Source organism: Microtus oregoni, unplaced genomic scaffold, assembly GCF_018167655.1.
Source record: "Microtus oregoni isolate MIOR12 unplaced genomic scaffold, Mior012 000006F_ref0000085, whole genome shotgun sequence".
NCBI classification, from domain to species: domain Eukaryota; kingdom Metazoa; phylum Chordata; class Mammalia; order Rodentia; family Cricetidae; genus Microtus; species Microtus oregoni.
In genome coordinates, this window is record NW_024543065.1 from 59,027,644 (window position 1) to 59,096,730 (window position 69,087).

Here is a 69,087-nt window from a genome sequence, read left to right on the forward strand (position 1 = left end):
ACCCCAGGACGCCCATGTTGTCAGTCCCTCAGCTGACAGCTTGAAGTCTTGCTTTGAAGTGACTCAGATCAAAGTCCTCTAGGATACCCGCCCCCAAATGCCCCATTAGCAGCCTTCTGGCTCCCCCACAAATCTGGGGTACTTTGGTGCCCCAGAAGCACCTATGATGCCCCAAACAGCAGCTGAAATATCTTTATGGGGTCCCAGGTACTGGGTGACCACTCCACTTTACAACCTGGGTGGTGGTCCCTGGGGGCGGGGTGAAGGTGAGACCCAGGTGGTACACACAGGGGCCTGGCAAGCCACCGTGAATTGTTATTCCCACTTAGGCTGGTTCTGTGCTGGATGTGGGCAGGAGAGGTAGAAGGAAGAGGAAGGAAGGAGACAGTGTCTCTGGGGTTTGATCAATTGCCAGTGCTAACATCAGTACCTACGCCCCCAAAAGAGGTCTTACCCATATACACAGGACAGGGCAAGCGTCCAGCTATTGTTAAAGACAGAGAAGCTGAGGCAGTATTTGGCAGAGAGGGGATACACGACTGCAGGCTGTCCAGGGCCAGGTGCTGGGTGTCTGCAGAGTGAGGTGGGACTGCCGTGGCAAAGACTTGGCCCCCAGTATTCGGAACTGTTGGGGAGACCAAGAGGCAGAGGAGATTCACCTGGAGGGGTGTTAGAGATGGCTCAGCAGGTAAAGGCAGCAGCCCACAAACTCACAGCCCCAGTTCAATCCCAAGGACCCATATGGTGGAAGGAGAGAGCTGACTGCTGACCTCCATACATGTCCCTTCCAATATATATATACATGCATACATACATACATGCACACACACATACATACATGCATGCATGCATGCATACACACATAGAACAAGAGACCCTCTGGAGACTTGAGTGGGAACAGGAAGGGCTCAGAACTATGTGCCTGCAGAGATTCAGGGTGACACTTGTCTCAGAGCCAGGAGTGGTACCCCCTCTTCAAAGTGGTGCATCTCTGTCACCCCAGCACTCAGAAGGGAAGTGGAGAGTTTGAGGCCAACCTGGGCTACACAATGAGATTCTTTCTCCAAGAAAACAAAATAGTGTGTGTGGTGGGGGTGGAGGGTTGGGAGAGAATGCTGGAGAGCATGCCCCTATTCCAGAGGGCCTGGGCTCAATTCCCAGCACCCACGTCAGATGGCTTATCACTACCTATAACTCCAGCTTCGGGGTATCCAATACCACTGGCTTCTGTGGACACCCACACTTGTGGACACACACACACATAAACATAAAAATAAATCTAAAATATTTCCAAAAGCCAAGTATTCTCAATGTAGACCGACCTCCAAATATGTACAAGCTGGAAAATATATTTTAAAATTAGTACAGGGTTGACAAAATGGCTCCATGGGCAAAGGCACTCGCCATCAAACCAGACGATTAGAGTTCAGTCCCCTGTGGTGGAAGGAGAGAACTGCCAATGGAAAATTACTGTCCTCCGACTTTCATGGATGCACCCTGGCATAGGCTCTTCCTTCCCCACACAGTGTTTACAGTGAAATAATCCCAGCACTCAGGAGTCAGAGGCAGGTGGATCTCTGTAAGTTCAAGGCCAGCTTGGTCTGCAGAGTGAGTTCCACGACAGACAGGGCTACACAGAGAAACCCTGTCTCAAAAAAACAAAAACAAAAACAAAATTTAGAAGTTGCTATGGTCACAATTTTTGCTACTCACAACTAGAAGAGGCAGATCTTCAATGTGAGTGTATATGTCTGTGTGTGTGTGAGAGAGAGAATGTGTGAGTGTGTGTGTGTGTGTGTGTGTGTGTGTGTGTGTGTGTGTAGAACAGGGCTTTCCTCTGACATTCTCCATACTTTTTGAGATAGGTTCTCTCACTGACCCATGAGCATGCTGACTGGGCTAGATCATCTGACAGTGATTCCCAAAGATCTCCTCTCTGCTTCTTCAGCACTGCAGTTACAGGTATCGCCACTGTGCCCAGCTTTTTAGGTGTGTTCTGGGGATTGAACTCAGGACCCACACTTGTGTGACAACCATTTCTCCTTCCAAACCATCTTTCAGACCGCAATAGGCAGCTCCCTGAGGCTGGATCTTTAAAGAGAGCCCATTTCTCTGCTCTGTCAGCTACCAGCTGGATCCAATGACTGTTCTAAAAAAATGGCACCCAACACTGATGGCTTCCCTACTGAAAGGCGGGGTCTTTGTCCCTGCACCTTAGAGTTCAGGCAGATTGGCAGTTGCACTGGCTGACTGAAAAGCAAAAACAAGGCACCTTTACTCCTAACATTCAGGGGGCAGAGGCAGGCCGATCTCTGAGTTCGAGGCCAACCAGGTCTACAGATGAGTTCCAGGACAGCCAGGGCTACACAGAGAAACCCTGTCTTAAAATAATCAACCAACCAAACAATGGCAACAGAAAAAAAGCAAAGCAAAAAACAAGGCTAGAATGTCAAGGGCAGACGCTTCTGAAACACTCGCTCTGAGCCCTAGGCTACCCTGTAAGAAGAGTGAAAGTCCTGAATGAGGCAGCCATGATGGGAGAGAGAGCTCAAGCCACTCGGACAGAAGATGAGCTGGTGGTCCCAGTGGTGGCCAGCCACCAGCCTTGCTTCCAGCCTCCCAGCCTCCCAGCCTCCCAGCCTAGGCACAGACTATGGGTCAAGAAGCCCCCATTGGCCCTTACAAACCAAGTCCTTCTGTCGTCCTTTTCATTGCTAACCACGTGCAGTGCATCGTGGAGCAGACACAGCTCTCCCTGTCCAACCTTTCATGCCACAGAACCAGTGAGTCTAATAAAAGGATTATTATCCCCTGCTAGGTCTGGGCGGTTTGTTTTGCAGCCGAAGGGCAGAACAGCGGCTCCTTGAGTAACTTGCATTATTGTAATAGCATTGCTTTTTATGCAGAAACCAAAAATTCATCTCCCTACGCACACCACTGTTTGAACCTTCCCAACAATTACTTCTGAGTGTAAAATTAATGGCCTTCAGAACCCTCGTTAATCACGGCGGTGTGTGCACTCGAGTAAGAGCTGGCATGAGAAAGAAAGTGCACATTAGTCTCTGCCTGACTGTGAGGGTGCTAGTGTTCTTATGCACAGACGCGGTGTTCCAGACGTGTGTAGAGGTTCTTCTGGAGGCGGAAGAGAAGAACAGAGCTAGGCACGGAGGTGTAGGCCTGTAATCCCCAGAGCTTAGGGCAGGAGGATGGTTAAGTTTTATGCCAGCCTGGGCTACAGTCATGGTTTGAATCTCAAAGTCCCCCACAATCTCCTGCATCTGGATACATGGGTCCCAGCTAGTGGTGCTGGTACCAGAGGTTATGGGACACTGGAAAAGGCAGCCTTTCTGGAGAAAAGAGTTTACTTGGAGGGTGACGGTATTGTTGGGCTTCTGCTTCTGGCTTGGTTCTCTCTATGAAGAGAGACCCAGCAAGGTGTGGAGAGTTTTGGGTTCAGGATCCCACCGCTGTGACTGACTGTCCCAGCTCCCATGCCTTCCCCACCATGATGGACCATATCCCCCCAAAACCATAAGCTGGAATAAACCTTCCCTTCAACTGTGGCAGGAATTTTGTCATGGCAATGAGAAAAGCCACTGGGACAAATACAGAGAGATGGTGTCTCTACCGAAGGGCGGGACTGAGTTTATGTCTGTCATCCCAGCACCCAAGAGGCTAAGACAGGAGGATTGGGGCATAAGGTCATCCTTGGCCACAGAGTGAGTTTGAGCTAGCCTGGGCTACACAGGACCCTGATCTGTCTGGTTTTTTTTTTTTTAGATTTATTTGTTTATTATGGATGCAGTGTTATGCCTGCATGTATGCCTGCAGGCCAGAAGAGGGCACCAGATCTCATTACAGATGGTAGTGAGCCACCATGTGGGTGCTGGGAATTGAATTCAGGACCTCTGGAAGAGCAGCCAGTGCTCTTAGCCTCTGAGCCATCTCCGCAGTCCCCATCTGTATTTTATTTTATTTAAATATTTATTTATTTATTATGTATAGAGCATTCCTTTCCATGTATGCGTGCAGGCCAGAAGAGGGCACCAGACCCCATTACAGATGGTTGTGAGCCACCATATGGTTGCTGGGAATTGAACTCAGGACCTTTGGGAGAGCAGGCAATGCTCTTAACCTCTGAGCCATCTCTCCAGCTCCCACACCCCCCCCCCCAATCCGTATTTTAAACAGTGTGAACACAGGAGTGAAGAAAGAGAAAGTTTGCTGGAGGCTGAAAAGCCAAGACTGGGAACCCATCCTTTGCTGAGCACATTAGGGTCTCCTGGCGACCGAGAGTGCAGATCCTGGGGAACACAGAGTGGAGGGCCCTGCACAGCGCTGGCCCTGGTTTGTGTCTGGTGTGTCCCTTTGTGGCCACTGGGGACTAAGAGGCAGGGTTTTGGGGTGCTGGTGCTTGGAAGGAAGGTATCTTAGTTCAGGTTCCTATTGCTTGATTGATAGAACAGTACGGCCAAAAGTGACTTAGGGAGAAAAGGATTCATTTCAGCTGACAGCTCCAGGCTCACACCCCATCACTGAGGAAACCAGGGCAGGGCTGGAGGCCGGAGCTGAAACAGAGGCCACGGAGCAGTGCTGCTTACTGGCTTGCTCGGCTTGCCTGACCTCTGTTCTTACAGCAGCCCTGACCGCCTGTCCAGGAGTGGCATTGCCCATAGTGGACTGGGCCTCCAAAATCAACCATCAATGAAGAGAATGCAGCACGGCCTTGCCTACGGGTAGGTCTGATAGGGTCTTTTCTCAGTTAAAGTTCCCACAGCCCAAATGCCCTAACTTGTGTGGAGCTGACATAGAGCTAGCCAGGACAAGCGGGATCAGTGAGCACTGGTGGGAAGCAAGATGGGGCTTATCCAGAAGGGCAAGGCTAGCCTCTGCCTGTGCTCCGCTGGCCATCTCATCCAGTAATCTGTTCCCCCCTGGGCCCTTCCGCAGCATTACAAATAGTATGGGTGCTCTCAGATTTCCAGCCTCTCAAACCGTGTGCTGCAGGAAAACACCCCGACCCCTATTTTGAGACAGTTTCTCTCTGTGTAGCCCAGACTGGCCCCAAATTCGTGATCCTCCTACTTCATCTTCCTGAGAGCTGGGATTACTAGTGTGTACCACACTGCCCATCTTATACCTTTTTTTTTTTTTTTGAGACAGTGTTTTTCTGTATAACTGCCCTAGTTGTCCTGGAATTGATTGGCCTGGAACTCACAGAGATTTGCCTACTTCTGCCTCCCAAGTGCTGAGATTAAAAGCATGTGCCACCACTGCCAGGCCCAAAAATTGTTTTTCTTAAGTGTGTGTGTGTGTGTGTGTGTGTGTGTGTACACATGAGTGTAGGTGCACTTAGAAGCCAGAAGAGGGCGCCAGATCCCCTGGAGCGGGAGTTACAATGGTTGTGAGCAGTTCAATGTGAGTGCTGGGAACTGAACTCAGGTCCTTTGGAAAAACACCAGGCACTCTTACCACTGAGCCGTCTCTCCAAGCCCTTAACCCTCATTTATTAATAACCAACCTTGGGTATCTTGTTATAGCTATGGAAGATAAATAAATACATGTCCAAATCTCTACCAGATCTCCTAGAAGATGGCCGTATCCTCTCCCATCTCTCAAGGCAGGGCCATGTTCTCTCTACTGTGCCCTCTGCACAAACATACTCCCTCCTTCAAAATATAACTGTTCAGACTCTCTGCAGGGCATCGTGCTCCTGGAGAGTCTTCAAGCTCCTAAGACACAGGAACAGTACCGTTTTCCGCTGACAGTGACAAAGGGAACACTTATGATCACCCCTTCCGACTCTGTGAACTTCTGTGTGCATTTCTGGGGTTCAAACCCAGGGCCATGAGTATGCTACGTGAGACTTGTTCATTTCTAGCAAACCAACATTTAACTGATCCCCCAAATGCCACAGGCAAGACAGTTTTGGGAAAACCCCGAGGGGCAGTGGTGAATCAATGTTCTGCAAGAGACATGGGAGCTGGGAGGCTCTGGGCTGGCAAAACAGTGGGGAAGATCGACCCCACTGAGGCTTTTGGGTAATCAGGTACTGATCCCCAAAAGGCTAGAACATTTCCCTCCATGTTGCTTTTGAAGGAATTTCTCAGGCACTTGAGGCTGACCGCCAGTGTGTTCTAACGTTTATCAGTTACGACCTTAAACTCGCAGTGGTGAAGCATGCTGTTGAATCCCCACACTGGGAAAGCTGAGGCAGGAGGATTGTTACACATTCAAGACCAGCCTGGGCTACAAAGAGTACCAGACCAGGCTCCACAGGGAGCTCCTGCATCTGCACCCAACCATCCCAAAAAGGCTGGATGCAGGGGCTAGGCCCTTAATCCTAGCTCTTGGGAGGCAGAGGCAGATGTGTCTCTGTGAGTTCAAAGCTAGCTTGATCTTAATATAGAATTTCAGGACATCCAGGACTACATAATGAGACTCTGTCTCAAAAAGAAAAAAGCTCCAAAGCAAGCAAGCAAACAAGCAAAATAATAATAATAACAAAATAAATAAATGTTAAAGAAGTCTTGAGAAACAGCATCTTTTGAGAACTTTCTCCTGCCACTGAGCAGAGCGCCCCCTTTTGGGCCTAAACCTGAAGAGCTTTAAGCTCTCAAGCGCCAGAGCAGCAGCTCCCCCTGGTGGCCACCTGCGCTGCCTCAGAGATCTGCAGATGCAGGGGAAGTGGGGATCCTGCACCAAGAGAAGTTGATACCCTGGACCCAGCCAGCCCCAAAGCGGTAGGGGCTGCTGAGGGGCGGGTGCTTCCAGCTGTACTGACAAGTCACGTCGTCCACTCCCTCTCTGTCCCACAGGTTTTATTTTCTATTGCCCCAAAGCAGATGTATTTATTGTTCCTTGGACATCGAGGTCCACTTTTCCTGGAAACAGCATCTCGTTTTCTTTTGAGGACTCTCCCACAAGCATCCAGCTCATGTGTTTCCTGAAGAACCCCATCCCCAGGCAGCACTTCAGGTGCAAAGTAATCCAATGAGATCACGTGGCCCGACTGTTTCCTAAAAGCTGGGCCTCCTTGGGCCGTTTACCCCCTTCCTGGTGTTCTCATGAAAGGAGCACCCCCGAACCCCCTCCCCCGCTGGACATCCTGAACCTGGTCCACAGCATATACCCTCCCTTACACTGAAACGGGGTGCGTTTCTCCTGGTTGTGGGAAAGCCTGCTTAGAGATGAAGCTGGCAGAGAAAATGAGATCTGAGGGGTGCTGGACTGAGCGATGCCTAAGTCAGAGTCTCCTGGATATTTAAAACCCTCCCCCAACCTCTCTCCTTTTTTATTTATTTATTTAATTTTTTTCGAGATAGGATATCACTCTGTAGCCAAGGCTGGCCTGAAACTCACTATGTAGCCCAGGCTAGCCTTTAACTTGTGATGATCCTCCCAAGTGTCGGGATTAGAGGAGAGAGCCATCAGGACCCGTTTAAATGTTTTCTCACATGGGTAAGAATCGGGGGTCCTAATCGCATCCAGATTTGCCTCCAGCCCTCTCTGTTACTATCAAATGTCCACATTACTGCTTAAGTTTGTAAACTCAGAGACCCATTAATCAAAACCACATTTATTATTTAAAGAGTATTCCCACGGGGGCACCTGGAAAGCAGTCCCCAGAGGACAGAGTAATATATACATGGGGTGGGGAGGTTGAGGCCGAGTGGCCCCAAGACTGAGTGGGCCGGCCACTGTGGAAGAGTCCTTGGACCTGTGGACTGGGTCCATGAGGGAAACTGCTCCGTGTGAGGCCCAGTGTGGAGCCTACCATGCCGGTCTGGAGCGTCAGACCAACTCCGGCTCTGGAGGCGCGAGCAGCGAGGTGAGGCTGGGTCAGGGCTGAGTCACCATGCCACTGGCTTCGGAGTGAGTCTAGGGAAAGAGCCATGCGCTTCCAAGGTCTCGGACACTTTCCCCAACACTCTGTAACTACTGTCCCTTCCCCAGAAGCCTTTGGGGACCCACCTGTGCACTAGAGTGCCCTCTGATAGGTCCAAACACAGGTCTCCCCCAAACTTCTACCTTCTTTAATAAAGTCCCAGACAGTCCCGCCCTAGGCCAACTCACCTTTATGGCCTGGAAGATCCACTCTCGGAAGTCAATGACTTTGGTGTACACTCCTGGCTTCTGGGCCAAAGCACAGCCCGTACCCCAGCTTACAATGCCACAGAGCCGCCATCTTGATGTCCCAGAGATGCTGTCCTCACACACGAATGGGCCGCCACTGTCACCCTAGTGGGTGGGATGGGACACCTGGCTGGAGGCCCCCATGGCTCCAGTGGGGGAGCATTACCCTGGCTCCTTCTCTGTAATGTTGGCCCTGGGGGGCTGCCCCCCCTGTGCCCCTCACCTGGCAAGCATCAATGCCACCCTCGGGATAACCAGCGCAGAACATCTTGGGTTTGATCTGATTCCCGTAGAAGTCAGGACTGTTGCAGACCTCGTTGCTTATGATGGGGACCCGGGCCTCTTGGAGCACCACAGCCTGCTGGCCTGAGGGGATGTGGGTAAGGTGGCCAGAAAACTGGCAAACAAGTCCTCGTCTCCTGGTGCCCACCCTATGGCCTCGGGATCCCTTAGAGGTTCACCTAGCTTCCCCCCACCCCAGCAGCCCCAGGCTCCTCTAATGGCGTGACTGGCAGGACCTGGAACTCACCGTAGAACTGTGTATTGCCCCAGCCGGTCACAGTACAGACCTTGCCATCCACCAGGGCCTGTCCCGCAGCGGGGAGACACACCGGCTGAATGTATTCTGTGAGAGAGAATGGAGCAGCCCAGTCCCCACCAGTCATTCTGTCCCTTGTGGGACGCAGCCATTCAGCCACCTCACCCTCCACACAACCCCAGTACACCTTATCACTACCACCATGGAGCCTTCTTCATCCAGTGTGTGTGCTGCTTCCCAAATCTTTTCCTTTCATCCCCAATCATCCCAGGGAGCCGGGATTGACCTTTGCCTCAGGAAGGACAGGAAACCACGTCACCCGTCCAAAGTTTCATAGAAGCCAATATAATCAGAACTAGAGCCTAAGTTAGCTCAGTTTCCCAAGTTTGGGCTCTTAACCATGGTCACGGGACTATAACCAGCTCAGAGGCAGGAAACAGGAAAACATGCCCTGCCCTGCCCTTGAGACCCTTGGCTTCTACCTGTCAGAAAACTATAATAAACACACAGGCCTCCAAGGGCATTGGCTTCCCTAAGATGGACTATCCCTGTGCAGTGCACAGCACACGCAAGCAGTCCTGGCAGCCCTCGCTGTTGCTATGACGCTAACTCAGCCTCCCTCTGCATCAGCACCTCGATGCAAAATGCAAACAAGGATCTGCCCCAAACAGGGGTTATAGCTCAGTGGTAGAGTGCTTGCCTACAGTGCACAAGGTCCTAGGGTCGATCCCCAGCACTGAAAGAAAACACAGCATACACACAAAATAAGTTCCCTGCAGAAACTCTGTGGTAGGAAGTGGATGTGGTGTTGAAAACATGAAGTTTTTATAAGAAGTATAAACAGCAACAGAGAGGACTGTGGGAGAACGAAGTGAGTCCAGACTCGGGACATGCCAAGGCCGACGAAAGCACACAGTCACTTGGCAACAAGCCAACACTGAGAAATGTGTCCTCAGATGATTCTGTCATTGTGTGCAAACCCTAAGAGGCCCCTTCATGTAAATTAAGGTGACTCTGATGTCACAAGGCCATCTTATCTTCACAGGACCACAGTCATGTAGATGCTCTGTGACCAAAATGACCTCATGCAGCACACGGCTGTACGGAAGCTCAGCACGTTACTGTCCTTACTTGTTTACTGTTATTTATTTAGTTACTTGGGGCATTTTGAGAAAGAGTCTCTCAAAGAAGCCCAGGCTGGCCTCAGACTCAAAGTCTTTCTTCCTCAGACTCCCTTGGTGCTTACATGGCAGACATGAGCTACATCAGCTGGTTCTCCATATTTTTAAGATTTATTTTTAGGGGCTGGAGAGATGGCTCAGCGGTTAAGAGCACTGACTGCTCTTCCAGAGGTCCTGAGTTCAATTCCCAGCAACCACGTGGTGGCTCACAACCATCTGTAATGAGATCTGGTGCCCTCTTCTGCCCTACAGGCAGGATACTGTATGAATAAATAAATCTTTAAAAAAATTTATCTTTATTTGTGTGTGTGTGTGTGTGTGTGTGTGTGTGTGTACCTGTGGAGTTCAGGAAAGGGTGTCAGATCCCCTGGAGCTGGAATTAGAGAGAGTTGTGAGAGGCTGGACGTGGGTTCTAGGAACCGAATGAGGACCCTCCATAAAGGATAGCAAGAGCGCTTAACCACTGAGACACCGCTCCATTCCCTCTCCATGTGTTTTAATTATGTATGGTGTCTGGAGGGGCACAGCCTTGCTAACGATGACTGCAGCTTCGCACAACCATAATTCATTCGTCTTACAATTCTCCGTGTTAGAGTGGATGTGAGTTGATGGCTTTGGCATCTTCCCAGACTGGCACACTGCCACCGTGTTCCACTTCAGAACACTTTGTCTCTCCCAAAGAAACCTCAGATTCCTTACCCGTTTGCAACACCTCCACCCTAACTGCTCTCCTACCTGGGTGGCCTATTCATTTATTTAGTGTCCTGTGTAGCCTAGGCTAGCCTCAAATTCATTGTGTGTCCAAGGCTAGCCTTGAACTCAATGCTCCTGCCTCCTCCTCCTAGTGCTGGGGGAATATGCCGTCACGCCCAGGTTACTATGACCGAATGGTTCTATTGAGAACATCTGCGCACTGGTCTTCTGTGTGACCATCTGTAGCCCTTCTCTTCCATGTAGAAAAGGAATCACCGGGTTACAGTGACCGACTCCTTGACGGAAGGAGGCTCAGATAGTTGTGTATGGCAGCCATACTATCTAGCATTTATGCTATCTAACATTCACGGCTAATGCCCACTTTGTGCTCCCTCAAGATGGGTCTGTTATCACCATGGAAACCTGAAGATGGCTCTACTTTGCTTCAAGGGCCCCTTTTTTTGATCCCTGAGTCTCTGGGAGTCCCCAACCTGAAGCTGGGTCTCCAGGCTTACCGGTGAGAGGCAGGGGACTGGAGAGGTGGACCAGAGCGATGTCGTTGCTGTTCTCCTCAATGGTAGGGTCTCGAAAGGGAAGGTAGCCCCCATGATAGATCACAGCCTTAACCCCCAGCTGCACGCCATGGGGCGAAGTCCGGGCCACAGCGCCAGCAAACACTCGCCATCGAGACAGGACCCGGTTGCGCCTGCCAGGACAGAAGGCACAAGTCCCTGGGCCCGGCCTCTGTAGCCCTCTTTCCTGCCCCACCCTCGGTAGGACTGTGGGGAACACTCACTCTGGAAAGCAATGTGCAGCTGTCAGCACCCAGTCCCCGGACAGCAGGGATCCCCCACAGAGGTGGGCCCCATCATAACGCAGGCTGACCTGCCATGGCCACCTTCCCAGGCTGCTGTCCTGGCCCCCCACAATGCGATCCACTGGCAGTTTTCTGCGGCCACAGTCTGTGGAGAAGTGACCAGAAAGGCTCAGAATTGGCTTCCAGGGCATAGTCTATCTCTGGGGGTGGGAGGAGACACAGCCCTGCCCCAGCAGTTCATGGGAACAGGGCGGGCTCTCCCTAACCTTGGACATGTGGAGATCCTGGGCAGTTTGTGGGGACACTCCACCCTGGGGTCCCAGGGTCCCAGGGCCCCAGTTCTGGCCTGTATCTAGAGAAGAGTTTGAGGCCTGGGTCTCACCTTGACAGATGACAGTCACAAATCGGCCTCTAGGGCAGTCGCTGGGAGAAGACACAGGACAGGAGTGGGACAGAGAGACAAGCCAAGCGACCAGTTAGGACGATATTTGGAGGCCAGGGGTCCAGTGCCACCCGCAGTCGCCCTGCTCACCACACAGAGATGACATCGAGCAACCTCTGAGCCATCGGCAGGCCGCCCTCGTCCACACAGAAGAAGCCCGATGTACCGTTGGCGCCCGCGGTTCGCACATCCAACTCCGAGTGCGCCAGGGCCCTGCACGGGGCTGCGGTCAAAGCCACCTCCTGCCCCATTCCATGCCATGCCCTCCCCTCCCCCGAGGGCCACCCGGGTACCTGAGGAAGCCCATCTCCTCACAGCCGAGCCCTGCCACCCTGGCGTTGGAGCGTGAGGAACACATCAGCCTCCACGTCCCCTCTGTCTTGTCAAACACCGCAAGTCGCGAGTCCCCGGGGCTGACCTGAACTGCAGGGCGACAGAGCCAGGCCTGGGTCCTACAGTGGCCGGACAACAGCTTTCCTGGCTGCCCGAGGTCCTGAGGGCTCTGGTCCTGCACCCCTTGTCACCCAGGGGTGATATCTGCACCCACTACGAGGTGGGATTTCACTAGTGGGTGTCCCTCCCCACTGGGATACCCAAGCTGCTGGCACTTGTCTTGAATGATTTTATTTGACTTGAGGAGAAAGCAGATGAGGGAGAGAAAGCCTGCACAGGGCGTTCACTGTGGATGAACACGCCCAGATGCAGCCAGGTTTGGGGAACCACCAGAAGGGGTCGGAAACCCTTGGCTAGTGGGCTAGGTTACTAAAACATTTAAAGAAGAAGTATGACATGGAGAAAAGGAAGATTAGAAGGGTCTGGCGGGAGGAGGAGCTACGACAGATGCCTGCAATTCTAGCACCCAGAAGGTGAAGACTACAGGTTCATGGGTTCAAGGCCAGTATGAACTACCTACCAAAAGGATGGTTATGGTGGAACATGAGCCTAGAATTTTCCAAAGGAGGCATTAGCAGGAGGCTCGTGGGTTCAAGGATAGCACAGGCTATATATTTTAACTGGATGTGGTAGCATGTCTTTAATCCCAGCACTCAGGAGGTGAGGTTGGCAGATTTCTGTGAGTTGGAGGCTAGCCTGGTCTATAGAGAGCTGCAGGGTAGCCAGGGCTTGGTAGAAGGGAGAGGAAGAAGGGAGAGTCCAGCTTCTATTAGCCAAGCAAAACCTGGGAGATGGGACTCAGTGATTCCAGAGTCTCCTAAGCTCAGTGGATGACTTCCACCAACCATTCCAGCACTCAGGAAGCCGAGGCAGGAGAATTGCCACAAGTTTGAGACCAGTGTGGGCTACATATTTAATTCCAGGCCAGCTGGGGCTACAGAATTAAAAGACCCTGTTTCAAAAAATCAAAACAAAAGTCACCCAGCCAATTTATCATTAATAACTGGCAAGAGTCAGGCACAAAAACACCTGCTATGTCAGCCCTTGGGAGGCTGAAGCAGGAGGCTTGTGGGTTTGAGGTCAGTCAGGGCTACAGTATGTCTCAGGCAGAATGAAGGATGGAAGGGAGGGGAAGGAGGGAGGGATAGGGATGGGATAATGCAGGATGGGGCTACATCAGAAAGGGTGGTTGGGGCAGTCTATATGGCTGGCCCGTGCTCGCTGGCCTTCCCTCTGTCCTCACAAGGTCAGAGAAGCCCTCTTCACACCTGAGTCAGGTCAAACCCCTTAGGGGCATTTCTTTGTATTTACCAAATACATTGAACGTGCTGGGTACTATTTTAAGCTGTAGATAAATCACACAAAATTTCTTCCTGTATAGAGTGCAAAGCCCAGGAGGGCAGACAGATGATGAGCAGGATGAACAGCGGAAACATGTCCTGTGTCCACAGCAGAAGGGGCCATGGAGACAGGCGAGGCCAACAGAAGGAATGGGGATCTGGGGTGCGGGGGCGGAGCTGTACTTTGCTGGAAGTGGGCAGAGAAGAACGGCTTTGCTGGGAAGGTGCCGCATGAGAAATGAGGAGACAGAGACGAAGGAGGTGAGAAAGATGCTGTGATCTGAGAGGAGACTGAGAAGTAGGCCAGAGGAACCAAAGAGCAGAAAGCGGAGATCTGAAGGCTGAGGCGGGGAGTTGGATGAGGAACAGCCAGGAGGCAGAGAGAGGATGGACAGCATGCAGCCGGGCCAGGACTGAGCTGGGGGTAGGGGTCACAAACTGACCTGACTCAGGGATGCATGAGTTCCTTCTGGCTGCTGGTGGGGGCAGACTGTAGGGGAACTGGAGCCCAGACTGTGACCTCGCTATGACAGGGACAGAAGCTAAGCCAGCAGGGGGCAGCACAGGGACTACAGCTGGATTCTGGGAATATTAGGGTACAGGACTGTCATCTCACCTACTTAGGAACCTGACGCTAGTGGATCAAAGTTCAAATCCTGCCTGGACTATTGAGTGAGTTCAAGGTCAGCCTAAGTAATTTAGAGAGACCTGTCTCAAAATGAAATGTAAAAAGAGGGCTGATGGCATCCTTGCTCAATGGTAGAGCCCCTGCCTAGAATCCAGTAGTGAGGGGCTTGGGGTGTGGCTCAGTGGTAAAGCTCCTGCCTAGAATCCCCACTTAGGGTCTAGGGGAGCCCCTGCCTGTATGATTAAGGCCTTTAGTCCAATCCCTAGCACCACTAAAACAATAATAAATTATATGCGCATCTCACAGATGGCGCACTAAACATCAAAGGGTGTACGTGTTCAGAGCAGACAGCTAGCCAACCAACCAGGATCTGAACTCAGACTGCCCGCTGGCTTCTACATTCTCTTTTTGAGACCCCTTGCTTGGGTCTCCAAAGAATCCTTGTCTTTCTCCGCTCTGCACACACTCTTCCATAGCAAGACTAAAAGCTGCTGAGGCAGTTTGCTATAAATATGGCCTCCATCTCTGGCCTTCATCAAACACTGGCTGACAGCTCCCACTGAGTGGTACCTACCATCCCCCAACTCCAGACACAAACAGCAACTTGGAGTCAGTAGGCATCATTCCTAACTGCTCAAGAGATTTCCAACCAGACGGGCATTTCAGAGGGGAAAAGGTCAATATTTTTATGAATGTGCATTGGGAAGGTACTGGAAGTAAGGAGGGGAAAGATCAAAGGCGTTTTTTTTTGTTGTTGTTGTTGTTGTGTTGTTTTGTTTTTTTGGTTTTTTTTTTTTTGGTCTCTTTTTGGTTTTAGGAAGACAAGGTTTCACTTGGTAGCCGGATTGGCCCGAAATTTGTGCTTTCTTCTCCGTGGCCTCATATCTCAGCACTCTAGGAAGTGCAATTAACAGGGTCCAGGAATGGGCCAGACCCCCATCTCGGTCAAAGCTGTGTGTGTAACAGCCCTGGCTCTCCTGGAACTCACTCTCCATTACAGACCAGGTTGACCATGAACTGTGCTGGGACTAAAGGCATGCACCACCACCACCACCACCAACCAGCCAAGGTTGGTGCTTTTATACATTGGCTAGATGGTTTCTTCAATTTGCCTTTATGCTTTTTTTTTTTTTCCTAAGGCAGGGTCTTGGTATGTAGCCCAGGCTAGCCTCAAACTTTCCATCGTTTTGCCTCAGCCTCTCGAGGGCTGGGATTACAAGTATGCATGCTTAGCTCCAACTCTTCTTTATGCTTATTCTTAAAGGGGAGATTTCCCGAGCACCTTCTATGTGCCGCAGACAGCCTGACCCATAAACAAAAATCTCTGCCTTCCTGGAATGCTCGTAGACTGCCGTGTGAGGGCCCCATTATGGCAGCTGGTTGGCTTTGGGGATGAGAGGGTATTCAGTGTGAGCTTTAGGAAGGCCTTGCTGGGGGGAGGTGAGGGGGAGACCCTTTGTTTACAGTTTGGATAAAAGCTGAGCTCTGCATGGATAAGCAGGACAACTGTCTCCTCTTTTCCTACCTGGGTCTTCTCACCCCCATCCCAGATGAGGACATAGAAGCTCTCAGAGGGCCACAGCTCAGAAATGACGAAAGGGAACCCCAGCAGCAGGTGGGGGCTGGTGAGTTCTGCCTGGGAGAGAGGATGGTGGAGCGCCTGGGATTGCAGCCTGTAATTCCAGTTACTCGGGGAGCTAAGACAGGAGATGTCCAGGTTTAAGGATAGTTCAAGATCAGCCTGGTCAATTTAGCAAATATTTTGTTTCAAAAAGAAAATTAGAAAAGGGCAGTGGGTACAGCTCAGCAGTAGAGTGCTTGACTAGAATCCCCCAGTGAGGGGCTGGGGTGTGGCTCAGTGCTAGAGCCCCTGCCTAGAATCCCCCAGTGAGGGGCTGGGGTGTGGCTCAGTGCTAGAGCCCCTGCCTAGAATCCCCCAGTGAGGGGCTACGGTGTGGCTCAGTGGTAGAGCCCCTGCCTCGATTCCCCCAGTGAGGGGCTGGGCATGGTTCTACCCTTGCCAAGCATTTAAGCCTGAGTAGGACCCTGAGTTCATCATTGCTACTGCAAAGGAGGAGAAGAAGATGAAGGTGAAGGTGACAGTGACACTGGAGAAATGGGTATTTAGGGAGCAAGGAGAAGCCCTGAGACTAGAGTCCAGAGAGATAGCCCTGCAAGCCAAGGCGAACTGTAGGTCAGACAGGCCAGATCCCAAGCGTCTTTAGGGTTAGGATTCCATCCTGGTACCACGTGGAGCAGTGGGGCCTGCTGATCTGTTGTTGCTCCGTCACTCATTGTGGTCCCAGCCCCAGTTTTCCCCATATGCAAATCACTGGGGTGACAGCTGCCTTGGACTACAGCCAGACCTGGGGTGTGAGCTTCCCTACGGCAATGAACTCAGCAGCTTCTCAACAATAACTGAGCAGGAGTCATACACACCTACCACATGAATGCCTGGGTCACATGACCTGAATAGAGCCTTACTGTGTAGTCCAGGCTAGCCTCAAACTCACAATCCTCCTGCCTCAGTCTCCTGAGCATGGGGAGATGGACACTACCACGCCGAGCCTTGCCCTATCTATGCCTTCATTCTACATGAAAACATGTTCTTGTAGACTGCATGAGCCAATCCCATCAAGCCTTGAGGCTGGTCCCTGGCCTAGAGGTCAGTGTTTCTAAGTTCAGTCAGGGTGACTGAGTCCAATGACAACTGTTCAGATTCTGGAATCTCGTTTCTTCGAAAAAGCATGCTCCGCTCTACCCTTGTTACCCCTTTCTGCTTCCCTGGGTCACAGAGAAGCAAGTTGGAGGTGGCCTTGGGGAAGCCTCGTTCCACTGTGGTTTCTGCCTCATATTCCTGTGGCTATTCCTTCTATACGCTCAGTCCCACCCACAAGTCTGAAAGCTGTTCCAAACACCATTGTTACCGGCCGCCATCCATATAAAGGACAGATAAAGCCACTACTACCTCAGAGGTTGGCGTCTATGGAATGAATTCATTCTGTCCCTCTAGAATGAGTTTTGACCACACCCCCATAATATACATATGTCCATCACAATTGAAATCACGGTGGGAGGCCTGTGGTCCAGGGCACACCATCATATGGCCAAGCCTGTTCACCACATTCGAAAGGCCTTTAAAGTTGTATGTGTATGAATACATAAGCAAAAATTTAACTCCTTCTCTCCTTGGGAGCGATGCACTTTGATAATTTCTTTTTTTTTTTTTTGGTTTTTTGAGACAGGGTTTCTCTGTGGTTTTGGGGCCTCTCCCAGAACTAGCTCTTGTAGACCAGGCTGGTCTCGAACTCACAGAGATCCGCCTGCCTCTGCCTCCCGAGTGCTGGGATTAAAGGCGTGCGCCACCACCACCCGGCTGCACTTTGATAATTTCTAATCTTTTTCAGACTCTATGTGTGTGCACGTGCGTGTATGTGCAGCAGGTACGCATGTATGTTTGCACACATGGAGGACAGAGGACAACACTGGGTATCATTCCCTAAGCACCATCTACCTTGGCTTGGAGATAGGCTCTCTCACTGCCAGGAGCCCCAGGGATCCTCCTGCCTCTGCCTCCCCAGCGCAGGGATTACAAACCTGCTCCTTTATACTCTGCTTTCTCACTGGGTTCTGGGACTTGAACTCGGGCCCTCATGCTTACAAGGCAAGCACTTTGCTGACAAAGCTATCTCCTCAGCCTCATGGATGTTTTAGCAAGGTGTAGAGATACACACCTGGCAATCCCAGGACCTGGACGGTGGAGGTAGAGGACCAGGAGGTCCAGGGTCCTTCGTAGTAAGTTTAAGACCACCTGGACAGCGTGAGACCTTTTCTCAACAATGAAATTGAGAAAGCAAATGTTTTGAACTGCATAGAATACTCGTGGGTGGGGCTGGAGAGATGGCTCAGTGGTTAAGAGCATTGCCTGCTCTTCCAAAGGTCCTGAGTTCAATTCCCAGCAACCACATGGTGGCTCACAACCATCTGTAATGAAGTTTGGTACCCTCTTCTGGCCTGCAGGCATACACGCAGACAGAATATTGTATGCATAATAAATAAATAAATATTAAAAAAAAAAGAATACTCGTGGGTGACTTGTCTAGGGCTTGGATAGCAACAACAACCTTGGTGGGTAGACCTCAGAAGCTAAGCAGGGTGGGATCTGCAGTGCTTGGATAGGATCACCCGAGTCACTTAGACTAAAGCCTATGACTTGGGCACAGTGGCCCATGCCCGTAATCCCAACACCGTGAAGCTGAGGCAGGAGGATTGCCACAAATCTGAGGCCATTCTGGGTGCGTTCTAAGCCAGCCTGGACTACAGACAAAATCCTTTCTCCAACAGCATGACATGATACATGTGTCGATGTACAGCACGTACAAACACAGTTATTAATCCTGAGAATACTCCTGAGAATACATCATGCCCCTCCAGGGCCTGCCCTACTCACCTGGGTACAGCGGCTCCTGGTCACTCCGGAGGAGGATGGTCACTGTGGAAAAGGGAGTAGTGAGAGCAGGCAGGTTGCAGCCCTTGGGGGAGGTGAGACCTCAGGAGCTGGGGGAGGGAGGTGCTCTCACCAATGGCCCAGGATGCAGCCCCAATGCCTGTCAGGAGCAGCAGTGTCCCCACAATGACAGCCGCCACCTTGGGTCTGGAGCAGCATGGAGCCGTCCGGACACCTGCAAGAGACACCAAACTGGGGTTACTGCCAGGCCTATGCTCAGCACAGCAAGGGTTGGGCTCTGGGCCAGTACCCTGACAGGGAATGGAGAGTACCTTATCAGGCCTGGCCTGCAGTGCCTCGAGCCCCGAGCCCCGTTTCCTAGGACCAGGCAGCTGGCAAGGCTGTCGCGCTCCTGTCGTGTGGATAGCCAGGTGTCTGGCTCCCCAAGTGTTCCAGCTGAGAAGGGGGTATGGCTGGGCCGGCTGCCACCTCCCTGCCTCCCTCCCTGGTGCTGGCAGTTATTCCTCCTCAGTGACAAGGCACTTCTGGACTTCGTTTGCTTCTTCCTGCTAGCCTGTCCCCAGATCCTCTCTCTGCTAACTTTTCCAGAAGCTCTTACAACTCTGAGATGCCTGCGACCTCTGACCTTTTTACCCTCTTGGTAACCCTAAAGTCAGACCTCTCTCTCACAAGACCCAGCTCTAAGATCAGATTTGTCCCTGGGAGGTTGAGAACACAAGTTTTAAAACTGAGCTGAACTTTTGTTTTGTTTTGTTTGCATTTTGAGACAAGGTCTTACTACATAGCTACGCCAGCATCAAAATCCCCATGTAGTCCAGGCTGGCCTCAAACCAGTAAGAATTTTCCTGATCCGCCCCCCTAGTGCTGAGATAACAAGTATGAAAAGGTCCACCATTCCTGCCCATGCCTCTGCCTCTGCTTCTGTTTTTTTTAATAGCCTTCCTTCCTTCCTTTCATTTTCTTTTCTTTTTTGTGTTTGTTTGTTTTTGTTTTGTTTTGGTTTGGTTTTTGGTTTTTCAAGAAGGGTTTTCCTGACTGTCCTGGAACTCACTCTGTAGATCAGGCTAGCCTCGAACTCACCTGCCTCTACCTCCTGAGTGCTGGGATTAAAGGTGTGCACCACCAACACTCAGATATGTTTTTTGTTGTTGCTTTTTTTTTTTTTTTTAAGACAAGGTCTCTCGACGAAGCTCAGACTGCTGGCTTCAAAGTTGTGATCCCCCTGCCTCCACCTCCTGAATGCTAGTATGATGGGCATGTACCACACCAGGCCTGGCAACTTCACTTTGAAATCGTGGCATTGGAAAGATGGCTCAGTGAGAGAGAGCACTTTCTGGGCGAGCATGGAGACCTGAGTTAGGATCCCGGCGCCCGTGTAGAATGCCGGTATGGTGGTACACATTTGTAAGACCAGCACTGCGGGGCGGGCAAAGACAGGAGGGTGTCTGGGGCTTGCTGGCCATTAGCCTGGCTGCAAGAGGCTCAGTGAGAGACTCCATATCCAGGGAATAGGACAGAGTGATATATCAGGACACTCCGTGTCTTCCCCAGCATGTGCGCAGGCTCCCACATCCACACACCATACTCGTACACATATATGCACATGCACACACACAGAGAATATAGAAATACATAAAAGAAGGAAAAAAATTAAGATTAGTGACCTTACCCTTTCCTGGCTGGGGTCTTGGACACGTGAAACCACCTCTGTGAGCCCCAGGTTCCCCATCTGTTAGCACCCACTTTTAAACGGCCCTAAAGTTCTTTAAATACATACTCATAGCCAAGCCACAGCTGCCACCCACCATGTGCCCAGAGTTCAGCCTATAACTCCAACCACAACATGGTGCCCCTTTCCCCCATGGCTCTGAGAGGGTCAGTCACGCATTTCCAGTGACCCAGCCTGCAGCCACTTCCTGAACCCTGGGCACACTGGGATCCAGATCCAAAGTATGTCCCCAAGAAGCTGAACCACCTCTCATTATGCCATTGTGCCTGGCGTACAGCAGGTCCTCAACAAATGTTGATAAGCCATTATTGCTGTGTGATCACGGGCAGCTGTCACTGTCTCTCTGAGCCTCAGGGTATCAGTAGGACAGAACTCTCCTCCATCTGTCTGTTAAGCATTGCAGCAGGCTTGGGCATCAAATGGGGCTTCTGAAAGGAAATGGGGAGACTCCTCGGGAAGAGATTATCTAAGACCTGCAAAGAGAGATACCGCGGTGCAGAACTGTGCGTTGAAGGACGCGCCCAAGCTAAGACTGGCAGGCAAGACTGCACATACTCTGTTAAGAGGGCTGTAAGACCCAAGAGGCAGCCAATTGGCAAGAGCTGGAGGAAGGCCGTGGGAGGTCAGCAGCCCAGAGAGAACAGGGCTTTCTGTCTCAGTGTAACGGAGATGCTATGGACTGAACACAACTGCCAAGAAAGTCTTCCGTGGGCCCCAACTTGAGTGAGGCCTCTGCAAGAGCCCCAGCCCTCTCACCATGTCCCTGGTAGCATGGCTAGTGGTCACAGTACAAACTCAGCACTAGGAAGAGAGCAGGGAGTGGTTCAGGATCTTGCCAGGGCAGTTCCTGTTAGTGGTTTAAGACAAGGTGTCATTTACAGAGGAAAATAGCTCAATAGTGCGTGAGAACTGGTCATGCCTGTCACCCCAGCACTGACCGCCATGCTGGGCCCTGGGGCTCCTACAGCCTCTGCATACCTTCCTCCTCTTTATGTTCACCACAGCTATGCTGGCCACAGCGTCTTTCAATGCCTGTCCCTCCTCCCCTTTCCCCGCAGCAGCCCTGTCTCCTCACCCTCATCCCAGGCCCTCCTCCCCTCCCCACAGATGCCCTGTTTCATCCCCCTCATCCCAGGTCTTTCTCATCTCCCCACAGAAGCCCTGTCTCATTGCCCTCATCCCAAGTCCTCCTCCTTCCCACAGTAACCCTGTCTCCTCAGCCTCAACCCAGGTCCTCTTCCCCTTCTCCAGCAGCCCTGTCTCGTCTCATCGCCCTCATCCCAGGCCCTCCTCCCCTCCCCTCAGCAGCCCTGTCTTCTCACCTTCATCCCAGGCCCTCCTTTCAACTGCTGAATACTTCCTTCCTGCTCCATCTTGCCAGTTCCAAGCCCCGCATGCATAGTATATGCATAACACCTAATTGGCCCCTCTCTACAGAGAGCTGAGAAATGTAATATGAACCCAAACTGTCCTTTGTCTATCCAGAACATCCCCCTGGCCTCCCTGGTGTTCTGGACCAGTATTTCCAGCCCCCATTGAATAAGCATGATTTTTAGAGTCCAGAGCCCTATGTTCCTTGAAAGCCTCAGACAGACATTGGTCATTATCAAAGATCTAAGAGAACGTGCACAGGGTGTCCTAACCATGGAATTCACAGACTGTTGATTCGAACCTGTCATCCCATTTTTCAGGAGGCTGAAGCAGAAGGGTTGTTAAATTTGAGGCCAGCCTGGCCTACATCGAGTATCAAAGTATCAAAACAAAAAGAAGAGGAAAAAATACTGAGGATGTGGCTCAGTAGTAGAGCCCTTGCCTAGAATCCCCCAGTGAGGGGCTGGGGTGTAGCTCAGTGCTAGAGCCCCTGCCTAGAATCCCCCAGTGAGGGGCTGGGGTGTGGCTCAGTGCTAGAGCCCCTGCCTAGAATCCCCCAGTGAGGGGCTGGGGTGTGACTCAGTGGTAGAGCCCCTGCCTAGAATCCCCCAGTGAGGGGCTGGGGTTGTGGCTCAGTGCTAAAGCCCCTGCCTAGAATCCCCCAGTGAGGGGCTGGGGTGTAGCTCAGTGCTAGAGCCCCTGCCTAGAATCCCCCAGTGAGGGGCTGGGGTGTGGCTCAGTGCTAGAGCCCCTGCCTAGAATCCCCCAGTGAGGGGCTGGGGTGTGGCTCAGTGGTAGAGCCCCTGCCTAGAATCCCCCAGTGATGGGCTGGGGTGTGGCTCAGTGCTAGAGCTCCTGCCTAGAATCCCCCAGTGAGGGGCTTGGGTGTGGCTCAGTGGTAGAGCCCCTGCCTAGAATCCCCCAGTGAGGGGCTGGGGTTGTGGCTCAGTGCTAGAGCCCCTGCCTAGAATCCCCCAGTGAGGTGCTGGGGTGTGGCTCAGTGCTAGAGCCCCTGCCTAGAATCCCCCAGTGAGGGGCTGGGGTGTGGCTCAGTGGTAGAGCCCCTGCCTAGAATCCCCCAGTGAGGGGCTGGGGTGTGGCTCAGTGCTAGAGCCCCTGTCTAGAATCCTCCAGTAAGGGGCTGGGGACATGGTTCAGTAGTAGAGATTTGCCTATCATATATGAGAGCCTGCCTTTGATCCTCACTATTTCAGGGGTAGAAAGAAAAATAGAAATGGCTTGGGCCACCTCCAGCACTACCTTATGGAGAGACCCCACTCTGCCGAGGACTATCCTGAGGTTTGACAGCCAAAGACACCACCAGCTCCAGCACGCACCTCTACTGAGCACTCTGCCCCATCTTCCCCTGCCAGGCATGTCCTCCTCCCTGATCATCCTTTGAGTCACATTTCACACTTCATCTCTGCTCATTCCAGGGCCCCAGCCGCCGTGCCAAAAGCCTGGAGCACACATCCCCAGCCATCAGCGGTCTCATAAACACCAGCAGCTGCCACGGAGGAGGCTCTTGGGACCACACACCACTCACTTCACTGTCCTTTGAATCCCTTCAGTCCATGCCACCACCAACCCTTCACCTTTCCCGCTGCAGCCCTTGCAGAGCACAGCAGGCTGCTTGGGGATGCAGAGAGCATGCGCCACATCTTCTCTTTGCAGACAGCCCCAGCATCCAGCCAGCCATTCTCTCCTTTTTTCTTCCCCATAGCCCTAGCCCAGTTACCTCTCTTCAATCTCTAGGAAAAAAAAGAGCCCCAAAGGGACCTGGCTCTGTCACTCATCTGGTCACGTTGTACAAAGCAAAGGGGAGTCTGGGTTCACAGTGGACCATTGCTTGCCTGACACCCCTACTTATCCCCAGGCCCACATGCTTACTGCTCCCTACATTAGCGTCAGTTAAGTCTTCATACCACACAGCAACCATTTCCATCTTACAGAGGTTTGAAACAGACGCCCAGAGAGGACATGACATCACACAGTTAGAAAGTGCCTGGGACTAAACTCAGCTAGCCTGGCGCCCCAAAGACAGGCAGGGGTGAGGACTGGGGGAAGGGGAGAAGGCCACCCTGATTGGAGTCTCCGTCTAGTCCCCAAGTACAGACAAAGTAACAAGAGAGGCTGGCCTCCAGTGTGAGCGTCTCAGTCACCCCTCAGGTGGCTTCTCTGCCTCTCTCCTCTCTACCCATCCAGGTCAAGTCCAAAGTCCCCCTTCTGCTCTTTTGCCCACAAAGCCAGGAGGGAGAAGGAATGCCTGAAACTGTAGGGGGTCTTGGGTCCTTGGGTTCCTGGGTCCCCACAGCGACTGACCCCCTTCAGAACATCTCGGGGTTATGACACGTATCTCACGCCCCGAGTCCCAAGCTGTTGCCTGTGTGTTCCATGATCCCAGCAACCTCCTGGAGGGAGTTATTATTACCTGTCAGTACTTGGCTGCAGGGAAGGGTGTCCCAGAGACTACCTGCTACCTGTCCAAGATCACACAGCAAAAGCCAACAGAAGCAGCCTGACTGACTCTATATCCTTAACCGAGATGGCAATGGCAGAAGCCCCCACCTCAGCCCCCCAAAGACGACACATGTTGGTTAGCCGAGAAATTCCTGGGACATGAGGGGAAACTAAGGCACCAGGAAGTTTGTATAGGGTGGTCAGGAGACAGACACACAGAGGCTGGCTAATAGTTAATTAGATAGACAAAGACTGGGGCCGGGGGTGGTCTTGAGTCTGACAGAAAGACCCCAAGACAGGGGGCTGGGTACAGGTTGGGAGACAAACTAGGAGATGGGTGCTCGGTAGGGCAGCCGAAGCTGGGTTTCGGGGACAGGGGGACTCACCCTCCTTCTTCGCCATGTCAGGGACTCTTGTTAATGATTCCCAGCTTGACCTGTTGGGCTGGGGCGGAACCTGGGGACAGGAACAAGGAGGCACGGCCTGGGGGGAGCCTGGTTTGGCTCTGTCCTGGCGCCCCCAGTCCCAGGCTCTCATCCAGGGAGCAGCTGGCCCTGAGCTGGGCACAGAGCATGCAAGGGCAGAGGTTGGGCCGGGGTCAGTGGTGGCAATGTATGACCAGCCACCAGGGGGACACCTGGAGTGGCAAGGCAGAGCCTGGAGGACCGAGGCTGAACTTTCAGGGGACTCGAAGGTTGAAAAACTTTGGGGAGTCCTCGGATGTCTGAACTGGCAGGGAAAGAAGGGTGGAGGTGATCTGGGGTTCCTGGCATCCCATCTATGGGCTGGTGGGCATCAGATTGGTGGGAGGGGGGTGGACAAGGGACTCCGTATTCTGTGCCTTACCCTGGGGTCCGCCGGAGATGGTGCAGGTTTGGGGTTAGTCTCCGGGCCTGGGGAGGCGCATGGCGTCCCCACAGCCGCAGGCAGCGCGGGAGGCAGGGGTGGCAGCGGCCGCCAGCAGCTTGGGGCCTGCTGAGCCTGCCGCCTCACCTGAGGAGGAGGGGGCTGGGTGGGAGGCGGAGACGGGGCGGGGAAGGGCGGACCCCAGGACTGGCTGCCACAGAGGCCACCTGGCTAATGGGGCGGGGCCTGCAGGGGTTGAACCGGGTAGACTCAACCACCAGCCTGTCCTCCCGCTTGCAGGGATATTCAGGTGTGCTCCGAGGCCCAGAGGATGGGATTCCTAACTGGAAGAATGAGCTGCAAAGTTCTGGCTTCGCTAGGTCCACCATGCTTGTGGCCATGTAGTCCTCCATTCGCATTTGCTTCCATGCCGATACCCAGCTCTCCTCTGATCCAGTCCATGCCGCCATGGGCCTCTAGTCCTTCCTGTCCCTAGCGGGGCCCAGCCCCTCCCCCGCCACTTTCCTACAAGTCACGGGGGCTGGTTTGTTTTGGCAGCCGCTGTGCTGCCTGCCCAGTGACCTCTGGAGCCCGGAAAGTCCTGATAGGGGGATGGGGGGCTTGGCCCTGAAAAGGCAACACTGATTGCACAGGCGTAGGCCAAGTGACCGGAAGTGGCTAGCCACAAGTGCATCCAGTCCCACCATCCGCCAAGTGCCATTCAGGTCAGACCCCAGATCCAGATAAACACCAGACTGCCCAGGAGGCCCTCTACACCTGTCCAATGGCCCGGGCTGGCATTTGAGTCACAACAGCTGTCCCCACACAGGAGGCCACCTACTTGCCCTCTCTTGCACCTTCTCCAGTCACAGACCTGACACCTCTCTCAGGCAGGGGCCACATTGATTCTGCCTGACCGATGGGCCTGACTCTCTCTTGTCTTCCTTGCCTCCTTCTCTGTTGGGTCTCTGCCGCTACCACAATCGCAATCGTTCTGCCTCTCTCTCTCTCTCTCTCTCTCTCTCTCTCTGCCTCTGTCCATCCTTCTTGCTGTCTCACTGCACTGCCCTCTCCCTCTCCATCTCCCCAAAACTTTTACTCAGAATTCTCAGAGCATAGCAAGCTCTACAAAATCCCAACGTTCAGTTGCCTGTCCCTACAGATCACAAAGCCGCCTTCTGGACTCCGGCCCTGACTCCTATCCACGGAAATAACGACTCCCAGAGTCACACTGTTAACCAAGCTCTAAGCCCTTCTTCAGTCCCTCCAATGTGGCCAGGGCCCTGCTGCTTGTTGGGAAGAAGGATTCCCAAAAGACACTCCAAGGTCAACTTGGGACGGGGACCGGGGGAGCTGGGGATGCTAATGAGAGACTGGAGACTCGAGTCCAAGAATCTTTATTTCATGAACAAAACTACTTCTGTAAAGAGAGGAGGCCGAAGAGGCCCTTCCCGAGAGACCACAATTGAAGGCTGGTGAGAGAGGGCGGGTGGGCCAGGTCTAGGAGGTGTCACGGAGAGGGAACCCCAGGTCCAGCCGGAGGAAGTGGAAGGGAGATGAAACCCAGAACCCCCTGCCCACGACTGTCCCTGTCCCGGCCCCTCTTGACCCCATCAAGCAGGGCTGGAGCCGGCTGGCCTGGCAGTGCGTGTGGGAAGTGGTCTATGTGCAAATCAGCAAAGAGAAGGGGGCGGGGCCTGCCCCCTCGCCTCACCGCCCCCTCCCCCAAACAGGCAGCAAAAGCAGGGTGGGGCGGCCATATTGCTTCACCCGTCATGCATGGCGGTGGGAGGGTGGGCGGGAGGCGGTGGGTGAGGTGGAATCAGTCCCTGCCCGCTCCCACCCAGGTGGCTCCTCTGCAGGATTGTGAGGCTGGGGAGACCGATGGGCTGACTCCCATTGCTGGGGGAGGGTCCCCATCAGGGGCTGACCCCCCACAGGCGGGGGAGGGTACCCATCAGGGGCTGATCCCCACTGCGGGGGAGGATACCCGTCAGGGCTGGATCTTCCTTGAGGTGAAGCCCAGGGCCTGCAGGGTAAGAAGCAGAGACTTGGAGACCCAGTCCCTGAACCCTCCTCCTGGATGGTGGTGCCCAGAGCGGTTCATCAGCCTTACCAGCACTATTCAGCCACCTGAACGCCTGTACAGTTCTCTTTGCTCTCGGATGTAATGGCCAGGTATTCCGAGCTGTTCAGGGAAAAGCAAGGCAGACAGTGACCCCTGGGCCCAACCCTAAGCAGAATGGGGTCCCTGCCTCAGGCATGCAGGGCTACTAAGACTGGAGAGGACTGGGCGGGAACCCCTGAATCTGAGAGGCCTCTGTAACTACAGGGCACCACTGTGACATTCAGGAATCTGTAGCGGCAACCAAAAGACTTGGGTTCGAATCCTGGCTCTGCTGCCTGGCAGCGGTGCTGTCCTCTTCCCCTCATCTGCAAGCAGCTACGCTATTAGTCTCTGCTGCAGATGCTGGGGTGCCAGATGGCACCAGGGTGGCCTCAGCCCGCCTCGCCAGCCACACTCACGCATTTTCTTGTGCAGCAGCTTCCGTGGCAGCGGCGATCTTCTTGTAGCAGTACACCATCTCCGCCACGAGCCATATGGTCAACACCACAATAAGCACGTACATCATGATCTCTGACACGATGGACGCCATGTCTCTGTTGGCTGTAGGGACCGGACATGGTTTAAGGAGGGGGCAGAGGCTCCAGCTCAAGGAGACACAACAGCCCCAGAGTGTAATATTTGCTGTGTTAACTCAGGCAAGTGGTTCAACCTCTCTGAGTCTGGGCCGCAAACAAGGTAATTGTGCTTGTTTCCACAGGAATTACAGGGACTCTGATCAAGAGACAAGGGGCTTGGGATGGGCCTAGGGGTTGCTGTCATCCTGCCTCCTTGTAGCATTTGTGACATTTAGGAGGGTGCACCTGCCATGCTGATAGTCTGACTCTGCAAATCAAATGCGTGGGGTTCAAATCTCAACTCCGCCAGCTGTGTGACCTTGAAAAAGTGACTAAGCCTCACCGGGCCACGGTTTCCTCCAACAGCAAAAACAAACAAACAAACAAGACGCGTTTCTCAGGACAGTGTTCATCCTGCCATGACTCTCAAGGGGTGTTCTTATTACTGTTGTAATTGAGGCCACTCTGTGTCTACTGGGTTTCTCTGTGTAGCCCTAGCTGTCCTGGAACTCGCTCTGTAGACCAGGCTGGCCTTGAACTCACAGGGATCCGCCTGCCTCTGGAGTGCTAGGATTAAAGGCGTGTGCCACCACCACCTGGCTCTGGCTTTGCTTTTTATTAGCTCTGCAACCTCAGGCAAAAGACTCCCCCTCTCTGAGGCTCAGTGCCCCTCTGTCAGATGAGGGCAAACACTCTTAGAGTTGCTGCGGAGATGCGGAGAGGCAGCAGAAGTACGGGGAGCATGGTGGCCAGCGCTGCTCGGCATGGGCTGTTTTTGGGAAAGCCTCCTTGCTCTCCGCATTGCCGGCTTGCCTCTCCAGCTTCCTTTCATGGGGCCTAAATTTAAACTGTAAAGGGAACGTGTCCAGTCAGGGGACTGGAGGGGAAGGACGCTTTGGCACAACTCCTCAGCCAGATTTGGCCGGTGTCCACCCTACATCCCTGGCCCCCTTGGTAGCCCGGATCTCATTCCCCCCACCCCCGCCCCACCCCTGCTGGCCAGTGAGGTCTTCCTCTCCTGCGAGCCTGTGCTTGCTGTCCTGCCAAGACAATGCTGGTGTTTCTGGGTCAGAGGGAGGAGGGCAGTGTACAGGGCTGGATGTTCCCCCATCTGCTCGCTCATTCATTCATTCATTCATTCATTCATCAGGGATCACCCATGTCATGAGCGACCCCTCTCTACCCGACTCTGCTAAATTCTCTTTGTTTGCCTTAGACAGGGACTCTCTATGTAGCCAAACTGGCTTCGAACTCCCCATCCTCCTGCCTCTGCCTTCCAAATGCTGAGAGTTAAGCATGCTACAACCACATTCCATTCTGTTGTCTTTTCTATCTACAGCCCATTTTCCAGACAAGGACTCCAAGTTTGGTGCTGAGCCAATGACGCACAGCTGAGATGGGCTCAGAGCTGGGGCTGGACCCCAAGCATAACTGTTCAGAGTGTATGGTCGCTGTCCTGTGGCCAAGGTGAACCCTGTAACAGCTGATTAAAACCCAGGCCGTCTTTGCCAAGCCACTGGGCGTCTCAGGAGGAGGAACTGCAGGGGTCCTCACTTTACAGATGAGACCAAGGGAGAGCCCACTGGATCACATGGAGGGGCTCCCTGGGGCGCTCTTTGAATACCCCATCTCTCCTGAAGACTGGACCCAGACAGAGTACTACCACTGAGCCACAACCCTTTTTCAATTTTGTCATGGGGTCTTGCCATGTTCCCCAGGCTAGCCTTGAATTCTCCCTACAGCCCGGCTTCTATCTCAGCCTCAGGAAGGATCCCCATCGGAGCCTTTGCCTACTTAAGGCCCCTAGAATCCTCTAAGACTGCCTTTGGGTCCACACAGCAGCCCTTCTGTGGGCCAGAGTCCTCCGCAGCCTCAGACGCTGTGAGGTGCAGATCCTCTGAGTGTGTAACTATGTCCCCTGTTGAGCCCAGCTGCTCCTGCCACCTTCCAACCTTCATCCATCACTGGGCTTTGGGATGTGACTCCAAGCGTGTTTAGGGGCTACAATGGGTGATGCCAGGAACACAGCAAGACAGCGGGTGAGAACAAGAACCAGACCTGGTAGGAGCCAGGTGAGATGGCTCACACCTCTGGGCCCAGCACCTGGGAGGCTGGGGCAGGAGTCTCACACCAGCCTGGGCTACAGAGGGAGTGCTTGCCTAGCATGCACGGAGCCCTGGGCTTGCGTCCCAGCACTCAAGAGAACGGGCAAAGTGGCTCATACATTTAATCCTGGCATGTGGAAGGAACGGGAAGGAGAGTCAGGAGTTCAAGGTTATCCTTGGTTAGATAGCAAGTCGAACATTAGCCTGGGTAACATTAGACCTTGTCTTTTCTTTAAAGCCCCCAAAGGAACATAAGTCAAAAATAGAACATAGAAAAAAAAAAACCGCTATGGACAGCTGGGGGTAGTGGCACATGCCTTTAATCCCAGCATTCAGGAGGCAGAGGCAGGTGGAGCTCAGAGTTCGAGGCCAGCCTGGTCTACAGAGCGAGTTCCAGAACAGCCGGGGCTACAAGAGAAACTCTGGGTCTGGGAAAATGAAACAACACACATTAGTTTTTCAGGTGTGGTTACTCACACCTATAATCCCAGTACTCAGTTAAGCTGAGGCACGAGAATTTGTTTGAGTAGGAATTTGGATCTGATGTTAGCCTGGGCTACATAGTGGACGACTTGTCTCAAAATAAGTATGCAAGTAAGTAATTAAATACCAAAAAGTAATACAATAAACTATGGCTACTGAGATGGCCTAGTGGGTTGAGGCATTTGTCGCCAAGTTTGATAACCTGCGTTTGCTCCTCAGGGTCCACGTGGTGGAAGGAGAGAGAACTGACTTCCACAAGTTGACCTCTGACCTCCACGTGTGCCGCACAACGTGTGCACGTCATACGCCTCGCACACCGAAGAAATAAAAATATTGTCAAAAATAAAATTAAAGCAACAGTACTGTGGTATGGCAGGTAGAACATGCTACCTAGATTCTTCTGGAAACATGAGCTCAGCAGAAAGGGCTCTGTGTTCTGAACACAGTAAGAGTGCAGGACGGAGAATTATGTATGGCTGGGCCGAGAAAGTGGATAAAAGTCAAGCTTGACGGTGGGCGTGGCCTGAGCAAGGGCCCACAGGAGGCGAGGCGGAGACTGAGGGCGCTCGCCAGCTTCCCCCTCAGAAGCTGGGGTTTGTGATGCTCGGGTCTGGAGTGGCCTTCGCTCCCCTGGACCCGGACCTCGCAGGCAAAACTCCACTTTCTGTGCCCACCGCCCACCACACACCCACCGTGGTGACGTCCCCGTGCCTCCCTCGGATGCGCCTCTCACTTGCCTTCTGTACCATTTTGATGAGAAACATAAAAAACGCTAATTATAACAAGGATCCTGCAGACTCTGGCTGAGGGAACACGGATGCACGCGAGAAACCGAGAAACCGCCTGGGGCTGGGGGTTGTTAACCCAAGCAAGGCTGGATTCAGATCCAGGACCCAGTCAGGTGACTTGGTTGCAGGATCTCACCTCCCTGAGCCTGGACCTTTGTGTCAACAATACGGGGTGGTGAAGCCCCTCCCTCAGATGCTGGTGGGATGGTCCAACAGGGACTTTTTAAAGGAGTCGGAATGTCAAGGGACCAGGTCGGGAGGATGGGAAGTGCTACTGGCCCCCAGGGATTCACTTCCCAGAGTCCTTCACTGCCTCCAGGCTTGGAATAGCTCCCTGACTTTCTAAGACAAGAGGACACACGAACTCTGGAAAATTCCGACTGATGCTGATCAGAAGAAGCTCTGTCTCCGAGTGGTGGCACACGCCTTTAGTCCCAGCACTTGGAAGGCAGAGACAGTTGGATCTCTGTGAGTTCGAGGCCAGCCTGGTTTGCAGAAGGAGTTCCAGGACAGCCAGGGCTACACAGAGAAACCCTGCCTTGAAAAACAAACAAACAAACAAACAAAAGGGAGTTGGCTTGTAGGCTGGGCTACAAAGCAAATCCCTACCTCAAAACTAAAAACTATGGTCTGAGAAAGCAGTCCAAAGACGCTAAAAGCAAAATGCTGGCTCCACTCGGAAACACCCCAGGCCTCTGTGGTCCCCAGTAAGGCCCCAGCTCATTACTGTGTGCCCTCACCTAAGAGACACTCCAAGGCATATACGATATTCTCTCCGGTCCCTGGGGACAATCCTGGGGCTCAGAGAAAGGAAGGCACCTGTCCGAGGTCACATGGCTTGAGTACAACTTAGTGCACATGATTTAGGGGGGAAAGACCGACTCTGACCGCCTGTGGGCTGAAGCCTGTAGAACCAGAAAGGGGTGTCCTTCCCCCTGTGGCTGCGGGCTGTTGGCTGGTCTCTGTGTGGCACCAGCCTGTCCCCTTCTTCCCATCTGTCCCTCCATCTGGCTTGCTGGAGGGTGACAAGACTTGACTCACCCTTGTCCACCACCTCCAGGTGGATCTTCTTGACGACGCTGGTGTTGTGCTCATAATTATCAAAGAAGAGGAGACGGTAGACATGGCACTCGTAGTCGCCAGAGTGGTTGTAGGTGACGTTGGTGATGAAGATGGACAGGTCCTGCAGGTCCTTGGTGCCCCGGCTCCCGTTCCACACCACGCGGCCCTCAAAGCGTTCATCTTCCTCCAGCTGCAGCACCTCGTTCTCATAACGTAGGATCTTGGGGTGATTAGTGATGAGTGAGGTATGTAAGTCACTGGGTCTGTCTTCCACAAGTGTGGCCATCATACTGTCTCTCATCCTGACCCTCCCAAGGACAGATGATGTATATATGGTAGCAGCATCTTTTGTTTTGTTCTTTCTGTGGTACTGGCATTGTAACCTTTGCATATGCTAGGCAGGGGCTCTACCACTGAGCCACACCCCAGCCCTTCACTGTTGAATTTCTGGCAAGGATTCTATTGCCAAGCCCCACCCTCAGTTCCTTACTGGTGGGTTTCAGGCAAGTGCTCTCTCATTGAGCTATGTCCCCAGCCCAAGCTCAGGCATCTTGACTTGGGCAGTGAGGTGTCAAGGAGGTTGAGATCTCAGCTGGGACCATGGCAGCCCCCGACTGTCCTAGCCCCGAGACACATACACACACAATCCCACAGTCTGAAGCTCCGCCTTGCTTCTGCATTCCCCTTCTCCACACTTCTTTCCCAGACACTGGTCACCCTCGGACACAGGCTCCCTGTCCTACCACACACACATTTCAGAATACACACAGAGTAAAACATTGCTCTTTGATGTTGCTCTATGGCTGCCCAAGACATTTTTGCTGGTGCCAGTGACAGGTTTTCACTACCCACCATATGCCAGCTGCATCAACTCATTTAACCCTAGTGCAGACCTAAGGGGCTGAAGCCAGTGAGGTGGTTTAGCAGGTTAAGGTACTTGCCACCACACTGATAGCCTGAGTTCGACCCTTAGGACCCATGTGGTAGAATGAGAAAATGGACTCCTGCAAGTTATGCTCTGACCTCCACACACATGCTATGGCATGGACATATACACATACAATAAGTGTAATTAAAAAAAAATATGGGGCAGAGACCACGACCCCTCACAGTTACAGGACCCATGCGCAGTGACTTGCCTAAGGTGATCAGTAGTCTTTAATAATGGGGATTTAAACCCAGGTCACTCCTCATACCCACATCTTCATCATTAGCAAAACACTCACACCAGCCAAATGTCTGCCTGTAATCCCGGTACTTGAGAAACTGAGGCAGGAGGATTGCCAAGAGTTAGAGCCCAGACTGAGTTACTTAGCAACACCCTGTCTCCACAGCACTAAAAGCAACACTGAAAAGCAAGCAAGCAAGCCGCCTTGAGATCCAGCACTGCGGGCTCAATCCCCTGGATGCTAACCCAGCCCAGGCACCCACACATACCTTGACAAATTCCTCTGTCCCCTTCTGGCGGAAGGTCCACTCTGTAAAAGTCTCGGCGCTGGTCTCGCTGCGACGCTTACAGGAGATGCACAGGATTTTGAAGGTCATCCCGTAGACGGCCTCCGTCTCGGAGTCCACCTCCACGCAGCCCCCCCAAGCTGAGGACACTGCGGACACAGTGGGCTCAACTCAGCGAGGCACCTGCCACTCTAGGCAGCACCGGGCTTGCTGCCCCACAAAAGCCATCTGTTTCCTTTTCACCATTTCTGCACAGAGTGGATGCCAAACCTATCCCTGATTCTTGCTGGCTGTGTGACCTTGACAAGCCCCCCATCTTCTGGGAGCCTCAGTTTCCCACCCCCACCCACTCTTCCCATCCCCTGCCTATTAGGTAGTCGCTAGGTAGAATATGCACTTTGGAGGATATCCTTGGGGTGAGTAACTCCACTGAAGCACCCTGGCCCTCAAAAGGCCAACAGCCTTCTAGGCAGAGGTTCTAGCGGTCCATGTCAATCCCACCAAACTGGTCTGCAGAACCAGTCACGGCTTGAGAGATGGGAAGGTTGGCTGAAAGGGGCTCACTCCAGCCCCACTCCTCCTCCCTCTGGCCTCTCTGTAACCCACCCCCTCCCCAACTTCACCACCCTGCTCTGTCCCCTTTTTCACAGACTCCCTCACTTCAAGACATTCTAAGTTAAGTTCTTTCCTGCCTCGGAATCTTTGCTCAGCCTCAGGTCCCCCCTTCACCCTCTTACCTGTCACCTCTTGCCTCCACCACTCACTAGCTGACGAAGTCCTGTCTCCTATTGGAGCTCTGGGTCCCTTCTTTGTCCCCCAGCCTCCTGATCTCTTAGTCTTCAGGGTTTCTGGTTCACCTTCCCTGTTGCCTCAGTGTCCCCTATATTTATTCCTCCTAGGGGTGTCTGAGGTCCTAGCACCGCTGTGTCCCTCGCTCTGTCTTCCCATCCTTGTATGTCTCACCATTACTATTACTGTTATTGTTTTTTAAACTCCCATCTGGCTGGCATTCTCCGTCTCTCCAGATCTTTCCACGTTTCTCAAGTTTCTCTGTCCCTGGCTCCGGCTCGCAACTCTCTCGCTCCAATGTCCCTGTCGTCCGCCTCAGTCTCTTGGTTTATTCCCACTCCCAGGGCATGCTTGATGTCTTCCCTCGGTATCCATCCCTCCGGGTTTGTCTCTCCGGGCCCCAGTCCCCAGGCGACGCCTTCCCCCCACCCCTCACGCGGCTGTGGGTGTCACATTGCAGCCTGCGGGGCTCTGCAAGCAGCTGACTCCGCGTCTCTTCGCCCCCGGCCCGGCGCCCGCAGACCAATCTCCGTGCCAAGTGCTCCCCCCACCCCCGAGAATCTCCTGTATCTCCAGGATCTTCTTCCCGTGTCGTCTGGGGTCCCGCGACCCCAGTGACCTCGCTCCGCGCACAACTTCCCAGGCAGGGACTTGGCGAGCTTGAGCCACGCGGGCGGGGGGCGTCCCGAGTGCCTATGGTGCGTGTCCCCCAGCAACACTCACCCAGCGCCGCGCCCACCACTAGGGCCAGCAGAGTCCCCATAGCCGCGCAGGGCAGCGGGTGCGCAGAGCGCGGCGACAGGCGATGGGGCCCGGAGGCGACTGGCCCGGGCGCCGGGCGCGGGCGCGGCAGCTGCGGCTGGGGGGGCGCGCCCCCCCGCTCCGGTTACCGCCGGGGGCCCAGCCCCGGGGCCGGGAGAGCGGGCATCCCCGCCGCGCGGCGGGAGGCTAGGGATGCTGCGTGCGCTCGCGCCACAGGGCGCATCCAGGCTGCGGCGACCCCTGCTTGGCTCCGGACGCAGCTTGGGAGCTCGCTGTCGGGCTCCAGGCGCTGGGGCGCGGACCAAGGGCTCCTGCGCACTGCAGCGTCGGCCCGAGAGGGAGGAGGGAGCCAAAAGAGGGAGGAGGGAACGGGAGGGGGCGGGATGAATCACCGCGGGGGGGGGGGGGAGGGCGCGGCCGCCCAGCCTTTGCCGCAGCGGCCCGGGAGACGCCGGGGCATCGGCCTCTCTGGTGGCTCCCGGGCTTCTGCGCACCCGAGGAGTGGCCTGGGTCACTCCGACTTCGCCAGACTCTTCTGGATGGAGGGACCCTTTCCTCCTCTTCTTCTTCTTCTTCCGAGAAAGGTCATCTCCAGACACCCAAGAGGACTTGGAGGACAGTTCGGGGGACCAGTTTCTGTTTTCCTAGTTATGGAGGTCAACCTTATCGAGTTCACGAGGAGATGGGGCTGGGACATCCGTGGGATCTACTTTTGATATCTGAGATCCCTCGGACTGGAGGTCACTGAGCCAGAACCTAAGAGGGCTCGAAGGGGTGAAGGGGTCAGGCTAGGGCTGTATAGAAACCTCCAAACCATATACAAGCCGAAAGGGTACCTTGACATCCCACCACTCTGGGGTAGGAGGTGCCAGGTTTCAAAAGAGCCATTCCCGCGATCTTACCCCGCCCCCCCCCCCTTGCGCGCCCCGCGACTCTGACGTCATCTTCCCAGCTCTCCTCCCACTCTACCGTCCACCGATTCTCCCCACCCCCAGCACACCAGCTCATCACTGCTTCAGGGCCTTTGCCCTACTTCCTGCCTGGACACCCCTCACCCCATCCCCGCCCACTGTCCCCAGGTGATGGAAGGACTGACTCTCTGTTCTAAAACGCAGGGCTCCAATGTCACCTTCACCGTATTTTCTGTGCGCATTTTGAATCATCTGCCTCTCTCCATACTTACTGGGCCATCTTGGTTTTTATTTACTTTGTCGGAATAGTTAGATGTTGGTTAGGTACCAACAAGGGATTGTTTCGGTGTTTATTATATTGTATTTACTCTGTGCTTGTGAGACCACACATCCATGCCAAGGCATACATATGAAGGTCAGAGGACAACTTGGAAGACATCTTCACTACATGGGTCTTATGGGTTGAACTTAGGTCATTAGGCCTGGAGGCCAGTGCCCTTAACTGCTAAGCCATATCTCTCCAGGCCCTTTTGTTTTCTTAGAGACAGGCTCTCACTATGTAGCCCAGGCTAGCTTCTACCTGGTGGTCCTCCTGTTTCAGTGTGCACCACCACACCATGCTTGTATTCTTTTACACGATTGGTCTGTCTGCTGCCTGCACCTTCCCCAGGGTGAGAATACTATCCTGTGTCCCAACAGGTCCCCAGCACCTTGACCTCTTCTTGGCCCATTATAGAGTTCTAGGTCACCAGGACCAAGGTGGGAGACTCTTAGCAAGGGGTGGCTGGCCCCATCCTAGCTACCAGTTCTGCTTGGAATAAGGTCCTGGAGAAGTCACAGTGTGGGGCAGGTCCAGGACATAGTGGCCAATAGCCAGGGACACCAGACACCTTTGTGGTCTGGGGTTTTGAGCCAGCACCTCCTGAGCCGTGAAATTCCTTGTGCAGAAAATAACCCTTTCACAGTTCCAGTGGCCCCAGTGGGGGCTGGGAGGAGGCGGCTCAGGGAGTTCAGGCCCCAGCAGTGGACAGGAGACACATCCTTACAGCCCTACAAGACTGGTGTCCAAGGAGGCTCTCTGGTGGGGGCAAAGCAGCCTTTTACTCTAATGAACTTAATTCTTACTCCAAGGAGTTGTCCTTCGGCCCAGTTTGCAGGTGTGAGAAGAGAGCCTCGGCATGGGGAACAGGCAGATGGCACACTGCAGCAGAGGCGTGTGTGTGTGTGTGTGTGTGTGTGTGTGTGTGCGCGCGCGCGCCTGGGGTTTTACCCTTTGTTTGTTACTGCTTCCATCCAATCCTTCCACCCCACAACTTGGCATGTGACCTTCCAAAAGTCCTGCCAGACTGACAGACTCTTCCTTCCCTTTGGCCTCAGCCCAGGGTTTGGAGGGCATAGCTGGGTTCGGCTTGCACCACTGATGGCTGATGGGGAGGTGTTTGGTTTTAGAGGGACAGTAACTTGTGTATAAACTTGAAGATCTGGAGCTGGAAAGGTGGCTCAGCACTTAGGAGTATTTGTTGCTCTTGCAGAGGACCCAGGTTCGGTTCCCGGCAACCACATGATGGCTCACAACCACCAAGAGTTCTAGGGGATTCGGTGCCCTGTTGTGATCTGAGGATACAGTGCACATCCATACAGACAGGCAAGACACTCATTCATACAGAAACCAAACGATAAATCTAAAAAATTAACATGTGGAGATGTCATAGGGGGGTGCCTAGAATCTGCCTCATGGTAGCCTTGGGACCAAGAGTGTGTCATAGGATGAAAGGAATAGCAAAGCCCGGTCCCCACTTAATGCTCGTGACACGAGTTTCATCTTTCCTTCCAATTCTTCTGTGGTAAATGGAATGAGTTTTGGCTTATTCTGCCAAGCCCCGTTAGGAGGCATATTCCGAGGCTGGTGGCGCAGGCCTGGCATCCCAGTTCCTCGGGGGACTGAGGTGGGAACACACGTTCTAGGTCCTACAAGGGCTTTCCTGGGTGAATTCAAGGCCAGCAGATTTAGTTAGACCCTATCTCACAGGAGAAAAGAAACTAGAGATCTAAGTATTAAGTCTGATTAGAGGTTGTCACCCCTTTAATCCTAGCACCGGAGAGGTAGACACAAGCAGATCTATCTCAGTGAATTCAAGGCCTGCCTGGTCTATATAGCAAGTTCCAGGACAGCCAAGACTTTATAGTGGAACCCCATCTCAAAATAAATAAAGGTAAAATTTAAAACTAAAAAAAAAAAATAGAAAAAATAAAACGGGAAAAGGCTGGGGACAGAGTTCTGTGGTAGAGTGCTTGCCTAGCAAATGCAGGGGCCATAGGTTCAATCCCCAATCCCCAAAAGGCCACACGTATTGACTTCAAATCTCCTTGATGGCAGATCTCAACTTTAGTTCTCCATGTTGATGTGCCCTCCCACCCCCACCAAGTGGCTGCTAATATGTAGGCCACCTGGGGCAGCTGCTTTGCTCTTGAGTAAGGCAGATCTGACATCAGATGACAGGGCCTGTACCATGGACAGCGAATGGGACGTCTGCTTCACCGGCACAGACAGCCATAGCAGTTTCCAACCCTTTATTGAGGTTGCTATCCCCAAATAAATATAATACATTAAACCCAGAGATGAGGGCCTCGTGCACCCCAAAAGGTGCCCCCCACAACCCCAGCTGGGCAAAATAAGTTAGTTGGGAGGAAAGAGGCTGCCAATGGCCGGGCCAGCTTCCTGGCTGAGCAGGCAGTGGCAGCTGGACTCGCGCATGCGTGCGCGCACGCAGATCTAAAGTGCATCTTGGTTCTATGGTCCCCAGGTCTGTGTGACTCTTGGCCTCTTGGCGGGGCCACTGGGAGGGGCAGGCGGGAACCTCCCGGCGGTGTTCGCACCGTGCCAGCAGTGGCTGCCAGGGTTCCATACGTCCTTCTGTCCACTTGGGGGGGGGGGGTTACTGCTTTTCAATCAGGAGTCGTCAGGGGAAGTTGTCATCAGGCTGTGGCTGAGTGTCCAGTGGAGGATCCGGGAGGGTGATACCTTGATGTAACTTCTCCAAGGAGAACTTCATCTGCCGAAGAGGTGAGGAGGTCGGATGAGCGCACGATCTATGCTGTCTTGCACAGTCCCGCCGCCCCACCGCCCCTCAGCCCGATAACTCCTCAAAGTGAAATCCTGGGACCCAGGTGGCCTGGGTTCAAATCCTGACTCTGCTATTCCTAACAGTGGGTGAATCTCTTCACTGCTGTAGGACTACTTTCTTGCCCGAGGAATGAGTGATTAACGTCCCAGTTTTATAGGATCCTATCAGAGATTTGAGGGTGCTGGAGTCTGACCCACAGTAAGTCCTCCAGGTGATTTTGACCAAGTCCTAATCTTGAACCAAAGGATGCCACACCCCTACATCTTGTCCGCTTACACAAGGGGGACAAGATCTTACTAGTTACATCTGAACCGGCTCCCACAGGCTGGTGTGCTGAAGGGTCTCCACCAGATGGCGCTGTTGCAGAAGGCTGTGGAGCCTTCAGCCCTAGGGCCTAACTGGTTACTTAGGGGAGGTCTTGGACAGGCAAACGCGTCCCCTAATTCCACTTCCTGGTCTGTGCTTCTCAGGTTCCCAGGGCACCCATTATGATCGACAGCACATCTTGGGCCTAATAAACATTTCCTCCTCTTATGGTTTGACTGTGAAATGTCCCCCGCCCTGGGCTCAAGCCCCTGAACACTTAATCCTCAGCAGTCTGGAGGCTAGCTGGTGGACCTAGGCCACTAGGGAGGGGCCTTGTGGATTACAGCCTGGCCGGTTTCTACCTCTACTTCCTAATCCCAATATAACCTGAGCAAGAACCAAGCCACTAACAACATGGCCGGAGCCTCCCCAGACACTGTGACAGAACACATCTTTAAGCCAGGGGACAAAATAAGCCTTCCCTCAGTTGCTAAGTGTTGCCATGGTGGGGGGAGAAAATCAACCAGTTCACCTTGTATCTGCCACATACATTGGTCACAGAGAGTAACTTCCTGCTGCAAGGCTTGCTAGAGGACAGACAGGTCACTCTAGGTTAGTGGCAGGACAGCCCAGCTATGCTAAGGGCTCTTAATCTCATTAAGGTGTGACAGCGACTTGGTACCTTTGGGAATTTAGGGAAAGTAATCAAGCTTGAACTCAGGACTGGGGAGTCCTGTTGGCTTTCCATGAGTGAGGCAACCCACTCTCATATCCCTCCCTACCCTGTCTTGCATTCCCTTTCCACTAAAGCATCTCTCTGGGAGCTTGGTTTTGGGGTTCAGTGTTCCTAAAAGTTGCGAGTTTTGTTTTTAATGTGTGCTAGTGGATAGAATATTTTTAGTTTTATTTTGGGTTTCTGCTCTACCCCACCCCATACTAAGGATATAACCCATGTGCTATGCATGCTAGCCAAGTGCCCTGCCACTGAGCCACACCCCAGGCCCTCACTGGGGGATTCTAGGCAGGGGTTCTACCACTGAGCCACACCCTATCCCCTCACTGGGGGATTCTAGGCAGGGGCTCTGCCACTGAGCAGCTATGCCTCCAGCCCCACTAAATAGTATTTCTATCAATCCCTTCAGTTCAGGCCTGAAGCCCTCAGAGACCAAAGCCAGTCTTCTCATTTTTTCATCTTCCCCCTATCATAGGTACCCACCTCAGTACCTCACATTTTCCTTAGTCTTCCGCAGCTGCTGGCTGCAGTTTTCTTGGGCCTAAAGGCATCACTATATGGTGACAGTATATTCACTGAGCACCTGCTGGGTGCCTGGGTGAGGCTTACCAATAGCAAGTCCATGCAGCGTTTATAGTGTGCTTGGCACTACTCCAAACGCCTGTGCATTCCCAGCTCATCAAGGATGGCCTTACTCTCTGACGTTCAGAAGACGCAGACAAGACTCAAATGACAGTCAATTACATCAAGTCACACAACAGAGTCTGACCTTGGCTGTCCCCTGAACTACACAGGGTGGCTTCATCAACCCCATTTTGGAGATGGGACCCAAATGCTTTTGGGAGAGTCACTCCCCTATAAGCAGACCTAAGCCCAAAGCAGGCAGAGGACCCAGCCCAGTTCTCCCTGGCTGAAGGAAGGATGCACATGTGTTCCCAGCAGCTAATAACAGAGAGTGATGTCCCCTGAATGTCCCCACACCCAGCCTGCCACCAGCAGAACAGAAAGATGGGATTCCTACTACAGCCACATGCTTGGACCCAGCCAAGCCTGAAGGACGTCTTTTCAAGATATGATAGTTTTTTTTTTCTTCTGCTCCACGTACATCCCTAGCAAGCTAAGAGATCTGTACCAGGACTGGTTTTCCTTCCTTGTTTTATGAGAAGAGAAACAAAGGCCCCAGAAGGGTGCCATCTTGACCCAAGGCCCCACCGCCTCACGTGACCACCTCGCACCTCATCCAGGAGCTCCACGGATGCTCTGAGGATCTGCCTCCATTTGTGCACCTCGACACTGTGGAAGTGCTTCTGCAGAGCCAAGATCTCGGCCCACTCCGTGGCGGTCTGGGGGAATTTGCTGCGGAGATGCAGAATCCAAATGAACGGTAGTGGATGCTCCCGTGGGAGTGAGCTCTGCCCCCCACCTTACCCTCAGGCTCTCCACCTACCCCTTGGCCAGTGCCAGGCTGTGCCAGGACTCAAAGGTGTGGGCTGTTCTCTCCAGAGCCCAAAGACGGTAAAAGAGGAGGGCATTGAGGGCGATGAGGATGATGAGGCTGCAGACAGAGCCAGAGATCAGGGATCCTGGGATTGGGAGGCTCCCTCTAGTCTGGCTTGGAGCTCTGCCCTGCCCCCAATACACCAGCGTAGCCATACCTTAAAGGGTACCATGATTACCCACCCTTTTCAGAGGAGGAAAGAGGCTCAGAGGGGCGACCAATAGGCCTAGGGTCACACAGCCCATAAGCAGAAAACAGAGGGTTCACACCCGGACCTATGTCAGGCCTACATGCTTACCGGCCACACTAAGCCATCTTCCCTGTAAGAGCCAGGGACATTGAACAGGAAGAGAATGCTGCAGGGGAATGAACTGCAATAGGGGGGGTGGGGTGGGTAGCAGGGGGAAAATTCAGGGCCCTACCTCACACAGATCCTGCAGAGGCAGCGAGGGGAAGACAGAGATGTGAGAACTGACCAGGGCAGTACTGGTACCTAGCCCTCCTCCACCCAGGGTAGCTAGCTAGCTCTGAGCCCGGCAGCCCACAGGGTTCCTCCTGGGTGACCTGAGGAAACTGGAGCCTCCAGAGGCTGAGCGTGCAACCTGGGTCAGCTTGAAGCTGGGGGGGGGGGATCTTTCTTGCTTTTCCTCAGTGTCCTGTCCTCCCATACCTGCTGTCCTCCAAATGCCTGGTGTCCCTGACCAAGCCCCACTGAGTCTCAGCCCAGGCATTCTCAGCTACCCTGAATCTGATGTCTTCCCATCTTTTGCTGCAGTGGACCTCCCATATCAGCCCACTCCTTCCTTCTGGTCTGACGTCAGCTCTCCAACTTCTCCATCATTCCCATTAGTTTCTGGGTCCTCACCCAGCTCAGGACTGGGTACAGGAAAACCAGGCAGCGTATTCATGACCTGACTTCTTTAGAGTGGCTAACTCCACATATTCTGTCTCTTCTTCCAAAACTGTCTCCCTTTCATCTCCCAGGATCTCCAGGGTGACTGTTGTCCCATAAGAAAGACTTCTCCAAGATAAATCAAGCAGCCCATGGGGACCCTGCTGGCCACATCCCAAACACCATCCCATGCAATCCTTCTGAGTTGAGCCCATGCCCCAACAAAAGCAGAGGCCCAGAGAGGCCAAGCACTGGGTTTCCATCATACAGCCAGGCTGCAGATCCACACATGCCCCTGACTTACACGATGCTGATGAGAACCAAGGCGCTGGGGATGCCTGCCCCGGGGCCCTGATCAAGGGGTGGTTCCGAGAAGCGAGAGCTGAGAGAACCTGTGAAACAGCAGCTTGGGGTGAGCCTGGCACACCTCAGGGACCACCTCCTCCAGCTGCCCGCCTCAAGGCATCGCACCTGAGGTGTGCATGCTGGTCCGGGTGCAGGGGTCTGGGTCCGGGTGCTGAGGCCCATCTCCGTGCCCCCTCCAGCTCAGGGGTCGCTTCCGCCTCCTCAGGCCTGACAGTAGGCCACGAGCATCCTTCCCTCCTTCCTCCAGGGACAGCTTCTCTGCCTTGGCGAGTTCTCGCTCTGAAGGACAAAAGCTGGCTCAGGACGTCTGTACCCGGCTGAGCCACAGCCCATGCCCCACCAGCCTTCAGTCCCCTACCCAGATGGTGGAAGTAATCTTCAATGCCACTCCACGAGTTCTTCTCAATGAGAGACTTCACAAGGCTCCACGGCTGCTTTCGGTAGCGGATCTCTGAGGACACACTAGGATGGGAACAAGAGGAGAACCTAGGTCAGGTCATGAGGGGGCAGTCTGTGTGCCCCCAAACTTTTGATTCAGAGGAAAGGCTTAGTCACTGACAAACAGCCCCTCCCGTGGCTCAGGCTAAACACCTCAGACCTTGACCTCGGCCTCTTCAGCTTTTTCCATTCACACTTAAATCTAAATCACAGTCTTTAGTTTTGGGGTGTTCTGGGGACTGAGCCTCCTACCTGCCAAGCAGGAGCTCAATGGCTGAGCCACACCCCAGCCCAGGGCAGCCTTGAACTCGCTCTGCGGTCTTGATCTTGGCAATCTCTGGTGCCAGACTTCTCAGTGTTGAGATTGCACAACCTATTCAGAATTCCCCTACTGTCCTCCATGCTGCTCCTAACTAGCCCTGGCCCTTACCTCTACAGACACACAACAGAGTAGGAGGCCTCTTCCTGGTCTCCCTGCCCCCATCTGGAGCTAGAAGGAGCCTGTGTGTGGACTCAACTCAGGGTCCTCTGGGAGCCCTGCCCTGGGTGCATCAGCTGATGGTCAAGCCCACCATGAAACCTTGCAAAGCTTCATGAACTCCTACTTCCCCTCCTACTTCCCTACTCCAGCTACTCCCAAGCTTCTACCCCAGGGCCTTTGTACCGGTCATTCCAAATGGAAAGCCCCCACCCCATTATTGTGAACTATTTTCCCAGAGGCCCTCCCAGATCATCAGAGTCAGGAAACTGTCCCCTGCCCCTCACTCTAGCCTCCTGGGAGGAGGTGAACTGAAGATCTTTCTGCAATACTTCACTCACTAGAATTTCTCCCATAGAGTCCGGGGTCCCTAACAGGACGATTTTTGTACCTCAGGCCTAGAATAGATGTTCAATAAGCGATTGAGCACATCAACTATTCCCTTCACTTATATACACTTCTCAGTACTCCAATGACCTCTGTGGTCCCCGGGGTTCCCCTCTGACCTCCGCCAGGGTGGGAGGCAGCCCTGAGACGGAGCAGGGATAAGGCACACTCGGGCTCACCGAAGCCGGGCCTTGTTCCGGGCCAGACCCAGGATGCAGTAGCGGTGGGCAGTGTAGAAGTAGTCCTGGTAAGGGATTCCCTGGGTGAGCACCTCGGAGTCCACCACGCACCCGCCCGCCTGCGGGCCACGCCGGAACAGCGTCTGTGGGGAGCAGGGGCAGGAGGGAGGTCAGGCCTGCCTCCCACATCAGCCCCACCCAGCTGGCCACCTCACCCGGCCCACCTGCGTCTCCACCACAGAGGCGCTCTTGGGGCCCAGTGGGTTGCTGATGGGGATAGTGTAGGTCAGGACTCTACGCTGGTGGCACTTGCTGTCGCTGCTCCAGGGGCTCAAGGTCACATCTAGGGGAGGGAGGAGGAGAGTAAGGATGGTGTTTTCTTTTCTTGACTACCAGGCTATAGGAGATGCAGACTTGCCAGAGGTTTTCCATTCTCTGGAGGTTTGTCCCCAACTGCACCACCCAACCCGTGTCACTCTGAGTTTAGAAACTGAAAAGTTTAAACTACAGTGATGGTGACAGCTGGGGCACTTCCGGCCCAGTGTTCTGACCCTTTTGGAGCCGCCACATCCACTGCTAGACCCTCAGTTCCTTTCTGTGCCATGTGTGGTTTCTCCAGAGCACCAAATGAGAAAACCACAACCTCAGGGACACCATGTTCTGGAGGTCTCCTGAACTCTCACGCCTACCAGGGCCCACACTGAACTTAGTTCCTCTCCAAATCCTTCCAACTGGGTCCCTGTTCCACCATCCTTCATGCTCCCAGTGGAGGCCCAGGCCTTGATTTCCCTAACATGTTACCTCTGTTGTCTGGGCAGGGGGGGCATGACATGTGTCTGCATGTGTGTCCATGCCTGTGCGTGTGCGTAAGTGAACGTGTGTGGGTACACAGGGAGTCAGAGCACAACCTTGAGTGTCATTTCTCTCTGGGCACACCCACCTCGTTTTCCCGAGATGGGATCTGTCAATGGCCCAATGTTCACCAACTGAGACAGGTTAGCCAGCAGGGATCAAGCCCACTAGTGACGGGGCCAGAAGTGTGTGCCACAGTGCCCGACTTCTAGAGCTAGTTTATTTGTAGTGTTTGCTGCTGTTGTTGTGTGTGTGTGTCCGTCCATGTCCATGTGGATCCTACTGGAGCTGGAGTTACAGGCCATTGTGAGCAGACTTGCAGGGTTACTGCGAGTTGAACTTGGGTCCTCTGTAAAGTAGTACACGCTGTGGACCTCTGAGTCATCTCTCTAGCCCTTTTAAGACATTTTTTTTAAACTACATTTCTTTATTTATGGGGCGAGCATGTGTACCAGGGCACTTATGTGTCAGAGGACAACTTGAGCTGTTGGTTCTCTCCTTCCACCGAGAGAGTCTTGGGCAAGCACTGAGCCATCTTGCTGGCCCAATACCTGGCTTTTTATGTGGGTTCTGGGTATCAAACTTGAGTCCTCATGCTTGCACAGAAAGCACGTTAGGGACTGAGTCATCTCCCCAGCCCAGCTCTACTGTCTTCCAGTCTCACAAGGACTGTGTCTGGTTGTACCTACCTCTGCCTGCTCAGGGTTCTACCCAGGAATAAGAGCTGATTAAAACCAAGCCTAAACATATGCTAACGACCTCAGCTGTTCCACGGCTCCCAGTCCTCTAGGAGTCTGAGAGAGCGGACACCACATGCCGGACCACTACCTGCACTGGTTAGATTTAGTGTGGCTACTGCTGGAGAGCCTGTCTTTGCAGCGACTCGTTGACTTCTCACGGTGGCGCAGGTACTACAAGCACACCCAGTGTGCAGAAGAAATTGAAGCATGGAGTGGCTGAAAAGCCTCTCGAAAGCCACTCAACCAACACAAGGGACACGCGGTCTGCTCCTGCAGATGCTACTCAAGGAAGCCTCCGTTCCCTCGCCCCCTGACCTGTGAACTTGCACTGCTGCAGGAAACCCTGCAGGAAGGACGAGTCGGAGAAGAGCATCTGCTGCAGCCGCTCAGCACCCATGTGGAAGACGGAGTTGATGAGGAGACGGCCAGAGAGGTCGGGAAGCAGGGCGGCCAGGTCACCTGGGGGACAAAAGGGGCCTCGTCACATGGATACACCCTCTCCTTCCCCTGGGCCAACTGTTCCTCCTCACTCCTGGGCCTCCCAGTGTGGAAGGGCAACTCATCTTCCTGAACAAGAGCTACTTCAGAACCTGGAAGAGTACTCAGCCCTTCCTGACCTCACACGAGTGGCTCAAGGTGGGCACAACAAACGTCACCACAATGGTATCCATGGACACAGACCCCTCTGGTCAATTGGAGGCATTTGTCATGTCAAACCAGTTGAAGCCAAGCCTGGGATTTCTGCTATGGTTACTATGCCATACATTGTCGTGTAGCCAGGCCTAGGGCTCTGTCCGTGCTCACAAGAGTAAAGTCTACTTGAAATTCAGTACAGAGAAAATGAATATGGCCAACTTTACAGCCTATGCTTTCTGGTCACATGACCTTTAATGCAGGGCTCAGGGCACACCATTTGAATGAAATCCCTGGCCACATGCATGGCTTACCCTGTGTACCAATGCCTCCCGTCTCACTGACCCCCACTTGGGTATAACTGAAGGGAATGAACTGGGGCCATCGGTCTCACCTTCCTCCCCAGTGGATGAAGATGAGTTACTCGTGTCTGTCAATAACTCCTCTCTGGACAGCAGATCCAAGGGGCCCAGGGATGTGGGTCCATCTGGTGGGGCTGGCTCAGTACTCGGAGGTTCTGTTACTGGGGTCGCTGTCTGGCTGGAGGAGGCATCCAGCTGGCTGGCTGTCGGCTCCTCCTTGTCCTCCTCGGCCTGCAGAGAAGGACTCCATCCAGCCTTCTCACACCTCGACTCCAGCCCAAGGATTCCCACGGGTCAGTGAGCTTGATAGACAGCTGGAGTTGTAGTGACCAATCCTGGGGACGTGATGCCTGGACCTGGGGGCTCCTGCCTAGTCTGTCAGAGGCCTCAGGGCCATCCAGTGATGAGGGCTTATGCTGATGCTTGGCCTACAAGCTTTACCGCCTACCCGTCTGCTGTCCATACATCTCGCTCCCCTCTGTGTCCTCCCTTCCCTTCTACTCTGCTATATTCCCCCCTGCTTATATTGTCTGTTTCCACCCATCCCCCCATTCCTCTGCCGAATGTCTGTCCCTCTATTGATCTTCCATGCTCCCTCCTCCATTCCCAACCTCTCCATCTCTCTCCATAAGCACCCACTTACTCACCCCGTGGTCTGCATCACTGCTGGCTCGAGAGAGGTTCGGGGTAACCCGGCCACGCCTGGAGCCCACAGGGCTTGGCTCCTGGCTGCGGTCAGCCACCCCTGAAGGGGTGATGTCACTGAGGGCAATCACATCTCCTACCTCTTTGGGACTCCTGCAAGGGAAAGGAGGAAGTGGGAAACGGCTGGATCCTCAAGCCTCCACAAGCTATGTTCACGGAGTTCTCCTCCCCCACCCCATCCCTGGCTTTGCATAGTGACCTCTGGCCACGGAGCACTTAGGAGATCTAGCAAAAGGTATGTTACTCGTGTCTGTCAACATCAGATCGACAGCAGATCCAAGGGACCCAGGGAGGTCCCTCGGAGACTCCCAACATCTCTTGGTGCCACCTTCCACCTCCAACTCACCCAAGACCATTCAGTTGTAAGGGGCAGACATAGTCTTCATCTTCACTGGTAAGGCCCAGTTCCGAGCCATAGCACTGATGGACCAGGTGCCAAAGCTCGCGGGGACTCAGTGTCTAGACACAAGGGATGCAAGGTTGGCATCTTGTTCCCATGGCTGGGTCCCAGTAGTTCCCTTGGCTTCCACAAGGGAGCAGCATGGCTATCCACCCCAGAGCCATCTTGCATCCATCACTGGTCAACCTGTTTCTGCAAAGTCTGGGCCCTGGCCTACAAGCCACACCTAAGACCTCCTAAGTCCATGATGCACTGGCCAGGGAAGCTCCCCATTTTTTACTGAGAGGGATCTGGAGGCTCCAGAAGGGGAAGTCACGTGCTCAAGGTCACGCAAGTGACCCACGAAGACTGAAACACAACTAGATCCCAGAAGAGCCCAAGCTCTCACCCCTAGGCTGCCCTGTCTCCATTCTTCTCTCTACATCCTCCACAGCCTTGGCCTTCCCGCTGCCCAGGGATCAGCTGGGCCACAATGACAATGAAATAATAGCGACTAATGATAACAGCCAAGGCCATGGCAGCTGCTGGCATTCTTCCAGGCTCTGAGTAAGTGCTAACTCACGTAGATATTAGTACAACACTATCAGGACTTCAGGACGAGTTGTGCCCAGTAGCCCCTTCAAGGTCACCCATCTGAGATGTAATAGCACAGAGATCAGATTCCCAACAATGCCTAATCCACCCAGACTGAGCCCAGCTCCCACCCATGGTCCCCCTTGGGTCCAGGCCAGGCCACACACAGCTGCTTCGTGATGAGGCTAGAATTGCAGGACCTGAATTTTAGGCTTCCCCTGCCCTTTTCCTCTTTGGGGGCACTGCCCACATCAGGTTCCTGAGTGGAGACTTCTGGTAATCTTGTTTATAAGGATGTTCAGTTTGGAGCTGCCCTGGGGGTGAGTATCCGGGAGAGAGCAAGGCACACAGCCAAGCAGGAATGGGAGACTGAGGGGTGTCGGCAATTTTGGTGGACAGGTGTGATGGCTGCTCACTTTCTATGCCCCTCCCTCTCTGCTACCAGAACCTCACATAGAGGCTTCTCTGGGCACCAGCATAGACCAGTCTATACCAATTCCTTGCTCCTTCATCAGGGACTTGGCTTCAACACTAGAGGTGGGAACTCTTGGCCTACCCCTGACAAGACCCTGGGAGAAGCCACAGATGCATAAGGCTTGGTGTCCACAAAAGAACCGGGAGTTTCCCAAGGTTTTGGGGTCCTCTCTGGTGAACCCCAGCCTCCACCCTGAGCATCATCCATGCCCACCTTTTCAAGCAGCGCGTTCTGCCAGAGGCGGAAGATGAGGAGGAAGCAGCGGTCACGGGCCCCAAAGGAGGTGAAGAAATGCTGCAAAGAGAGAGGGCGGGGGAGCAGGATTACGGGTCTCTCCTGACACCCCATTGAGTCACCTTCCCCATGCCTGGAGCTGAGAGAGCCAAGCCCAGTGCTCTCCTAGCCCTCTCTGCTGTCAAGGATATCTAACTCCCCCAGTCCTGGGCCAACAAAACACAGAGGGATGCCTGCTGCAGACTTTGCCTGGTCCTTCCTGTTTCCGTTAGGACCCCAGAATGACATAGCTATCTTTCAACCAAATGGACAAATGCCAGGTGTGCTGCTGTCCCAGCACCAGGGAGGCAGAGGCAAGATTTGGAATTTGAGGTCAGCCTGAGCAATACAAGCAGATGCCATCTCAAAAGCAAGCAAACAAACAAGGTCTGGGGGTGAAGAGATGGCTCCGTGGTTAAGAGTGCTCTCTGTTCTTGCAAAGTCCTGGGCTGGGTTCCCAGCACCCAGGGAGCTCACAACCATCTCTGACTCTAGTCCCAGAAGATCTGATGCCCTCTTTTGGCTCCATGGGCACTGCAGGCATGTGGTACACATATGCATGACAAACACCCATAAGCACAAAATAAAAATATTTTTATACAAACAAGCCTTAAATCCCAGCACTTGGGAGGCAGAGGCAGGTGGATCTCTGTGAGCTCAAGGCCAGCCTGAGTACTGAGCAGGTTCCAGGTCGGCCAGGGCTTTATAGAGAGACCCTGCCCCTCAAAAGAAAAAGCCAACAAAGACGATCTAGAGAGATGGCTCAGTGGTGGAGTGTTGGTCTGGCAGGTGTAAAGGCCTGGGTTCCAATCCCAGCGTTGGCTGGGTGGGGGCATCTGAATTGTAGGATTTACGGGAAATTGCAGGATCACTGTGTTGTTGGACATCTATGTGAGGAGACATCGTACAGGAAGGAGAAACCCCAGTAAAATCAGGGGTGAAAGGGCTGGGAATAAACAGGCCAGGAGCAATACAAATGGGGCATGTTTGGGTGAGCTGGGGGATCCCTGCGGTAACCCTAATGCTCCCCATATCAGGTCCACCACTCACCTTCTCACTCTCCGTACAGATCTGAATGGCATTGGGGATGAGCTTAGCGGTCTTTTCCTTCTTCAGACAGGTCACTTCCTTCAACTGGATGGAAATCTAAAGAAAGCACGGGACCGTGAGAACGAGCCGGAAGCCCCCGCCCATCTGGACGCCCCTCTGTATCCACCTGCGGCTCAACTCACTGTGGTCTCCCAGCGGAAGATGTTGCTGTAGAAACATATCCAGTTCTCGGAGAGGTAGAGGCGGCCCTGGAGGAGGATCTCCCGCTGCAGGGCACAGGAGTAATCTGAGAGTAGCCAAGGGAGAGACAGGCAGACATCTGAGTCACACATGCTGTGGCTGGCAACCCACAGGCCTGCAGGGAGGCCCGAAGGAGGACAGAGGTAGAGATCTAGGTCAGAGACGAGGGGCTGGGGGCACGGAGACTCACCCACAATGAGGCGCTCTGCCTCAGGGAGCTTGCTGAACAGTTTTCGGAAGTCCTCATTGCGTTGTTTATACGTCGGACTCAGCATCTGCCAAGAGATTTGGGACATGGGAACCTGAATGCAGATTCCAAGCCCCTATTTGGGACCCAAAAGATTTCAATCCCTCTCCATTTTCTCAGCCTTTGGGACCTCTTTGTTTCTAATACACATGTCACCATAAGGTCACCTGCCATTTACTGACTTAAAAAATTATTTATGTATATCAGTGATTTTCCTACATGTATATGTGCCCAGTGCAGGTGGGGGTCAGAAAAGGGCATCTGATTTCCCTCGAACTGGAGTTACAGACAGTTGTGAGCTGCCATACACGGGTGCTGGGAATCAAACCTGGGTCCTCTGCAAGAGCAGCCAGTACTCTAAATCGCGGAGCCATATTACTGACATATATGAGCCAGGTTCTGTGCAAGGTACCACCACCGGCATCAGTGAATTCTACTCAGTTACCAAAATCCCTCTGGCCTTGCAAGATTGGGCTGCTAATTCTTAAGGAATGGAAAGGAAGGCTCAGCGAGGTTAAGTGACTCGCCCAAGGCCACTTAGAGAGCATAATAGCAGCATGCAATCCAGTGTGTAAACAGAAGTATCTCACGTGTGGGTCTCTAAGTATCACCCACTCCCTGACGGCTCCTGGCTGGGGCTCCCATTCCTGGCTGGCAGACTGTCCCTCCCATACCTATATCAAGCCCCATGTGCAGATACTCACGCTGTACCAGCTCTGCATCTTCTGCAAGAGAAAGAGATGAGTCAGGAGGAGCCTGGAGTTGGGTTTTTAAAAAATCTTTTAGTCTTTGGGGGGCCACCCCCCAGCTCCCAAATAAATACATGGAGTCTTATTCTTTCTTATGAATACTCAGCCTTAGCGTGGCTTGTTTCTAGCCAGCTTTTCTTAAATTATCCCATCTACCTTTTGCCTCTGGACTTTACCTTTTTCTATTCTACATGTCTTTCTTTTCTTCTTACTTAGTGTCTGTCCGACTCCTGGCTTCCTCCTCTCCTTTTTTCACTCCTTCCCTCTTTCTGTTTCTCCTACTATTTATTCTCTGCCTGGCAGCCCCGCTTACCCCTCTCCCGCCTCGCTATTGGCCATTCAGCTCTTTATTAGACCAATTGTGAGTTTTAGGCAGGCAAAAAACATAGCTTCACAGAGTTAAACAAATAAACACAAAAGAAGGCAACACATCCTTGCATCATGAAAGCCACTCCACAGCATCAACGAACGCAACCCATCTTCAACTAACGTTCCAGAAGAGAACCCTTGTGTTCTCTGCCCTGGCCGCCCTCTACCAAACCCACCTGAGCTCACACCCACCTTACTGTTACGGATGAAGTTCCGGCTGCCCAGGCTCTGGGTGCTGGGGGTCCCGGGCACACCACTCTTCTCTGAGGCGCTATCAGACCCCTTCTCCACCATGGTGCCTGGTTCTGGCTCAGGAGCAGGAGGAGGTCGGCTTGGGGGCAAGAGCTGCAGCCGTTTCCGAAGAGACGGGGAGCTGCTTGGTGAGCTCCGGCCAGAATGGGGTGTGGTGCTAGGAAGAGAGAGGAAGAGGAGTGGGTGGGTGAAAACAGGCCAGGGCACAGATGAACCTGATTTTGAAAGTGTGTCTGTTATCTGGTGGCTCTGCCTGCCCATCCATCCATCCATCCATCCATCCAACTATATTTATCCATCCATTCATCTGCCAATCTAGCCATCTACCTATCAGTCCTTCCATCACTCACCCATTTGGCAAACCAGCCATCCACTAATTTATGCATCCTCTACCCACCTTTACCCCATGCAGCCCCTCATCCATACTTACTCATCTACCAGCCTATCCATTCATCCATCAATCCATCCATCCTTCTCCCCTCCTCTCCACCCACCCATTCACCTGCTTCCTGTCTCTCTGACCCGAGAGCCTGTCCCTGAACATTCCTGTGTCCCTATTGCTTCATTGTAGCCCAGGGAATGGTGACGTCATACCTAGTTGTTTTGGGGTGTAAAGGAACCAAACTGTGAAGTCTCTTTAATGCAGTCAGGCACAGTGAGCTCTTAAGGACACCTGCTATTTTGTGACCACGAGTGGAGGTCAGAGGACAGCTTCTGGGTTGAACCCAGGATATCCAGCTTGCATGGCAAATGAGTTTACCTGAAAAAGCTATTTCACTGGCCCAACACCTGATAATCTTTGAACATTATCTTACTAATTTATTCACAAAGCAAACCTTTATAAATAGTGACACTCAAAATGCAAACCTAAGTACCTTTCTTTTTAAAAAGTGTCATTTATTTTTATGTATTTGTGCATGTAGTGTGTGTATGCGTGTTTATGTGCACCACAGGTGTGCAGTGCCCATGGAGACCAGAAGAGGGCGTCAGATCTCCTGGAACTAAAGTTACAAGAAGTGGTGAGTCACCATATGGATGCAGAGACCTGAACCCAGGTTCTCTGAAAGAGCGACACAGGCTCTTAGGCACTCTCCAGCCCTGGTAGCATCTCTCTTAATGTCTTTCCTTGCCTTGTCCTCATCTTTAATTTGTTCAGGGTCTCACCACCTCTAATACCTGCTTCCCTTTTTCCTTTCATGGCCACTTCTCTTCCTTCCAGCCTCCATTTCTTTCCACACATCTGCCACGGAAGTTTTCTTTTTCATTTCTGCTCCTGTCCATGCCTCCCACACAGTCTCTTCTCACCCTCAGCCTGGGAAGCTGGTGACCAGCTGAGTCATCTCAGGGTTCTCTAAGCCCTGACTTTGATGTGACCAGGTCCTGTCACTTCCCTGGCCCCATGTCCCCCCTGGTTGTCCCAGTCATTCCTCTTGTTCTTTAAGCTCCCAGGGTCATTCCCGCATCAGGGATTCCACATCTGTGGTTCCCTGCATTGGAAAAGCCCACCCACAGCTTCAGTATAATCGACTCCATCTCATTCGTTCTTAGCGCTCCTCTTCTGCGGTCCCTCAGCTTCAAAGAGGCACCGCTCCCCCTCTTCACCCGCCTGCTATCTGCACTCACTCTGCTCATTTGTTTATTCAGTGTGTTTATTACCTGCCCTACACTGTGAACTGGAGGAAGTCTTGGTTGTTATCTCTACCCCTGGCACCTGAACTGTAGACAAGGCACATAATTAATGCTTAATAAACACTGCGGGGCTGAATGAACTGCCCCGAGCTGGCTGCAACCAGCACTGGCAAGGGACTTGAAATATGGCTTGGTTCTGGTGAGTTTACCTCCTGCCGGAGGCGGACGTTAAGCAAACGGAACATTCTGGTAACTGTGCAAACACTAACTGCAATACGGGCAGTGGGGGTGAGTGGCAGGGACTTTAAAAGAACACCATTGTTGATTTCTTATCGGGATTATGTCAAGTGAGTGACTGACTTTTTTTTTTCTTCCCTGAGACAGGGTTTCTCTGTGGCTTTGGAGCTAGTGTCCTGGAACTCACTCTGTAGACCAGGCTAGCCTCGAACTCACAGAGATCTGTCTGTCTCAGCCTCCTGAATGCTGGGATTAAAAGTGTGTGCTGCCACCATTGCTCAAAAACACTGTGTTTGGCCCCATGACCGTCCAGCTTTCCAGTGGAAACTGAGGCTACGAGCATAAGGTGCCGGCAGAGGGAGGCACAGCTGCCTTCTGGGAAGGATTCTAACTCGGGTGACACAGATCTATTTTGGAGTATAAGAGAAGTTTTTCAGAATTTGGTTCTCCCCTTCTACCATGTGGACCCCAGGAATCAAACCTGGCTGGTTGGGTTTAGCAGCAAGCACCTTTGCCCACTAAGCCATCTCGCCACCCCCCAGGATGTTTCTTCAAATGTCTCTCCTGTCTATAATCTTTAGCACATGAAACTTCCTCTGTCCACACTGCCCTTGTTCTTCTTCGCCCTGTAATTGTTTGGGGTGTGTGTGTGTGTGTGTGTGCGTGTGTGTTTCTTTTTTGCTGAGTTGGGATTTGAACCTAGAACCTTGTATGCTTAGTGAACATTTTACCACTAAGTCAAGCCCCCTGCCCCCAGCCCCTCGCTGGAGGATTGTAAGTAGGAGCTCTACCCCTGAGCCATGCCTCAGACCTCCTTTCCTTTTCATTTTGAGGCAATGTCTCTCATTAAGTTGTACTAGTTGGTTTTGAATTCACTCAGTACTCTAGGCTGGGATTGAACTTTTGATTGTCCTGTGTCCTCCTCCTGAATAGTAGCAGAAATAACAGGCCTGTGCCACCATGCCTGGCTGGTGTTTCTGATTTTTTTTTTCTTTTGTAGTCATATCAAGAAACAGTGAAAAGTTGGTGCTCAATTGGCTTACTGGCTACACGACCATTCTGCGGCCTGGAAAATTCTTATGCACATTTCAAGACTTTGGTGCGCCCCTCCCTTCCACAGGTTCCCATACCCTGCTGGGGCAGCGTCACCCAGCTGTGACTTTTCTGTGATGACAGGTTCCATGGGCTTCCAGGGACAAGCCTGGGAGCTGTCTTAGTTCCCACTCTGCCCTAGCCCTGCTCGGATGGGCTGTAAAAGAAGTCACAGGACTCATAAACTAAATTCATTTAATAAATTCTGTGACTAAATAAAAGGACATGAACATTAGCCTGGGCCATTACCTGTCCCCCGGGGTCAGCCCAGTGCCTGTGGTCACCGTGCTCTGGTGTCTGAGCTCACTGCCCCAACATACAGGTCAGGAAAGCTTATGCTCACCCACATCAGGAGCTCCCACCCCGCTTACCCCAGGAAAGCCTACAGCTCTTCCCTGGCCCTCATCATCTGAACTACCTACCGCTCCTCTGGCTCCCGTCTCCATTCTTCCCTCTGCTCTTCCCCCACTGGCTGTGAGGCAGCCCTGGGCTGGACAGACATATCTCCAAGCTCTATGCCGACCCCCTCAGCTGCTCTGTTCTCAGAGCATCTGCCAGAGACATGCTGCCCCTCTGGATCCCCATCTTTCTCCACATTGCCTAGCAGGTGCCCATGAGTAGGCACCACCATGACCGGAGAGAAGCGATCACGCTTGCTTGTTCCCTTTCAGAGTTGGGACCCACCACACTGGACTCAAAGGCTTCCTTCCAGTCTCAGAGCCATCAGCCAGAGCCTCCGTGTGTGGGGCCTTGGGCCAGCATCTGCACCCTCCCCAGCCTCGCTTTCACCTGGTGTTCTGACCTCTTAGGGACACTTGGAGGCGACATGACGCGTAAGACAAGGGAACAAAGAAGCCATGAGCGACAGCTTTCCCTTTGCACGGCTGCAGAGTGAACTGTCCAAGAAGCCATGCTGACCCTGGAGGGACCTCAGCTGGTGTCACAGGCCTTCCTATTGCTGTCTAAACGTATAGGTCTAAACATACAGCTTACCCTGAAGGTGGCAGTGGGAGACACAGATTCGAACTCTCTGCTGCTGGGACTGGCTTAACTAACTAGGGGGCCAGAACATCAGGGAAAAAAGCCAGAGATCAGGGCAATCACCTGCCATTGCTATAAAGCTCAGCACAGCCCACAGGGCACCACTGCCAACAGTACCAGGGAATACAGATTCTAGCCAGAGGAGGTAGGAATGCACTCCTGTTAATGCAGTACTCCAGGGCTGAGGCAGGAGGATCACACGTTTGAGACCAGCTTAGACTGATACCAAGATTCAGTTTTAAGAACCCCAGAGTTGGGGGTGTGTAGCTCAAAGGCCTTGAACCTGCTGGTGAGGGACTGGGGGCACGGCTCAGCAGTAGACTGTCTATAAGTCAGCAGTGAGAGGCTGGGGGTGTGAGTCAGTCTGTCTACCCAGCAGGAGCTGCGGGGTACAGCTCAGGGTTAAGAGTGTTTGCCTAGCATGTACAAAGCCCTGAACTCCATCACCAGGACTACCACAAAACAAAAAAGAAACTTCTAAGTCTCTCTTCTGCCCTGCCCCACCGGAAACCTCAACTTACAATTTGAAAGGCATTGAATTTTGACCGAATCATTAGGAGCAGCCAGAGTTACTTAAGTGAGCCAGACTGCAAAGGCTTAGCTGGGCAAGGCTCCCTGAGGCCAAGGGCTGAGGACAAAGAACAGAGCTGGCACAGTGTGGGAGAAGACAGTGCTAGACTCACTCGGGACAACAGGTTCAGAGCCAGGACTGAGGCCAGCAGGTCTGAGGATAGCGGACCACCAGCAGGGCTCACAACACACTCCTGAAGATGCTGAGCCACCGTCCTGATTCTAGGGAGAAAGTGACCACCACTCCCTGTGGCCCCTTCTCACCTCTGGCCTTTAACCCAGGCCTGGCCTATTCTGAAGCCCCAGGTCTACTGGGCAAGATGGAGGCACAGACAAGTCAAGCTCATCCCCCGGTTTCTGCTCCTGGATGGGACCAAGAGAAGTTCTCCATGGCCAGCACAAGAGCCCTAGGGCGGCCCACGCCAGTCAGCCAGTCCTGGCAGAGTGAAGGGAGGGGTCAGAAGTGGCGAGAGATGGGGCGGGGACTCGGAAGAGAATGAGTTTCCCTTGTGCAAGATGCTGAGGCTTCCTGGGCCTCAGAAACTGCCTCTGGGTAGAGGGGGCAAAACACGCAGGTGCGCAGGAAAGGGAAAACTGGCTGGGGATACCCTGTCATAGGCAAACTTGCCTGCAGGTATGATAAGCTAATCTCTCCTGTCTGTCTGTCAAAAGCACAGTAGTGTCACAAACATAAACAACCACAGCCCTGTACGTCGTAGTCGTACACAAGTGCCAGGAAATTTATACATTACACACACATACACACACCCACACACCACAAATATGCTATAGTCACACAGAGCCCCGGAATTAGTTCCAAATTCAGAGAAACACAGTAAGTTCAGGATAAATTAGCTTCACATATAAAGCCACAGGAAAGTTTTAGAGAAACACTGAAGACAAGAACAGCAGCAAAAGCCACAAACCTACTCACAGGTCACCTAGTCACATCCAGGTAAGTTATTAGGTCAACCTACTCACCCTGACTCTCCCTCTGACTTCAGGGTGTTCGTCAGGCAGAGAAAACAAGGCAAAGGCCAGTTCTCCAGGAATATAATTATCAGCGGTCACAGTGACAGCACCCTGACATTCCATAGCCTCGGGCGACTCAGGGATAACACAGCTGCACAGGGTGAGGTGAGGCCTGGGGCTGGCTTTACAGAGCAGTTAAGGTTACACCCAAGGTCCCAGGGGGAGGGTCCTCAGCCAAGAGAGCCACAAGGGGTCTCTCTGTCTCTCTTCACAGACAAAGCCACAAAGGGTCTGAGAGGCTCAGAGAATCTCCCTCACACCCAGGGGCATGCAACAACCGTGTCACAAATGGATACACAGGAACCTTCCTGTGGATGGAACCAGAGGTAAGTTACAGCCACCCACAGACACACAACAACGTCACAGGTGGACCTTACAGTCTCCTCTTGTCCACTGAGTCAAAAGGCTTTCAAAGGTGGATGTCAGACACACAGCAGCAGAGCCCCGGCCTTCCATGTACACATACTAAAATCACAATGGGGGCTCACACAACGGCAACTCACAGGGACCCTTCAAAGCGCAGGTGTCATTCTTGGTAAATTACAGGCACAGCCAGCCGTGGAATTCTGTGACCGCTGTACACCTGGAACCCCCAAACCGCCTCAAGACACTCCAAAGTCACAATGAGGCACAAGCTCTGAATGTCGAATTTGCACATGGCGCCACAAAGAAAATGAGTCCGACCACGGTGGGTCCAGGAGCCCCAGAGGCACTCAACCGGGTTGCCACCACACCACACACAAGATGATAGATAACATGCAGGGAGCCACACAAACACTGCCCCAAAGGATCCCAGCTGTCCCAGCTGTTTTACACACACACACACACACACACACACACACACACACACCCCACTCAGAGTTCAGGCATTTCCATAACAATCACAAATGGAAACCCGTGGGTACAGGGAACCAGACAGGAATGGGGGTTCAGGTAGGAACACATACGACCCTCACCCCGCCTAGATCTCAGTCTCAAAGAAGCTCCTTCTCCCAGCCGCCACGACAAACGGGGACCACCAACCCGAGGGCCTGCGGGGCCTGCCTAGACTTGAAGGGCGTGGGGCGGCTCGAGGTGGTCCCTTCATCTGGGAGCCGGGTTAGGGCTCATCAAGAGGCACGATCCAGGCCTGGGGGAGCGCCCCGCTGCCCGTGCGCGTCCCAGGCCGGCAGTGACGCTCCAAGCTCGGGCCTTGCCGCCGGGTTGCAAGCCCCCACGCACCCCGAGACACGTGTCCCCGCTCCCGGTCCCCATCGGGGTCGCTCCAACATGCACGAGTTCTGGGAACCCGCTCCGGCCCCCTGCCCCGGCCGGATCCCGCCGCCTTGCCCGCTCCCCACCCGAGATCCGCCGCTTACTCGAACATGGATGCGGCGCCCCGGCTTCAGGGCACGACCCGGCCGGCTGCTCTGAGCTGGGCCTCCCGGGCCTCGCTTGCCTCGGCCGCCGCCCCCAACGGACCCCGCGGTCCGCACAAAAGACCGGAGCCGCCGGAGGCCGCCGCGGCGTCAGCAACACCCCCTTCCTGATCCCGCCCCGCGCGTCACGGCGCCGCCCCCACCGGGAGGGGGACCGACACACAGAGCGCGGACCTCGGCCTAGATGGCTGGGTAAAGAGCCCGGCTAGGAGACCTGCACCGACCGATGGACAGAAGAAATTTTTTATTAAAACTAAGCAGCCTGGGCGGGGCGTGAGAGCGCACTCCTGACATCCCAGCATCGGAGAGGTTGAGGCAGGAGGATTGTCGTGAGTTCGAGGCCAGCTTGGGCCGCATAGTGAAGTGCATTATGGAATACAGAATGAGAACTTGTCTTCGAAACAAACAAGCAAACGAACAAAACGAGTCTCAACACCCTGGCTTCTCCCTAAAACTTAGAAGAGGACCAGGGAGGAACCGGAGAGGTGGGGTGGAGATAGTGTCAGGTTGATGCCGGGAAGAACAGGTCTGGGGCGGAAGTTTAGGGGGAACCGCAGCTGGGGGGCGGAAGACCTCTTCCTCCTCTCTCCACCCAGTTCCTGAGCCTCTCAGTTCCTGCCTTAGAAGTTCCCACGTTTGTGGGGACTTCCCCAGTCTAGTCCTGCACTCCAGGTCAGACTCCAGCCCACCGGGCTCTCAGCAGTGCTGTGTGAGCCTGTGCAAGTCCTGCAGGCCCGGCGAGTCCAGTGCTCAGAAGCCAGGGGTTTCCCCCAGAATAGTGCAGGGGCAGGGCTCATCAGCGCTTTTGAGACTGGGAAGCCTGCCTAGTCTCAAGACGGGAAATGACCATACATTGCAGTGTAGGACGAGTACTGGTGCCAAGCCAACCCTGCACCCACTCTGCAAGCCAAGGGTGGTTGTCGTCCTTGCTGGAGAACACAGTGTGAAGCCTAGCTAGCTTGGGGACCCAGATGGCCAGCCCAGGGATTTCTCCCTATCCGTCCCCAGCCACTTGTCCAGCTTCAGCAGACCTGGGCCTGACTTGGTCTGCTTTCATTCTGCTCCACTCTTTTGCCGCTAGCAGCAAGAGAGCCAAGTCCGTCTCTTGGCTCCAAGCCCTACCCTGGCTCCACCTTGTTCCTTGTAAGACCAAGTGCTCTCCTTGGTGACCCTCCTGATTTCACCTGTCTGACTCCTTGGCCTCCCAGTACTCATTCCAGGAGTCGCCTGCCTCCTGCTCCTCCCGTTTGCCTCAGGCAGCAGGACCTTTGTGCAGCTGTCCCTTCTGCACTTGGACACTCTTACTTCCTTGCATGGCTGCCTTCCATCTTTCTGTGACTGTTGCTCTTTTTATACTTCCGTCGCTTGTTTCCTCTTTACAGACATTTACTTTAGTGGTTAAAATGTACGGGTAGACTGGAGGGAGGGTCAAGATTTCATTAGGTAGCCCAGGCTGGCCTCAAACTCACTGCTTAGTTGAGGCTGACCTCAAACTTGTTTTGGTTTGTTTTCTTGAGACAAGGTTTCTCTGTGTAGCCCTGGCTGTCCTGGAACTCTGCAAACCAGACTGTGGTCTCAGCCCACAGAGATCTGCCTGGCTCTGCCTCCCTCCTGCATGCTGGGATTAAAGGCACGCGCCACCAAACCCATAAACTTTTGTATTTTTAAGTAGAGAATATTTTATTATTTCAATGTATAATGGCCATCTGTGACCCTACTACCGTATGCATTAAGTATGCATAAAAAGTTCCATTAATTTGTTTAAAGATTCCGAATTATATCAAAGGAGAATGGAAAGTCATAAAGGGTTTAAGTGGGAGACCACTGTGCTCTGCTTTGCATATCGAAAAGATCACTCTGGACTTCTCCTTTTGGTTTTGGTGGTTGGTGGTTGACCATTTTAGTTGGATTTTTTTTTTTAAAATAAATTGTTAAGCTGTTGTGGTAGAATAGGCCTCAGAGGCACTTGGGAGGCAGAGGCAGAAGGATTGCTGTGAGCTTTAGTCCAGCTTACTCTACATAGAGCTCAAGCCTGCCAAGGTTATGCTGTAACCCTGTTCAAAAAAAAAAATACTCGAGGGAGGGAAGGACTGACTAGATGTTAAGTCTCATACGATGTTGCACGCCTGTCATCCCAGCACTCTGGAGGCTGAAGCAGGAGGACCATGAGTTTGCGGTTAGGGCTATAATGCAAGACCCTGTCTCAAAAACAAGGTCTGAAGAGCTGGCTTGGTGGTTAAGAGCATGAGCTGTTTTTGCTGAGGACCTGAGATAGGTTCTGAGTACTCACAAATGCATGGAACTTTAGGGGATCCAGCGCCCTCTTCTGGCCTCCACAGGCACCCACATGCACATGCACAGATGAACGTGTAGACACATTTAAAAACAGCTGTGCCCGTGGTGGCGCAAGCCTTTAATCCCAGCACTCAGGAGCCAGAGGCAGGTGGATCTCTGTGAGTTCGAAGCTAGTCTGGTATACAAAGTGAGTTCCAGGACAGCCAGGGCTATCACACAGATCAAAAAATAGATTAAGAAACAAACAAACAAACAGATAAACAGATAATGGTTTACCACCAAAGGCCCAAGTGCCTCTTTTCTCTGCCTGGGCATGCTGGGTACATACTGCCTTGAAGTCAGCCTAGATCCCTCATGTGCAATTTTGCTACAACATCAGCATCAACAAGCCACCCTATTAGGTTGTATCTTTGGAAGAGATACACAGCCAACCCCTATTGTATCATTTTGCAGCCTCTGGCTTGGTCACTCTTGTTTCTGAGACTTCTGAGCAGGGCAGAGCTCTGCTCCCTGAACATTTGGCCTTCTTACCCAGTGTCCATGGTAGGGAGAAACCCTGGCACATACTCCCTTCTCTTCAAGGCCAGCCAGCCGGGTTCTTTCCTTTTCTGCCCCTCTGCCCTTGAACTTCTTAGTTTCAGTCTCCTTGAGCTAGAGGTGGTTTTTCTTTGCAGAAGTCTTGTGTCCCGGTTGGTTTTGTGGTCAACCCGACACAAGCTAGAGCTCTCAGAGGAAGCAGCCTCAGCTGAGGAAATACCTCCTTGAGATGCGTTGTAAGTTATTTTCTCACTTAGGGATTCATGAGGGAAGGCCCAGCCCATGGTGGGTGGTGCCACCCCTAGGCTGGTGGTCCTGGATTCTATAAGGAAACAGGCTGAACAACCTATTGGAAGCCACCTGTAAACAGCTCCCCTCCATGGCCTCTGCATCAGCTCTGCTTCCAGGATCCTCATCTGTTTAGGTTTCTGTCCTGGCTTCCTTCAGTGATGAACAGCAATGCTGAAGTCTAAGCTGAAGAAACCCTTTCTTTCCCAACTTGCTTTTTGGTCATGGTGTTTCATCGCAGCAATAGAAACCCTAACTAAGATGTTCTGTTTAAAATTTTTGCCACCTGTCAGCCACAGCAGGAAATAGCTCCTGTGATGGTTGGCGGCCCATTTAGAAATATATCTTGCTCCTGGAGATGCAGAAACCACACCCACACTTTCTCTTGTACGTGGTGTTATTTTCAATTTTTTAAAAGTAATTAAAAAAATGTCTTGTTTTTTAATATAGTGTGTGTGTGTGTGTGTGTGTGTGTGAGAGAGAGAGAGAGGGGGGGGGCATCTCATGCCCTGGTGCTGGAGTTACAGGTGACTGAGCTGCCTGACATGGCTGCTGGAAACCTAACTCAGGTCCTCTGCAGGAGCAATGCACGCTCCTAACCTCTGAGCCATCACCCCCACCCATTTTTATTGTCAGCATATTTCCTTGTGGAAACAAAATTCTGTTTGCAATTTGCTACCTTTGCTTCCTAGCCCTAATCCGGGTCCTGACTCACAGTCACTGGTCCCGATGCACGTTCCTGAGCCTTGCGGGTTGTGATGGTTACTTTTGCTGACTTCGCTGGATTGATGCATCTCTAGAGCACTTATGAGGAATAACTGCCAGTGTGTCTAGGGGGTGGGGGGAGTAGCCTTGAATGTGTGTAGCTTACTCCTGGGCTGGGGGGGCGGGGGAGAGAAAGAGAACATAGGACTGGTGTTCCCATCTCTCTGCTTCATAGTCCTGAGAGATGTGAGCAGGCAGACAGCCTTCTGCTCCTGCCGCCACAGCCTCCAGATCCTCCTAGCCCTGTACCTTCCTTGCCATGATGGATGGTACCCTCAAATAACAAGCCCAAACAAATCCTTCTGTAATTTCTTCTTCTAAGGTATTTGGTTACATGTAAAAGAAACATAATGAATATATATGTCTATTTCATAGCTTCAAATCGAGACTCTGTGGGCTCAGGCTAGACCCTGACTACTCCAGGACACCAACCAAAAGGAGCCCACGCTTGAGCTGAGGCCATAGGAAGAGACAAAACAAAGACATTTCCCATCCCATCCCCAAGTCTGACCTGTCCTGAGATGGACACTCCAGGTCCAGGGTCTTCATTCTCTGAAAGCATGGTGGACTTGGGGAGCCTGGAGGTGACTCCACATCGCTGGATGGAGTTATGTGAATAGCAGGCACCCCTAAGAGCCTCCAGGATTTAGGAGATAGGTCCTGGACACTGTCAGCCTGTGTTTGCTGCTCTGCCGGAGAACCAGGTGAGCCCTGGTCACCTCCCTGGGCCTCCTGGGGAGTCCAAGGCAGCAGGGGCAGGAGTTCAGCCATGAGGAGGAATGTGGACAGCAGTGTGGTCCCTAGGGGAGAGCAAGAAGTGAAACACAGAGCTCTTGTCCAAGTACAGTTGGGGAGGGGGCTTAAGGCAGAGATCTGGGTGAAACCCCCACCCCTGCTGACATCCTGCCTCAGGACTCCGAGCTCCCGTTTCTTTCTTGGCTTTCTAAAAGTCCTCTAGAGATAAAATATCCCAGAATGGACATCCGGTGCTGAGACTCAGGCACCCAGAGCCCAGCTCCGATCTTGCAGAGAGCTCGGCAAGCAGCTGTTCATGTGTCCAGGCTGGGTGTCTTCCCTTCACCACGGCTGTACTCTGAGGCCCAGACACCATATCGCCTTCATACACAAGGCCAGAAAAGAGCCAAACCTCACTGGGCTTCATCATGGCTAGTCAAGCTGGGACAGAGAAAGGCAGACTCTAGGACTTTCCTTCCCTGGTTTTCTCAAGGTCCCAGACAAGACAAACAAAGGGAAGGCGGCCCTGAGGCTTGCTTAGTTCTGAGGGAAGTGGGGCCTGCACCTGTGCGGTTAGAGCACTTGGGCCTGGCAATGCCTGTGTCTGCTCACTGGAGAACACAGCAAAAGCTTCTTGCAATCCAGCTAGCTGACCAGGGACAAGGGAAGGGTGACTGGGGAGGGAGGGGGAGGGTGGAACCCAAAAGATGGTTTTTCTTAGTTTGAGGAGGACTCTGACTCCCAGGCCCACCTGAACCTTGCTAACACGCTAGAACCCTGAGACCTTACCTTGTGAGTTCTTCCTTCTGTCTCACAGGGTTCAGACTTCTAGAATAAGACAAGACCAGGCCCTTCCTTCTCTCCCTGAGGTGGGCTGGGCCTGAGACTCCTGACCTTCAGGCCGGAACAGCGTGTCTGACTGGAGTCCTGTTACCCTCTGGCCAGCTGTTCCTGGAAGAAAAGTGTAGAGCGGGGGAGGGGAGGCGGGGGTGCTCGTACTACCGAGGGCACCTAGGAAGGCCTCCCTCCCTTTTGTCCTTCACTGTGCTGTCCATCCCTCTAATAATCACTGCACTGACCAGGCCTGTTTGGCCTGCTGTGTAGCTTCCGTTCTGTGCTGCCCAGGGCTGCTCCTCCAAGCTCAGGGACCACCCTAACAGCCAGATGGCAGCCCCCACCTGACTGTCATGCACACCCTCTCCTATACCAGCATTCCTCACAGTTTAAGTGAGGTGTTTTTGTCTCCCTTGCCCTTCATGACACCCCCCTCCCCGTGGTCTCCCACCTGCCACTGTCCTAAACCACACACGGTGGCCGCTGCATCCCTCAGGGAACTTCACCACAGTATTTTACCACTACACCTATCCCACTTGGCCTCTCTTCTAGAAGTCTCCGTGACCTTCCATTTGGATGGCAGTATTCAGTTCCTTTTCCAGTAATTTCCTGACATCATTGATGCAGCCAAACCATGTATTTTCAGTTGGTCTTGCTCTTGAGCTTTTTTTTTTTGTAAAATCAGTCATTTTAGTTTTTTATTATTATTAAATTTATTTGTTTATTATGTATACAGTGTTTTGTCTGCAGGTACGCCTGCAGTGCAGGCCAGAAGAGGGCCCCAGGCCTCATTACAGATGGTTGTGAGCCACCATGTGGCTGCTGGGAATTGAACTCAGGACCTCTGGAAGAGCAGCCACTGCTCTCAACCTCTGAGTCATCTCTCCAGCCCTGCTCTCAAGCTTTATAAAATTAAAACATACCATGTGCCATCTTCTGAGACTTGCTTTTCTCATTCAGCATTAAACAGTCCCCCTTATCTTTGGGAAACATGTACCAAGTAACAAAATGAGGCATAACAGATACTTCATGGGACAAAACTGTGGTTCATACCCTGAGTAGGACAGGCCAGGACTGAACGAAATTTCATTCCTACCACTTGAGTGGCGTGCGATTTACAGCTATGGAGTACTCACTTCTAGAATTTTCCATTTAATACTTCTAGATCACTACTGACTGGGGGCGGTCATTGAAACTTTAAAATGTGAAACCCAGACAGGAAGAACCAGGGTTTTTCTAAGATCCCTCCATATGGCTGTAGGTTAGCTATGCTTCATCTGTTTTGCCTAGTGTATAATATTCCATTGCAGAAATGCATTACGGTTTATGTATTAATTTTTTTCTATCTGTAGACAGTACACTCTTTTTTTTTTTTTGAGATGAATGGAGTCAGCATAATGTGCCTGGGTAAGTCAGAGGGCTGCTGATTGCCAGCTACCCTATCTCACCTCTGTAAACCTGATTCTGAGAGATTACCATTGGCCTGCTACATAAACCTGGGCTACAAGAATGGCTCAGTTATGTTACCCGATAGTCATTCTTGATACAGAATGAAGTTGTCTTTTCTGCTTGCATCAGAGTCAGTGTTAGTCCTAAAAAGGGGGAGGAATATTAATAGTGAAAATCTCACTGATCTACTCCATTGCTCTTCAACAATGTTTGCCACACAGGCCTTACCCTGGTGGAAAATCTGAAATCCCAGATCTCCAAAATGTTCCTACACTACAATGGTTCACTGTACACAAACGTTGCTTCATATATAAAATTATTAAAATGTTAAATAAAATTACCTTGGGTTATGCATAGGAGATATATATAAAACACAAATGAATTTTGTGTGGAAACTGAGTTCCATATATAAATGGTGGTCTCAACCTGTGGGTCACAACTCCTCTGGGGGTCAAAGGACCCTTTCACAGGGGTTACATGGCAGATATCCTGCATATCAGATATTTACATTACAATTCATAACAACAGCAAAATTACAGTTATGAAGTAGCAATGAAATAATTTTGTCGTTGGGGTCACCACATCATAAGGAACTGTACTAAAGGGTCACATTGTTAGGAAGGGTGAGAACCACAGCCCTATGGGATCGCTGTCCCTCATGACATGCATGATCTTTGCCTGTTCATTTGTAGTGAGAAGGCTCAGCCTTTGGTCGAGCAAATGTAGGGCCAGTGGAGAGCTGAAGTAAGAATGTTTTACAGAGAAAGACTAGGGAGATCACTCAGTAGAGCAAATGCTTGCTACCCAAGTGCAGGGTCCTACGTTCAAATCCTCAGACCCCATGTGAAGTCATGCATGGTGGCATGTGTTTGCAATCTCAGTGTTGCTGTGGCCAAGTGGAAGACAGAGACAGGAGAATCTCCAGAAGCCAGTGGGGCCAGCGAGCCTGGTATTCACAGGGACAAACAACAAAAGAGGGGACCCCATCTCAAGCTGGAAGGAAATGCCCAATACCCAAGGATGTTCTGTGGCTTCCACACATGTGCTGAAGCACGCACCCACATGCTCACATCATGCATAAGCACACTAAAAGATAAAAATGTTTCATAGTGAAATATTGAAAGGTCTGTGGAGAAAACTCATTAGTGGGACCATGAGAACTCTGAAGGGATGGTCCAGTGGGCACCCGGTGAAATACGGTGACCCTGGGAGTCTATAATGAGCACCCTGACCCATGGCATCTAGCTATCACACTGTCCCTCACCTCACCCAGCAGTTCATTTCCCATCCTAGCTGGGCTAAGGACCTTCAATTGACTGACTCTTTGGAGAGCTGGACTCTCAGTTAGTGTTCACTTGAGACAGAAATGGGGCCCCAGGGAGAAAGAAAAAACAAAACCTAATGACCTTGGGTTTTTGAGCCATTTGAGTCCAATGACCTTGAAAACTGGGAAAGTACTGTGTGATAGTTCAAATGAGGATGGCCCCGTATGCTCATATGTTTGAATGCTTCGTCATGGAGGTGTGGGATAGGCAGAGACTGTTTGTTTTCTGACTGCTCAGACCTGAATAATCATACAGAAACTCTATTAATTGAAGCATTGTTCAGCCAATGATTCAGGTATATTTTTAGCTAGCTCTTACATCTTGAATTAACCCATTTCTATTAATCTATGGATTGTCATGGGGCTGTGGTCTACTGGTAAGGGTCCAACATCTGTCTCCTTCAGCAGCTACATGGTGTCTCCCTGGGTCTGCCTACTCTCTCTACATATCTCTGCTCAAATTTCCTGCCTGGCTACACTCTGCTAAGCCACTGGCTGAAACAGTTTTATTCATTAACCAATAAAAGCAACACATATACAGCAGGATATCCCACATCATCTCCCTTTTCCTGTATAAATAAAAAGGAAGTTTTTAACTTTAACATAGTAAAATTACATATACAAAACAGTTATCAAACAAGAATTATAGTTGCAATATTTAGTCTATTTCTTTGTGAGTCGAAAGTTTTATATCTAATTTATCTTTTATCATCATGAAGGAAAACTATAGTTATAATTATCTAGTCTTTAACTCCATTAAAGACACCAGAAGGATATAATATTACTTAAGTTAATAGAAAGTACATTGTAAGCAACTTCCAAAACTCTAGATTCGACAGAAACATCTCACTGCCTAGACAGTGTTGTAATGTTGGGGCATCCATCTTCAGCATACAGGCCTATAATATCTGGCAGACTTGTCTATGAAGCTGGAAATTTCAAGATCTGTTTTGCCTTGTCTGTATCCTGTAGAATGTTTGGCAGTTTTTTTTGTGTGTGTGTGTGTCCTGCATGTCCATTTATACAGCATACCATCAAGTAGTCCAGGCAAGGGCAGTTTCTTGCCCAAATGGATAACCTTGTCACATTGAAGGCAAATTCCATAATAAGCTTCTTCATTGCCCATCAATCTCTCTGAAGTAATTGGTGCTGCCTGCCAGAAGCAGACATGTCTCATTGTCAAGCAAAGTCTGAGTTTTTAAAGCATTTTATATGCCATATTTTGTAGGTATTTGAAGTTTTGAAGATTATCTAACTGAAATATATCTCTATATATCTAGAAAACCTAACTAACATGACTACAGTTTGACTATTATAGATGACTATCTATTAACTTGTATTTTAACTAGATATTATTTTTAAGTGAGCTACACAAACGCAATACCTTAAATAAGAGAAGAAATACATATACACAGTTGGTATAGGAGGTCCTTCTGTTTA

General features: G+C 52.5%; 3 protein-coding genes across 6 annotated transcripts; all 3 read right to left on the reverse strand.

Annotated features, from left to right (window-relative positions):
• Positions 1–7,563: 7,563 nt before the first annotated feature.
• Positions 7,564–25,179, reverse strand: Hpn (hepsin). Its single transcript, XM_041653814.1, has 13 exons — positions 25,043–25,179; positions 24,583–24,652; positions 18,749–18,850; positions 18,619–18,660; positions 12,101–12,230; positions 11,898–12,020; positions 11,748–11,788; positions 11,345–11,510; positions 11,064–11,254; positions 8,666–8,761; positions 8,360–8,502; positions 8,077–8,241; positions 7,564–7,881 (listed from the first exon to the last, which is right to left on the reverse strand). Exons 2-13 carry the CDS (start codon positions 24,596–24,598, stop codon positions 7,843–7,845), a joined length of 1,254 nt encoding a protein of 417 aa, XP_041509748.1. The 5' UTR covers positions 24,599–24,652; positions 25,043–25,179; the 3' UTR covers positions 7,564–7,842.
• A 1,244-nt stretch (positions 25,180–26,423) lies between these two features.
• On the reverse strand, positions 26,424–35,512 carry Scn1b (sodium voltage-gated channel beta subunit 1). Of its 3 annotated transcripts, none has more exons than XM_041654106.1 (6): positions 35,130–35,512; positions 33,600–33,766; positions 32,142–32,382; positions 27,569–27,710; positions 27,159–27,230; positions 26,424–27,071 (listed from the first exon to the last, which is right to left on the reverse strand). In XM_041654106.1, exons 1-5 carry the CDS (start codon positions 35,167–35,169, stop codon positions 27,164–27,166), a joined length of 657 nt encoding a protein of 218 aa, XP_041510040.1. In that variant the 5' UTR covers positions 35,170–35,512; the 3' UTR covers positions 26,424–27,071; positions 27,159–27,163. The 3 variants fall into 3 exon arrangements, with proteins under 3 accessions (XP_041510040.1, XP_041510041.1, XP_041510042.1); XM_041654107.1 differs by lacking the exon at positions 35,130–35,512 and adding an exon at positions 34,581–34,757; XM_041654108.1 differs by lacking the exon at positions 35,130–35,512 and adding an exon at positions 34,355–34,494.
• Positions 35,513–38,635: 3,123 nt separating this feature from the next.
• On the reverse strand, positions 38,636–59,536 carry Gramd1a (GRAM domain containing 1A). Of its 2 annotated transcripts, XM_041654361.1 has the most exons (20): positions 59,361–59,536; positions 52,342–52,558; positions 51,736–51,756; positions 50,975–51,059; positions 50,727–50,830; positions 50,545–50,640; positions 49,435–49,515; positions 48,120–48,232; positions 47,716–47,866; positions 47,101–47,299; positions 46,389–46,532; positions 44,706–44,824; positions 44,482–44,624; positions 43,358–43,461; positions 43,105–43,278; positions 42,938–43,025; positions 42,164–42,175; positions 41,691–41,798; positions 41,479–41,599; positions 38,636–39,132 (listed from the first exon to the last, which is right to left on the reverse strand). In XM_041654361.1, exons 1-20 carry the CDS (start codon positions 59,366–59,368, stop codon positions 39,040–39,042), a joined length of 2,181 nt encoding a protein of 726 aa, XP_041510295.1. In that variant the 5' UTR covers positions 59,369–59,536; the 3' UTR covers positions 38,636–39,039. The 2 variants fall into 2 exon arrangements, with proteins under 2 accessions (XP_041510295.1, XP_041510296.1); XM_041654362.1 differs by lacking the exon at positions 42,164–42,175 and having other exon boundaries at positions 59,361–59,535.
• Positions 59,537–69,087: the final 9,551 nt, after the last annotated feature.

What these genes read in the sequence shown, in the direction of transcription:
- Hpn (XM_041653814.1), bottom strand. An exon ending in GGGCAATACACAGTTCTACG is followed by an intron (nt 8,503 to 8,665) that starts GTGAGTTCCAGG and finishes ACATCCCCTCAG; the next exon opens with GCCAGCAGGCTGTGGTGCTC. An exon ending in GTGGCATTGATGCTTGCCAG is followed by an intron (nt 8,242 to 8,359) that starts GTGAGGGGCACA and finishes CCCACCCACTAG; the next exon opens with GGTGACAGTGGCGGCCCATT.
- Scn1b (XM_041654106.1), bottom strand. Translation starts at nt 35,169, where the DNA reads ATGGGGACTCTGCTGGCCCTAGTGGTGGGCGCGGCGCTGG. An exon ending in AGTGGTGGGCGCGGCGCTGG is followed by an intron (nt 33,767 to 35,129) that starts GTGAGTGTTGCT and finishes CTGTGTCCGCAG; the next exon opens with TGTCCTCAGCTTGGGGGGGC. An exon ending in GCTGCTGCACAAGAAAATGC is followed by an intron (nt 27,231 to 27,568) that starts GTGAGTGTGGCT and finishes TTCCCTGAACAG; the next exon opens with CTCGGAATACCTGGCCATTA.
- Gramd1a (XM_041654361.1), bottom strand. An exon ending in TCTTCCGCTGGGAGACCACA is followed by an intron (nt 50,641 to 50,726) that starts GTGAGTTGAGCC and finishes TGCTTTCTTTAG; the next exon opens with ATTTCCATCCAGTTGAAGGA. An exon ending in TTACAACTGAATGGTCTTGG is followed by an intron (nt 47,867 to 48,119) that starts GTGAGTTGGAGG and finishes TTTCCCTTGCAG; the next exon opens with GAGTCCCAAAGAGGTAGGAG.